Source organism: Leucopleurus acutus (assembly GCF_964270905.1).
Source record: "Leucopleurus acutus genome assembly, chromosome: X".
Taxonomy (NCBI): Eukaryota; Metazoa; Chordata; class Mammalia; order Artiodactyla; family Delphinidae; genus Leucopleurus; species Leucopleurus acutus.
The window spans coordinates 67,608,195-67,680,283 of record NC_139148.1 but is presented as its reverse complement, the minus strand read 5'-3'; the positions used below and the strand labels follow the sequence as shown (position 1 = coordinate 67,680,283).

At 36.5% G+C, this 72,089-nt stretch overlaps 1 protein-coding gene across 1 annotated transcript; it reads left to right on the top strand.

Annotated features, from left to right (window-relative positions):
• The first annotated feature begins 24,260 nt into the window (after nt 1-24,260).
• Nucleotides 24,261-63,387, top strand: LOC309978011 (charged multivesicular body protein 1B2-like). Its single transcript, XM_082864380.1, has 9 exons — nt 24,261-27,109; nt 39,454-39,556; nt 40,228-40,544; nt 47,128-47,271; nt 47,658-47,726; nt 47,813-48,004; nt 51,158-51,201; nt 62,284-62,356; nt 62,768-63,387. Exons 2-9 carry the CDS (start codon nt 39,523-39,525, stop codon nt 62,810-62,812), a joined length of 918 nt encoding a protein of 305 aa, XP_082720506.1. The 5' UTR covers nt 24,261-27,109; nt 39,454-39,522; the 3' UTR covers nt 62,813-63,387.
• Nucleotides 63,388-72,089: the final 8,702 nt, after the last annotated feature.

Here is a 72,089-nt window from a genome sequence, read left to right as displayed (position 1 = left end):
AAAAAGTTAAACAAGAATCTTAAAGACCCATGTTTTCCTTCACATTGCCAATGGTTTAATACTTTTTAACACCTCCAAAATTCCTGATCATAATTACCTGGCTTTTATTAAATAACAGCTGAAGCAAAATGAAAATCTTACTGCATAACTAAACTGGTTCACATAGCAATATATGTTTATCCATATGTTATCCATCTTGAGACAGGTTTGGAATTTTCATTCAATCTTACCTTTTTGTATTTACCTTTACCTAGAAATGCTGTCATTCTTTTTTCTGATAATGAAGATAATATATGAGGGTACTGACACTGATTAACTGCATATTAAGGATTGTCTAAGGCATTTGGCTGATTCATGTTTTACTTCATAATCCCATAACAAATGCTGTGGGAATTTCCTGAATGAAAGGAAGAGAAAAGGAGCTCTTGGACCAAAAATAGCTGTATTATTATTTTTAGTCTTTTAAGGTAGAGGTTCTAAGAAGGACAGGCTCAGTTGACAAAGAGCTAGTTAGATGTAGAAAACTGGCACAAGAGAGCTAAAGTGAGGGAATCAAGAAGGCCAAGGGCAAAACTCTTGGAATGCTGAAAGTCCACTACTAGGAAGGGAGTAGAAGAGAACAAAAATGTTTACTTTAAAAATATGATTGACCTTTTTGACTGCTGTAGACACATGCTCAAAGGTGTATTTATACTATATGACATGAAATATTTAAAACATCTGACACAAGTCAGCTTACATACATGGTCACATAACATTATAAATTTAAATCTTTTTGGATAATTTGTATTTAATTCCACGACAAAGACATACTGAATAAAATGATCTTCAAAAATATTTTTTTTATCCTGAGAAGACAAAATATAAAATGAAGAAATAACTCCACAGATGTACTAAAGATTCAGAGAAACTATACGTCATCAATTGGCCACGAGATAATTAAGAAGCATACAGAAGACCCATTTCCCATTGAAAGCACTACAAACACATTAAGAATACATACAGAATCAACTGTATATTGATTCTGTATGTATTCTTACTGTATTCTGTATGTATTCGAAAGCACTACAAAGTAAGAATACATATAGTTGATTCTCATTATTTGCAGTAATTATGTTACATAAAGTCACCACAAACACTTAATTAGCAAATAATGAACCATTATTCCTAGGGAAAATAAAGGATTAGATTTCTGCAAGCCTCTGGTCACAACATTTTGCTCAACCAATTAATACATAACCTTGTTTGCATGTTTTTCTGTCTTACCAAACCTTTATATATGTATGTGTATATATATACACATACATATATGGTTGATTAATTAGTATTGACTCACAGCCAACAGCACCATAACTCTTGCCTGAATGAAGCTTATTTAACAAATGTATTCTCTCTATAACGTATATCAGTTTTCTTGTGCTTAGAAACACGAGACGACACTTTAGCACTACACTTGGGGGCATTTTAAACAACAAAATCTCAAAAAAATGTGGCACTAAATAGATGATGAAAAGAACACTTGAGAGCTGAAATAAGGCCTTATTTGACCTCATCCAGAAACCTGCATTTTGGGCAAATCAAACTTTTCACTGCTTTATTCATGTCAGCAATGTATGAAAACAAACAAACAAACAAAACACTGCAAGCATTGATTTGAGGTTGCAAATAGATTTTAACGAGTAGGCGAATCTTCAAATATGGAATCCATTGAATAAGGAAGATCTACTATACCTGGAAGTCATCACTCTATTTCACTAAGGACATGTGGGGTCATATGCTATACCTAAACCTGGGATCTCAGGATAGTAGCAGGTTTATGAAAAAAATTCTGGCTTAGGACCTATACCCAGTTAATTAGTCCACATAAGTAATGCCTAGTGTCATATTTAAGGCCTTCCACAGAGGGCACACACTATAAATACAGCCACTTACCAATAACTTCATCAATTAAAAAATAGCAGACAAGACTGAATTTTTTTCATTTTTCAATTATTACAGAAATCAACACTGTAATTAAAAGTAGATAGGGCTTCCCTGGTGCCGCAGTGGTTGAGAGTCCGCCTGCCGATGCAGGGGGCACGGGTTTGTTCCCTGGTCCGGGAAGATCCCACATGCCGCAGAGCGGCTGGGACCGTGAGCCATGGCTGCTGAGCCTGCGCGTCCGGAGCCTGTGCTCCTCAACGGAAGAGGCCACAACAGTGAGAGGCCCGCGTACCGAAAAAAAAAAAAGAAAAAAAAAAAAAGAAAAAGGTAGATAACTTGATTTTGTAAAACGAAATAAATTTTTGATTATATATAGCATGCCCTGACAACTCATTGTACTTATGTCAGAGCCAAGGGAAAAGAATAGGAGAACCAAACTATTTCTTTCTTGCTCATTCATTTAGCTAATACCATTCAGTTATATACCATGCCATAAGATTTTATTTTCAAATTATATTATTCTATAAAAACTATATATGAAGACCCACACGGTTAAAATATAAGGCAATCTATTCCAGCCAGGAAATGGATTTCTTAAACTTAGATAGACCACATATTCTCTTTAAAATAAAGGAAACAAAGGCAGCATATCTGAGACCCATTTTGCTAGAGAGAACTGAAATTCAGTATTCTTAGTCATTTCTATGAAACTCTGTTGTAGAAAACACTTTCTTTCATTACTTTGCTTATGCCATTAGTTTTCTCCTTCATTTTTAGGAGCACAATAACATATTATATTTTTCCCTTTTTGGAAACAAACTTTTAATTTTTTTATAAGAAAAGGGGTTATGTAACATAATATCATGGTGAGTGGAAGGGGAGTTAGGTAAAAAAAAAAAAAGTTCAGTTGTTCATTCCTTTGTAACATCCAAGTAAAAAAATATGTATAAAAATACAAAATACAACTACGGGCTCTTTAATAACAAGCACCCATTCCAAATATACGTTCAATCTAAAATTTGGAACTTGCCCTTTTTGCTGTTTGGGTAGTTCTTTTTTTTCCATTAAGCCCTGTATAGTTGTCTCATTCACTTCTATTAATTGAAAAAAAAGTCATTCATATATTGTTATATAATTCTATGTATAGCATTCCTGTTCTTTTCCCTAAACCTACTGCCACACAGCTTGTCCAAACCAACAGGCTATATTTGAGACAGTGCTTGTAATAAAAACTTTGGTTGTGCAAATGGTTTTGCTTTTTTTAATTTTTATTTTTCTCTTAAACCCTTACTTGTCTCCTCTCTCATTTGTGAAGGAAATGAACTTTGTGTTAAGTGCAATACCACTCCCACTTCCCATTTCCACATACTACCCTCTTTCAATGCTCCACTCCTATCCTACTCCTAAGGAGATACCAAGGTGTAATTTCCCACCCAGGCCTGCCCTTTCTGGACACCATTACATCTTCCAGACCTTTTTCCTTTCTGTACTGAAACTTACCTGTGCTTTATCGCCTCTAGATTTTGAAGCACTTAGCCCTTAACAAACTAATTCATGCTAAATAGTTGCTGGCTATAATGTGTTATTCTCTTTAGGGAATATTAAAACAGGATTACATAAGAATCACTGATATTGAAAATTTCTGGTGTATGAGTGGATGGTGATAAGATTTACTTTAACAACAACCTTCCAATCATACTATGTCTCATATAGGCAATATGTTATAGGAAAAACTAAAAGGACTAGATTAGAAGGGAGGATATCTATATTTTAATATTGATTCTAATATTGTGTGTGGGACTTGGCAGTCACCTCACCACTTTGCACCTCAGTTTTCTCCTCTGTAAAATGAAAGGGTTGGACTAGATCACTACAAGCCTTAGAATCTCTAACTTTATATAATTCTATTCTACATCTACAGAAGGTTAGCTATACCAAAGACACTGCATAAAACTACTTTGCTTAATTTGGATCTACTAAAATTTTCAAAATTTTTTCAATATGTAGGATTATCAATGGTTCTTCTAATGTACATATCTTTGTCTCAAATATCCAGAGAAGTTGAGCTACTGCTCTGTAACCTTTCTGAACACAAACTATCAAATGTCACACACCGTTCTCCCATGTCATGAGCAAACAACAATCTGCAATCTTCCTAGGTAACTTCCAAAGACCAAGAAATTGTGTTGAACTTTATTCTGTACTTAAAGGAAAACAATCATGATTTACTAAAACCTGTTTTCTAGTTCTAGTTTATACCAAATCTAAAATTAATTTTGTTTACACCAAAATTCTGCTTTAAATCACATACAGTTAACCAGTCTGAACAGGAACCAATGCTATCAATTTCTAAAATGAATGATTCAAACAATCAAAATATTCTCCAAATATATCTGAACGAAAATGGTATTTCTTTTGGTTCAAATGCCTAAATTGGGTTCACCTTCACTCTTCTATTAGAATTGTGTGGTAGTTGATATCCCATCTAATAAGATGGTATTAGTTTAAAATTTATTCAAGAGAACAAATGAAAAGAATACACCTTTCAATACTAACAACCTCAGTTTTATTCACAACTTGCAAATTGTCTCATTATTCACATGCCACTGAGTTCTTTAGTAATAATGAGACCTTACTGTGGCATCATTGTTTTTGTGTTATATTAAGTGCAAAGTGATAAAAATGTTGATGTAACTATACATAATACAGTAAAATATCTAATGATTTATGTTTGCTTACGTGTAAAATAGTGCAATGATGCCATAAATGTCAACTGATAAACAAGGACAACTGATTTCTCAGCCTCACTCATCTGGTTCTGAAACCTGTAAAACTATTTTAATATCATGCAGCTCTGAACTATACTTTAAAGATTGCCATCTTTAACCTCTACTACTTAGGACAGAGTTAACTGGGGAAGTGGTACTAAGATATTATCCTTGCTATGCTTCTTTGATTGGTAGTGTTTTCAGTCAGTGAATATATGCCATGGAATAAACAAGAAATACAGTACCTAATTATATAAAAACTAGAGTTTTATAGTGTCCCAGTTAGGATTTAAGGTGGAGTTATTGACTAAACCAGCACAGGCATACCCCTGAAGTGGAAATAGGTATTAATCCTTACCCCTGTATCTTCAATATTGTCATTCTACCAATCTGGAATTACTTTCCTTTTCCCCTTGGCCTATCCTAATCTTTTAAGTTTAATGTCTTCCATAAAACCTTGAGCATTCTAATCAACAATGATCTCTTCTATACCAGTCCTGCAAAGTTAACACTTAATGTTATCTAATTGTTTAATATATGCTGGTTTGATTCCTACAACTGAGTTGTAACTTCCTTGAGGACAGGATTCATGTCTTACATTTCTTTTTCATACAGAGTGTGAGGAAATAGAAGGTATCAATAAATGTGTGATAACTGATTAATTAGATTCAACAAAGATATCCCCTATTATGCCATTAGTACAAAGACATTATGGGGAGAACCTATCTACAAAGAAAAATTCTCCAAAAGTAATTAAAACCATGGGTCTGGGCTTCCCTGGTGGCGCAGTGGTTGAGAGTCCGCCTGCCGATGCAGGAGACACGGGTTCATGCCCCGGTCCAGGAAGATCCCACATGCCGCAGAGCCACTGGGCCCGTGAGCCATGGCCACTGAGCCTGTGCGTCCGGAGCCTGTGCTCTGCAACGGCAGAGGCCACAGCAGTGAGAGGCCCGCGTACCTCAAAAAAAACCAAACAAACAAAAAAACAAAACAAAACAAAAAACATAGGTCTGCTTCATGAAGAAAAGGAAACTGTTGGTTGCAATAAAATTGGTGTGTTCTCTCTGGTAACTGACTATACTGCTGAACTGAATGAATAAGCATTTTCAGAACTCTAATGGAAAACTGATGAATTTATAAAAGTGATAACAAAAGGTCAAGATAAAAAAATTAATTACATGGGACTGAGTGAACTGATGAGGATGATTATAATTTTTGTGACTTTCTGTTTGAATAATAAAAAAAAATTGGTGTGCTCTCTGTGAAGTTTCTGATCGCAACTTTTCCTATGATTACAAGCTTGAAGATAGTTCTTTGTCTATTCCATTTTATAGAGGGCCAGTATTTAAAAGTTCTTACTATATTTCTTTCTATCACTAAAATGCTTCATATATAGTTAAAAAATAATAATAAAACAGGACTTGCTTGCTGTAACACTTAATAACATGGTATTTTGACATGGTCTTCTTTTTAGCAATTCATAATGAAAATTGTCTTGTGTTGTCAGGGAGGACACACTTCTCTTGAAAGGTATTCTAACCAGAAGGGCACTTTACTTTTTCTAATTTATTTATTTATTTATTTATTTTTGGCTGTGTTGGGTCTTCGTTGTTGTGTGGGGGCTTTATCTAGTTGCCATAGCAGGGGCTACTCTCTGTTGTGGTGCATGGGCTTCTCATTGTGGTGGCTTCTGTTGTTGCGGAGCATAGGCTCTAGGCACGTGGGCTTCAGTAGTTGTGGTACGCGGGCTCAATAGTTGTGGCTCATGGGCTCTAGAGCACAGGCTCAGTAATTGTGGCACAAGGGCTTAGTTGCTTCACGGCATGTGGGACCTTCCCGGACCAGGGCTCAAACCCATGTCCCCTGCATTGGCAGGCAGATTCTTAACCACTGTGCCACCCAGGAAATCCTAGAAGGGCACTTTAATATATGATATTTAATAACTGCAAAATTGCAGGATCATCAGTCAATTAAGTTGTAATTATATCATTCGTAAAATCAGGAACAATCTTGCTAGCACCACAATTGATAATTTTTTTTATCACTATCAGCCCAAAGACATCTAAGGTTCATAAGAGAGTATTTTCCACTGCTAATTCTGTGGGATGTTGATTCAAGCTCAGTTTCTGACTGGTATCAAAAGTATCTAATATGTTAAGATCTAAAGAATCTGATATTTGTATTAAACAGGGAGTTCTCAACTTTAGATATACTATTCACTTAAGGAGGAACATGATTTTAACAGACATTTTTGGCTATTGAAAATAGCGTAAGAGTTTCTCTTTTCTTTTCAGCCATTAATCTGTTCTAAATTTCTTACTCCTCAAACATTTGCATATCTCTTTCAATAAAAGATATGTAGGGTGAGCGGGCACCACTGAGAAACTGTGAGGGCGTGGAAGTGGCTGACATGTGGTGGCTTGAGGACCAGAAGACGAGGGCCAAAAAGAGCCTGAAACTGCTTCTGACAGAGGAACCAAGATGGTGGAGTAGAAGGACATGCTCTCACTCCCTCCTGTGAGAACACCAGAATCACAACTAGCTGCTGGACAATCATCGACAGGAAGACACTGGAACCCACCAAAAAAGATACCCCACATCCAAAGACAAAGGAGAAGCCACAGTAGGAGGGGTGCAATCACAGTAAAATCAAATCCCTTAACTGCTGGGTGTGTGACTCACAGACTGGAGAACACCAATACCACAGAAGTCCACCCACTGGAGTGAAGGTTCTGAGCCCCACGTCAGGCTTCCCAACCTGGGGGTCCAACAACGGGAGGAGGAATTCCTAGAGAAACAGACTTTGAAGCCTAGTGGGAGTTGATTGCAGGACTTCTACAGGACTGGGGGAAACAGAGACTCTACTCCTTGAGGGCACACACAAAGTAGTGTGTGCATTGGAACACAGGGGAAGGAGCAGTGACCCCAGGGGAGACTAAACCAGACCTACCTGCTAGTGTTGGAGAATCTCCTGTAGAGGCGGGGGGTGGCTGTGGCTCACCGTGGGGAAAAAGACACTGGCAGCAGAAGTTCTGGGAAGTTCTCCTTGGCGTGAGCCCTCCCAGAGTCTGTCATTATCCCCACCAAAGAGCCTAGGTAGGCTCCAGTGTTGGGTTGCCTCAGGCCAAACAACCAACAGGGAGGGAACCCAGCCACACCCATTAACAGTCAAGCAGATTAAAGTTTTACTGAGCTCTGCCAACCAGAGCAACAGTCAGCTCTACCCACCACCAGTCCCTCCCATCAAGAAACTTACATAGGCCTCTTAGATAGCCTCATCCACCAGAGGGCAGACAGCAGAATCAAGAAGAACTACAATCCTGCAGCCTGTGGAACAAACCACATTCACAGAAAGATAGACAAGATGAAAAGGCAGAGGGCTATGTACCAGATGAAGGAACAAGATAAAACCCCAGAAAAACAACTAAATGAAGTGGAGATAGGCAACCTTCCAGAAAAAGAATTCATAATAATGATAGTGAAGGTGATCCAGGACCTCAGAAAATGAATGGAGGCAAAGATCGAGAAGATGCAAGAAATGTTTAACAAAGACCTAGAAGAATTAAAGAACAAACAAACAGAGATGAACAATACAATAACTGAAAGGAAAACTACACTAGAGGGAATCAATAGCAGAATAACTGAGGCAGAAGAACAGATAAGTGACCTGGAAGACAGAATGGTGGAATTCACTGCTGTGGAACAGATTAAAGAAAAAAGAATGAAAAGAAATGAAGACAGCCTAAAAGACCTCTGGGACAACATTAAACACAACAACATTCGCATTATAGGGGTCCCAGAAGGAGAAGCGAGAGAGAAAGGACCAGAGGAAATATTTGAAGAGATTATAGTCGAAAACTTCCCTAACATGGGAAAGGAAATAGCCATCCAAGTCCCGGAAGTGCAGCGAGTCCCATACAGGATAAACCTAAGGAGAAACACGCCGAGACACATAGTAATCACAGTGGCAAAAATTAAAGACAAAGAAAAATTACTGAAAGCAACAAGGGAAAAATGACAAATAATAAACAAGGGAACTCCCATAAGGTTAACAGCTGATTTTTCAGCAGAAACTCTACAAGCCAGAAGGGAGTGGCATGATATACTTAAAGTGATGAAAGGGAGGAACCTACAACCAAAATTACTCTACACAGCAAGGATCTCATTCAGATTTGATAGAGAAATCAAAAGCTTTACAGACAAGCAAAAGGTAAGAGAACTCAGCACCACCAAACCAGCTCTACAACAAATGCTAAAGGAACTTCTCTAAGTGGGAAACACAAGAGAAGAAAAGGACCTACAAAAACTAACCCAAAAAATTAAGAAAATGGTCATAGGAACATACATATCGATAATTACCTTAAACGTGAATGGATTAAATGCTCCAACCAAAAGACACAGCCTTGCTGAATGGATACAAAAACAAGGCCCATATATATGCTGTCTACAAGAGACCCACTTCAGACCTAGGGACACATACAGACTGAAAGTGAGGGGATGGAAAAAGATATTCTATGCAAATGGAAATCAAAAGACAGCTGGAGTAGCTATACTCATATCAGATGAAATAGACTTTAAAGTAAAGACTATTACAAGAGACAAGGAAGGACACTACATAATGATCAAGGGATCAATCCAAGAAGAAGATATAACAATTATAAATATATATGCACCCAACATAGGAACACCTCAATACATGAGGCAACTGCTAACAGCTCTAAAAGAGGAAATCAACAGTAACACAATAATAGTGGGGGACTTTAGCACCTCACTTACACCAATGGACAGATCATCAAAAATGAAAATAAATAAGGAACAGAAGCTTTAAATGACACAATAGACCAGATAGATTTAATTGACATTTATAGGACATTCCATCCAGGAACAGCAGATTACATTTTCTTCTCAAATGCACATGGAACTTTCTCCAGGATAGATCACATCTTTGGCCACAAATCAAGCCTCAGTAAATTTAAGAAAATTGAAATCATATCAAGCATCTTTTCTGACCACAACGCTATGAGATTAGAAATGAATTACAGGGAAAAAAACGTAAAAAATACAAACACGTGGAGGCTAACCAATACGTTACTAAACAACCAAGAGATCACTGAGGAAATCAAAGAGGAAATCAAAAAATACCTAGAGACAAATGACAATGAAAACACGATGATCCAAATCCTATGGGATGCAGCAAAAGCAGTTCTAAGAGGGAAGTTTATAGCTATACAAGCCTACCTCAAGAAACAAGAAATATCTCAAGTAAAAAATCTAACCTTACAGCTAAATGAACTAGAGAAAGAAGAACAAACAAAACCCAAATTTAGCAGAAGGAAAGAAATCATAAAGATAAGAGCAGGAATAAATGAAACAGAAACAAAGGAAACAATAGCAAAGATCAGTAAAACTAAAAGCTGGTTCTTTGAGAAGATAAACAAAATTGATAAACCATTAGCCAGACTCATCAAGAAAAAGACAGAGAGGACTCAAATCAATAAAATTAGAAATGAAAAAGAAGAAGTTACAACAGACACTACAGAAATACAAAGCATCCTAAGAGACTACTGCAAGCAACTCTATGCCAATAAAATGGACAGCCTGGAAGAAATGGACAAATTCTTAGAAAGATATAACCTTCTGAGGCTGAACCAGGAAGAAATAAAAAATATGAACAGACCAATCACAAGTAATGAAATTGAAACTGTGATTAAAAATCTTTCAACAAACAGAAGTCCAGGACCAGAAGGCTTCACAGGTGAATTCTATCAAACATTTAGAGAAGAGCTAACACCCATCCTTCTCAAACTCTTCCAAAAAACTGCAGAGCAAAGAACACTCCTAAACTCATTCTATGAGGCCACCATCACCCTGATACCAAAACAAGACAACGATACTACAAAAAAAGGAAATTACAGACCAATAACATTGATGAATATAGATGCAAAAATCCTCAACAAAATACTAGCAAAAACTGAATCCAACAACACATTAAAAGGATCATACACCATGATCAAGTGGGATTTATCCCAGGGATGCAAGGATTCTTTAATATATGCAAATTAATCAATTTGATACACCATATAAAAAAAATTGAAGAATAAAAACCATATGACCATCTCAATAGATGCAGGAAAAACTTTTGACAAAATTCAACACCCATTTATGATAAAAACTCTCCAGAAAGTGGGCATAGAGGGAACCTACCTCAACATAATAAAGGCCATATACGACAAACCCACAGCAAACATCATTCTCAATGGTGAAAAACTGAAAGCATTTCCTCTAAGATCAGGAACAAGACAAGGATGTCCACTCTCACCACTATTATTCAAGATAGCCTTGGAAGTCCTAGCCATGCCAATCAGAGAAGAAAAGGAAATAAAAAGAATACAAATTGGAAAAGAAGTAAAACTGTTACTGTTTGCAGATGACATGATACTATACGTAGAGAATCCTAAAAATGCCACCAGAAAACTACTAGAGCTAATCAATGTATTTGGTAAAGTTGCAGGATACAAAATTAATACACAGAAATCTCTTGCATTCCTATACACTAATGATGAAAAATCTGAAAGAGAAATTAAGGAAACACTCCCATTTACCATTGCAGCAAAATGAATAAAATACCTAGGAATAAACCTAGCTAGGGAGACAAAAGACCTGTATGCAGAAAACTATAAGACACTGATGAAAGAAATTAAAGATGATACCAAGAGATAGAGGGACATACCATGTTCTTGGATTGGAATAATCAATACTGTGAAAATGACTATACTACCCAAGCAACGTACAGATTCAATGCAATTCCTATCAAATTACCAATCACATTTTTTACGGAACTAGGAAAAATAATCTTAAAATTTGTATGGAGACACAAAAGACGCCGAATAGCCAAAGCAGTCTTGAGGGAAATAAACTGAGCTGGAGGAATCAGACTCCCTGACTTCAGACTACACTACAAAGCTACAGTAATCATGCCAATATGGTACTGGCACAAAAACAGAAACATAGATCAATGGAACAAGGTAGAAAGCCCAGAGATAAACCCACGCACCTATGGTCAACTAATGTATGCTAAAGGAGGCAAAGATATACAATGGAGAAAAGAAAGTCTCTTCAATAAGTGGTGCTGGGAAAACTGGACAGCTACATGTAAAAGAATGAAATTAGAACACTCCCTAACACCATACACAAAAATAAACTCAAAATGGATTTGAGTCCAAAATGTAAGACCAGACACTATAAAACTCTTAGAGGAAAACATAGGAAGAACACTCTTTGACATAAATCACAGCAAGATCTTTTTTGATCCACCTCCTAGTGTACTGGAAATAAAAACAAAAATAAACAAATGGGACATAATGAAACTTAAAAGCTTTTGCATAGCAAAGGAAACCATAAACAAGACGAAAAGACAACCATCAGAGTGGGAGGAATATTTGCAAAAAAATCAACAAAGTATTAATCTCCAAAATATATAAAGAGCTCATGCAGCTCAATATTAAAGAAACAAACAACCCAGTCCAAAAACGGGCAGAAGCCCTAAATAGACATTTCTCCAAAAAAGATATACAGATGGCCAAGAAGCACATGAAAAGCTGCTCAATATCACTAATTATTAGAGAAATGCAAGTCAAAACTACAATGAGGTATCACCTCACACCAGTTAGAATGGGCATCATCAGAAAATCTACAAACAACAAATGCTGGAGAGGGTGTGGAGAAAAGGGAACCCTCTTGCACTGTTGGTGGGAATGTGAATTGGTTCAGCCACTATGGAGAACAGTATGGAGGTTCCTTAAAAAACTAAAAATATAATTACCATATGACCCAGCAACCCCACTACTGGGCATATACCCAGAGAAAACCATAATTCAAAATGATACATGCCCCCCCACTGTTCATTGCAGCACTATTTACAATAGCCACGTCATGGAAACAACCTAAATGCCCATCGACAGACGAACGGATAAAGAAGTTGTGGTACATATATTCAATGGAATATTACTCAGTCATAAGGAGGAATTAAATTGAGTCATTTTTTGAGATATGGATGGATCTAGAGACTGTCATACAGAGTGAAGTAAGTCAGAAAGAGAAAAACAAATATCATATATTAACGCATGTATGTGGAACCTAGAAAAATGGTATAGATGATCCGGTTTGCAGGGCAGAAGTTGAGACACAGATATAGAGAACAAACTTATGGACACCAAGCAGGGAAAACTGCAGGGGGTGGGGTGGGGATGGTGGTGTGCTGAATTGTGCGATTGGGACTGACATGTATACACTGATATGTATAAAATCGATGACTAATAAGAACCTGCTGTCTAAAAAATAATAAGAAAGAAAGAAAGAAAATGTAACTGGATATGAAGACAGCTCTCTGAATGAAACGAATAATTCTATTTTTAAAAGTAATAATAAAACTTCATCAACATTAAAAGTGTACCAAGTTTCAAATATATGCAAGTAAATCAGTTGGTTCCAGGGGTCAAAATCATATAAGGAATAAAATAACCTGGTCCTAAAGAAGATTATAAATTAATAGATGAGGTAAGGCATACATAAAAGAAGATAATAACAATTTATGTAAGTAACCAAAGTTGTTTACCAGTGTAATTACCACAGTGATTGTATCATTCTGAATATATGATACCAAATTTTTAAGGGGCATCTTTTTAGAAGTTGCTGGGCTTCTAGGACATGTATACACTCATGCACCTGGCATAAGACTATTAACTAAATCTTCATCTTAACTGCAATGCATCCTATGAATTCCAGTAGACCTTTTTGGATCTAAAGTATAGCAATCTAGGATGAGCTTGAGATTCCTTGGTCAAGCATAATTTTTAAATTAACCAAAAGAGTTGTACTGAGGATGAATATGAGAATTAGTAAAAAAAAGTAAAAAAAAATAGTATTTTTTTTAAAAATTAGTAAAATTACTAATTTTTTAAAAAATTAGTAAAACAAAAACCAAAAAAACAAAATTAGAGAAAGGTTAATAACAAAGGAGAGAGGAACACTAATAGAGTAATACAACTTCAAACAAAAGAAATGTAGAAGAATAATATATTGGAGCATAGGCTTGTCAAATGTATATCTATAATCTTTTTTCTTTTATCCAAAGCTGAACAACTATTTATGCAAATCATACTTTATTTATTAATATAATTATCAAAGGGAATTTTCAAGATGATCCTTTCTACCCTGTTCATAAGTGCACCTTAAATGATGGGTTATCTGAAGGCTGAAATAAAGAATGAAAGGCATAATTCACACCAAACTGATAAATGGTTTTTATCAAGTTATATAACCCCTCTTTTTTCCTCTAATTTATAAATTTGTGTCTCTTTAAACTTTATCTCTTACCTCCAAATAGTGAACTTCAGTTAGATAGATGTGAAATATTGGATGATTTCTTTTTGACAAAGAATTAAATCTGAAAAACAGAAATAGAAGGTTATTACTTTTTCTGTCTGGATAATTGCCTAGTTCTGATTAAGCTTCAGCTTAGGACCTGACTTAAAAATAAATTCTTATTTTTCTTTACATTCTTATCAGAATTTGTCTTTTAACTGGTTGCCTCTTTTATTCTAGTTTTATCATGGATCAAGTGATACATAAGTATATTTCCCTCTATATGTTCACATGCCTTACCCAATACCCATCTTAGGAAAGTACTATATACATGGAAGTGTTAAGTTTTAGTATATCTCAGCTACAACTGACTAACAATTGTCTTTAAAACCGTGAGGTTCAGAGAGGATGGAAGTATATGACAAACCTTCTAGACCAGAGCTATGCAAATCAAATAGGCACTTAACCTGATATATTTATCCTTTGTAGACTTTTGCCTGATACATTCATCTTGTCCTATAGATAGTCTTTCCTTCTGACTGAATAAGAGCATAATAAAAGCCATTCTGGATCAGACTCAGAGTCCATCCAGCTCAGTATTCTGCTACTGATAATGTCAGCTGTGCAGTGCTGAGCACACAGGAGGCAATCTATTTCATTGAATGGTTCTTGAAATAAGCAGGCATGTCTGGCTTCTAAGGCACCAGTTCCCAAATAAAAGCCAGCTCTTCCACAAAATGCATGCAAATTTAACTCCTTTTTGAATCTTCATTTCTCAGTACATAAAACCTTTTAACATATAAAATAGTACTTCTTTTATTTTAAAATAGCTATTTCTATCCTATGTCCCAGTAATTCCACTTCCAGTATATACCTTAGAGAACTCTTGCAAATGTGTACAGTGAGACACAGTGAGTCACAGCAGCATTGCCTATAATTGAAAGAAAAATGAAAGCAGTCTATTAATGTCCATCAAGAGGGGAATAGATAAATAAAATGTGGCATATTAATATGATGGGTTATTATATATATAAATGTAGATACATCAACACAGATAGATCTCAAAAACAATGCTGAGTAAAAAGTATGGATCCTGGGGGCTTCCCTGGTGTCGCAGTGGTTGAGAGTCCGCCTGCCGATGCAGGGGTCACGGGTTCGTGCCCCAGTCCAGGAAGATCCCACATGCTGCGGAGCAGCTAGGCCCATGAGCCATGGCCGCTGGGCCTGTGCGTGCGGAGCCTGTGCTCCGCAACGGGAGAGGCCACAACAGTGAGAGGCCCGTGTACCGCAAAAAAAAAAAAGTATGGAACCTGGACATATACTATATGTAATATTTATGTAAATTTTAAAAACATATATAAAATATTGTATATTATATATGAATGTATATTTATGCATGTAAAAGGATACACAATACCTCATAAAATAGTTGTCTTCAAGAGGGAGTATAAAGTATAAGATTAGTAAGTGTGGTAAAGGGAGAATTCAACTTCATCTATATTGTTTATTTTATTTTAAAAAGGACTTGAAAGAATTGTGACAAAATCTTGACTGCTGTACATTCTTGGAGGAGGTGGAAACACAGGTGTTTACTATATTATTCTTTATATTTTTTAATTAAAAATTTCTCATAAAAATAAAATTTCTAAAACTATACAAAGAATCATTTAATATTAGAAGCATGTTTACTGTTATTTAACTTATTAAAAATAAAAAACAATGACTACTTCCTTCTAACATTGAGTTGGATGAGTCATAGAAAGATCACCTCTTCTTAGTTGCTCAAGATTCTAGAAGCAAATTCATATTTACTCTACCCATACACTCTATGATTGTACACACTGACTCAATCAACATTTACCCATTGTTTCTATACAGAAGAATATTAAAAAGTATATTCTGATCAAAGCCCCTCTGGCACTTGTAACTGTCTTTCTCTAGCCCTTCTCTTGACATTAATTCTTTCTCAAGGAATGGTTAACATAAATGCCTAAATTTTTCCAAGCACCAAAGGCATGCTTTTAAATCAGTCAGTATGGTTTTCTCTTTTGTTTCAGATACTTTCCTTGATGATGTTTACTCTTTGTTGGGGGGGGTTGTTTTGTTTTGTTTTTGTTTTCTGGTTTTTGTTTGTTTTTTGGCTAGAGAGGACATTACTTAGTTACTATGTCTAACTGTCTGAGAGCCTCTATTCTAACTATTCCAACATTCAAGATAATCTCACAATAAACCTAGGAAATAAATACTATTATCCCTGTTTTTGCAACTGAGGAAATTGACACATAAAGAGGTTAAATAACTTGTCCAAGATAAGCAGCTATTCAGTATAAGATCCAGAAAGTCAAACCCAGCTCTGAATGATTCCAAATGCCTTGCTCTTTCCGCTGCCTCCAAAGTGAAAAATTTTGCAATGATTTAAAAATCCTTTCCTGGGTATAAATTTTACTTATTATAGTAAAATGGTTTGAAACTTAGAGATGTTATGTTGCTTTGATCTTGCTATGGTTATTCCTGAAAAAGAGTAAGCGTAAAGATGTTTTTGTTGCTGTCATTGTGTGTCTATCAGTTTAATATAAAGGCAGTACTAGATCATTCTAGAGCTAGAGCAGTGGTTCTTAACTGGAGGTGATTTTTATCCTCTAGAGGATATTTGGCAATCTCTGGAGACATTTTTGGTTGTCACAGGTTGAGGGGCAGGGGCTTACTGGCATCTAAGGGGTAGAGGCCAGGGATACTACTAAACATCCTACAACATGTAGGACAGCCCCTAAAACCAAATAATTGACCAGACCAAAATGTTTATAGTGCTGGTTGAGAAACCTTGATCTAGAGGTAAGAACAGTGGACCACACTATAGCTGATTTTGAAGAAAATAAAATTCAAAAATCAAAGAATATAAGTACTAAAATATAGAGGACTTGAAAAATGTACAAAGCATGCTAACTCTGTTTTAAACAATCACTAGATAAATTTCTAAAACCAGGGGAAGGACTTTGACAGAATTTTGACTTGAGATTCCAAAATTGATCTGGGATGAAAAGTAGTAAGAAAGTAATACTAAATAAAAGTAGTATCTGGAGCTAAGTGTATAGGTTCTGTGGCCAGTAAAATGGGGTACAGGAGTAGAGGATAGTCTTTTAAGAGAGCTAGTATTTTGTTTGTTTGCTTTTTACCTTGCATTCACCTGCTCTTCTGATAAAAGTCTTTTATTTTTGCTTTCTCTTCTTTTAAGAGTTTTTTTCAAACAGCTCCTGGATGGTAAAATAATAGAGATAAGGAAAAGCTTTATTAAAAATGAGTTTCTAAGCTTTTCTTCTAAAATCAGGAACAAGACAAGGATGCCCACTCTCTCCCCTTCTAGTTAACATAGTACTGGAAGTCCTAGTCATAGCAATCAGAAAAGAAAAAGAAATGAAAGGCATCCAAAATGGAAGGGAATAAGTAAAACTGTCACTATTTGCAGATGACATAATACTATATACAGAAAACCCTAAAATCTCCACCAAGAAACTACTAGAACTAATAAGTGAATTCAGTAAAGTTGCAGGATACAAGATTATTATACAGAAATCTGTTGCTTTTGTATACACTAATAATGAACTATCAGAAAGAGGAAGCAAGAAAACAATCCCATTTAAAATTGCATCAAAAAGAAAAAAAAACCTAGGAATAAACTTAACCAAGGAGGTGAAAGACCTACACTCTAAACACTATAAGACATTGAAGGAACTTGAAGATGATACAAAGAAATGGAAAGATATCCTGTGTTCATGGACTGGAAGAATTATTATTATTAAAAGGTCCATACTACCCAAAGCAATTTACAGATTTAAGGCAAGTCCTTTCAAAATACCCATGACATTTTTTCACAGAATTAGAACAGATAATCCTAAAATTCATATAGAACCACAAAGGACCCTGAATAGCCAAAGCAATCTTGAGAAAAAAGCACAAAACTGGAAGTATTACGCCCCTGAATTCATTCTATACAACAAATCTACAGTGGTCAAAACAGCATGGTACTGGCACGAAAGCAAACACATAGATCAATGGAACAAAACAGACAGCCCAGAAATAAACCCAGGCACTTTTGGTCAATTATTTACAACAAAGGAGGCAAGAATATACAATGGAGAAAAGACAGTCTCTTCAATAAGTGGTGCTGGGAGAAGTGGACAGCTATATGTAAAACAATGAAATTAGAAAATTTTCTCAAACCATATAAAAGTAAACTCAAAATGGATTTAAGACCTAAACGTAAGACCAGAAACCATAAAATTCCTAGAAGAAAACATAGGCAGTACACTCTTTGACATAATTCTTGGGAATATTTTTTTGGATCTGTCACCTAAGGAAAGGGACACAAAAGCAAAAATAAACAAATGGGACCTAATTAAAGTCTATTGCACAGCAAAGGAAACCATCAAGAAAATGAAATGACAGCTTACTGAATGGGAGAAAATCTTTGCAATTGATATGTCTGATAAAGGATTTATATCCAAAATATATAAACAGCTCATACAACTCAACATCAAAAAATAATTAAAAATAGGCAGAAGAGCTAAATAGACATTTTTCCCAAAAAACTCATACAGATGTCCAATAGGCACAAGAAAAGATATTCAACAACTCTAATCATCAGGGAAATGCAAATCAAAAAAAACAATGAAATATCTCCTCACACCTGTCAGAATGACTGTCATCAAAAAGATAACAAATAACAAACGTTTGAGAGGATGTGGAGAAAAGAGAACATTAATACACTGTTGATGGGAATGTAAATTGCTTATAGCCACTATGGAAAACAGTATGGACGCTCCTCAAACAACTAAAAATAGAACTACCATATGATCCAGCAATTCCACTCCAGAGTAAATATTTGAAGAAAAGGAAAACAGTAATTCAAAAAGGTATATGTACACCAATGTTCACAGCAGCATTATTTACAATAGCCATGATATGGAAGCAACCTAAGTGTCCATCAACAAATGGATGAAGAAGATATATATATATATATATATATATATATATGCAGTGGAATCTTCAAAACATAAAAAGACTCACAGATACACAGAACAAAGTAGTGGTTAACACTGGGTAGAGGGATGGAGGAAGGGGATTAAGAGGTACAAACTACTATGCATGAAATAAATAAGCTACAAGGGTGTAATGTATAGAACAGGGAATATAGCCAATATTTTATAGTAACATTAATGGAGTATAATATATAAAATGTTGAATCACTTATGTTGTATTTCTGAAACTAATATAAATCAACTACAATTAAAAAAGAAAAATAAAAAGTTAATTTCTCTGTGAACAGTTACACCTATATTAAAGAATTTCTGAATCATTCAACTCTCAAAACTATTTTGGAATCATCTTAAGTGGAAAGATCTCTAATAACAGCAAATGCTTTGTTCTTTCTCACAATATCACCCTTTAAGAATCAACTCACTGATTATTCAAGTTTAAAAAGATTTCCTGGCAAAGAGAAATTTTAGTGTTGAGTGCTCTGTTACAATAAAAGTTTCTATAGAAATGTTCTTTCTGATAACTATACATTGCAATCACCAAATATTACCATTTCTTATTAAAATAACAATGAAATAATAGAAATTATCACATATAGAAATGGTAAATATGTGGAGGGATTTTTCCTAATTACCCAAGACTATTTTTTCATTATTTTTCTGTTCACTTAAACCTTACATTCAGATTCTCATCTTGTCTCCTTTTGCTCATCTCTCACTTCCTAATTATAAACTGGATAATTTTTCAGGTCACCTATGGCAGCCACTCAAACCAATTCCTCTTGTCTTTAAACTTCTATTCCCACCTCGTCTTCTATTTGCCTCAGCTAAAAGAGCTTTACCTCGTCTATAGCTCTAATCTCTTTCACCTGCCACTTAAAGAGTGCTAGACCATGAAATTTTGAAAATCAAATAAAACACAGGAGAACAATGAAACCAGCAAGGTGTTCTTTGTCTGCCTAGGAAAATAGTTTTTCCATTATGAACAGGAAAGACCCTCGTTTATACCTTGCTAGGATTTCCAAGAAACTGAATACTCTGCTTATAGAAATTATAAAGACTGCCAGCCAGCTGGAATAATTCTTCATTTTACTCTTATGCTAAATGGGTACTTGAGCTATAGAAAGCAAGGAGAAGTGGTCTTATTCATGATTCTTCCTTGCCAATCTGCTACGTACATTCAAAAGTACTGGATTAGGAATCAAAGGGTCCTGAATTGAATACAGACTCCATTTGCTCAAAACTTGCTCAGGCTGGAGCTTCCCTAGTGGCGCAGTGGTTGGGGGTCCGCCTGCCGATGCGGGAGACGCGGGTTCGTGCCCCGGTTCGGGGAAATCCCGCGTGCCACGGAGCGGCTGAGCCTGCGCGTCCGGAACCTGTGTTCCGCGGCGGGAAAGGCCGCAGCGGTGAGAGGCCCGCGTACAGGAAAAAACAAACAAACAAACAATTGCTTAGGCAAATCATATAATCTCTCTGAGCTTTGTTTTTCTTTTTTTTTTAATTGGTAAAAAGGATAATAATGCCTGACAGTTTGCCTCAGGTTACTTTAAGTATCAAACGAAATGATGTATAAGAAGCACTTTGTAAACCATGAAGTTCCATCCAAATTGAGTTATTTTAGGCAGAATAATAAGATTTATATTTCTCTATATTAGAATTTTCATTTCCAGTACACAAACAGACGCAAAATATAGACTTCTGAGCCCTGCTACAAACTTATTCTATCAGAATCTATAGAGGTGAGGCCCAACCATCTGTATTTTTAACAAGAACACTAAAGTTTGAGAGGTACTATATAATGCACCATTCTCTTTTCTGATGTATTCCTTTCTTTCTACTTCAAGGAAAGTTTAACTGTCATGTACCATTTAATTTTCTAATCATCTTGAAATTGTTTGCTAAAATATAACAAAAACGTTGAGTTGTCACAAAACAACCTAAATTAAATTTTAAAAATTAAGTAATTTAGATTTCAACTGCAATTGTTTTATAAATGTTTTTAACTTTAAAAAGGAAAGCTTGTTCTTTGTAATACAATGGATTGCAAAATATTTAGAGAACTAAGAATGAAGAATCATGAAAATAACTCAATTTCCTGGGAGAATTATAATTACCACATTAGCTTCATTCATGCTGAAGTTTAACACATTCAATAGCTGCTGAGTTAAGACACTATATGGGTTCTTTACATCTCAATTATCCCAGTAAAAATTCAAGATCTCTTAAAACACACCTAAGTTTCAATAGGTGAATTTTACCATATCTGAGTTTATCAATATGTGACTTATTTTGTTTCAGTTAAACCTTCTTATTTAGAGTTAACTAAGTCCCAAAAGAACAGTTTGGGAGGTCCTATACCTATCATCTTTATCACTATAGCCCTGTTCTAAGAGTGAAAGAAGAAAAAGGTAGTTGCCTATCTAGGTTAGACAGGGTAGGTGGTATTACTAAATCTGGTAGAGTGGAAGAAACAAAGCCAATATCTAAGATAACCCAAAACAACAGGAAATATGACTAAATGCAATGAACAATGAATGAATAATTGTGCCTAGGGTGAGAGAGTAAAATTATATTTTAAAGACTACATCTGGCTTTAAAAACACTAACCTTAATCATCACTATGATAAACTAAACATTTCCATATTTCATACTAACATGTTTAGGAGACTAAAATAAGTTATTGATCTTAGTGTTTAATCAGAGTATGTGTTAATATAACACCAATATATTCTTAGAGGCTATATTAATGTGGAAACAACCCAAATAACCACCATCAGGAGAATAGATGAATAAATTATGATATATTCATACAGTAGAATACTGTATTTCAGTGAAAATGAATGAACTATGGTTACATGTAGCAACACAAATAAGGAACATTATGATGAGTTACAAAAGCAAGTCAAAGAAGAAAGAAAAAGTTATGATTTCATTTACACAAAGTTCAAAAACATGCAACATTAAAGAACATATTGTTTAGGGATGCAAATACTATTGGTAAAACTATTAAAAAAACAGAGAAAATATATATAAATTTGAGACAGTAGTTGCCTCGAAAGAGGGAAGGAAAGGAATGTGATTAGGAAAGGAGTACATAAGGGAATTTATAGGGAATGGTAATTTTCTTTTCTCATAATGGGTGATAAGTCACAGGAGGTTGTTGTATTGCTTTTGTTTATTCTGTACTCATGTTTTACAAATATTGTTTTATAGGCATTCAATGTTTAATAAAACAATTAAAATTTGATGTATTTCCTTTCTCTGTAATATATTTGCTCTGTCATAAAACAAGTTTATGATTTTAACAGATTTCAATTCTTTGCTTTCAACAGCAGCAGTTACAACTGAATATGCATATACATTCAATAGTTCTATTACTGTGCCTAAGATCAAAAGAATTATTAAATCTAACTTTAAGAAATAAGATGTCCAAGGAATAATATGAGGGCAATTTTTGGAGTAAAAATTAGTTTAGAACTCATAAAAATAAAAACAACTTCTTAATCTTCTAAGTGGTTAGTAAATCAAAGATATAGGCTATGTATTTTTTTTTTTTTACTTTAGATGGACAGCAATAACAAATTCCTAACTAGACAAATCTCTTCAGATTTTAACTTTACTAAAAACCTGATCCCAACCTAAGAAGTTCTACAATTTGCAAAAATACTTTAAAAACACTTTTTAAAAAAGGCTTATTCTTTTAAAAAAGAATATAACTAAAATACATAAAACTTGGAAATGCTTAAGCTTTATTGGATTGTTCTGTCAACATGTGGATTTATTGAAAGAGCTGTGTTAACACATATTAAAAACCTAGGGACGAACTTTTTAAAACACTTTTTTTAACTTTTTACCAAAAAAAGAATTCTCAAACTGTGAAATACAGTTAGTTGTTTACCTAGTATGGAAAGTGATGAAACAATAATGAAATCTGTCAACTTTTGTCTGTCTCCATAAAAGTAAATCTTGCATCCCAAATATATACATATGGAGAGATATAAATAAAAATCTTTATACAGTTTCATCTATGGATGTGGTTTACAGATTGTTCTTCCCCAGAACTATACTCAAAAAGGTTTTTCCAGCATTAAGGGTTTTATAATTCGATAAGTCTGAAGCCTACCAATAGTCAACACAAAAGAGTGAAACACTAGCTTTTTGAACCATTTTAGTTTTCAACAGGAAATGATCCTAAAGGTAAAAAGAGGCTTAGCCAATTATTTACTCATTCTTTTCCCCACATATTTAAATATTAACGATAAGAAAAATTTAAACGCCAAGCTTATAAAATTCCTCCATAAGGGTATAATTATTCTAGCTATTTTTCCCCCCAAAGTAGTATCTCTGAGCTCTTTCTTGGAATGTCTAAGAGTTTTGAATTGAAATGCAGCGACACCAACGCCAAAGATTCCCTTCCTTCCCATAAATCTAGAGATTCAGCGTCTAATTAATTACCTTTGGATATATTAATAACCCACATATAAATGCTAACCGCTATTTAGCATTTCTATTAACCTCCCGTCCATTAAAGATTTGGTAGTAATTTTCATATTTTACACCATCTATTATAAAATAATAATAAACTATTTATTACGAATATATATTTCACAGCAACTTCACCTCTTAAACCTAGGCTTAACTTTTTTCGTCCTCCCCATCTAACCAAAAACTTTAGGATCATATCCTTTTTAACACTTTAATTGAACCTCACAACTCAAAACTACCAACCCCGCTAATCCCTTATTTCATACGATTATAACTTTTTTTTAAAGTACTTTAAAAGCCCTATACCTTTTTCCTTCATCCGTAAGACAAGCTCTGAGAACAAAAGTGAGGGGTCAAGGATAGTGTGAAATCTGAGGGAAGAGGTGGGGCAGAAGGTTAAAGAGAGTTTGGAGTAGGACAAAAGAAAGAACTAGAAAAGTAAGCTGGGTGACGAAAACCGTTAGGCGCTGGTTAGGCTTGGGTGCAGCTAAGGACACGAAGGGGAGGGGCTTAACCTCTTGCGCTCTAACCCCCAACGCACGGAAGCGACTGCCACACACCCTATCCGCCTCTCAGAGCAGCAGCCATTTTGGCTTTGCCCCAGCTCCGCCCCTCGGACGCGGACGGCTGCATCCCCCCACGCGCACCCCACCCCCGCCTTCTTCGCGCAGAAACAGGAAGTGGGATTGCGGACCTAGGAGCCAGGCCGGCAGCAGCTCAGGACTAGAGTCGCGCTCCGAACGCACTGCAGTCAAATCCTTGCCGCTGCCCCTGGCTGTCGCCTCCCAAGAAAAGTCGTGAGACCATGTCGAATATGGAGAGTATCCTTTCCTTTCTTAAAAGTTGCTGCTAGGGCTTAAAGAGGTGGGAGAGAGGAGGGCCTGGGGCCCTGGAAGGTGCCTGGTGGTGACCTTTTAGGTCTAGTTGAGGAGGGGTGAGGGTTCTGACTCCGATTGGTAGGCTTTGGCAGCTTATTTTGTTTTGTTTGTTGTTGTTTTCCTGGTAGCAGCAAGCATCCTGAATCAGGGGACGTGGGGCTGCTTTGCGAAGATTACTGAACACGAACCCTCCCTTGTTGAAGGGTACTGTCACCTGTTCTTTCAGGGAATTTATCCATTTCTGAAAAATCGAAGGAGAGTGGTGTGGAAGCAGGCGACAGTTTGCCAGAGGTTTGGGGCAGAGGTATAGGTTTTGAATGGGTAACGAGGGCAAATAGTTTTTGTGGAACTTCTTCCTTTTTCTGGATGGAGGTGACTGGTAATGAGTTCTTAATACCAGCCCTCCGAACTAAGTTGATTGCTTGCTTGTTAATAATCTGATTTAGCATGTGAGGAAACTCATAGTTTCCTAAAGCCACAAAAATCCATCAGTTGCACCTGTGTTACCACTTAAGCAATGTGTTCAAGGTTAGGAACCAAGCTGTGTGAAGCTCTGAATTGAAGAAGGATGAGGTGGTTTTTTGCAAGTGAAATACCATCACAGGATTTTCATGTCGCTGTCCTTCTTCCAGAAATTGGCATTACAGAAATAGAGTACTTTGATATCTTGCTATTGAATGAAACTTGGCAAAATAACAAAATTGGGTCATAGAAATTCTCTGATAGCTCATATTGAAACTATTTTCATTCATTAATTTGTAAGTCTGAAATATAGAAAGACATTTGGTGAGAGTATTAAATTATGTAAACTGTACTGAGAATATTGGTAACATATTTGGTGCTGAACTGGCCAAGATAAACCAAGAATAAAATGTGAACCTTTGTGGAGGTGCAGAAATAGGTCATTTCATGAACAGAGTAGATGACTAAAAGGCCCAGTTTAAAGGATATAATTTATAGAAGTGTAGTTGTGTTAGATGATTTTTATTAAAGCACCATCATAAAAGAGCACTGGATTATGAGTCAGAAGATCAATTTCCAATCCCAGTTCTGCCTTTTAAGAAACATGTGAGTTAGAACAACTCATATAGCCTCTGTTATGCAATGTTTACTCATCTGTAAACATACTAACTGACCTGTCAGCCTTATAAAGCTCTTGTGAAGGTAAAATGAAATGTAAGGGCTTACTAAATTACGAAGTTTTGAACATGTTAAGTATTAAGAAGTGGAGTACAATTTGCTATCTTTTTCGCCAGATCTTTTGGAAGGGTTTGAGGTAATAGCTCTAAAACTGCTTTTATTTCCTACTTTAATAATGCAAATTACTTTTGCTCACCTAAAAACCTACTCTATGTGATTTCCAATAATAAGATAGTTACTAATTTTCTTTCACTGAAACGTGTGTATGCCTGACTATAATTAAAATTAATGGTACTATTATCAGTAGTTTAATACATAACAAAAATGAACTATAACTACTCTTAAGTCCATCAAAGGAAGTGAGGACTTCATTCATACCGTCTGGCAGTGGTTAGTTCTCTTGGTCCTTTTTTTAGAATCAGACCTTTTCCTTTGAGTATAGAGGAAGAAAATGACATATGGGCTCAGACCTGTTTTTCATAAATAAATAACTTGAACTGAAACTTGAGTAACATTTATTTGTCACCTATTTGAAATGCAGAAATCTCATTGTTACAGTATGTAAGAAGAATAAATGTGCTAACACAATTGAATTAGCATGGTAATTGTGACTTCTGTCCTTGGGCAGATAGATACACTGAAGTTATGTTGGATTAGATCCAATATCATTTTAAACAACTTGATGGAATAGCCAAATTTATTTATTTTTAAAAATTTTTATTACAGTATGTTTGCTTTACAATATCATGTTAGTTTATGCTGTATGGCAATGTGCCTTTTCCTGGGGAAAATATTTGTCGCTGACATCTCTTTCTCTAGGGGATTCTAACCTGAAAAAGGTTGAGAAGCAACGAAGTCTAGATAATAGGTACTGTAGACATAAGAGTAAAGAAAGGGATGTTGTGAACTGGACTGGTATCATTGTCTCCTTTTGTAGTCACCTAGACAGATGAGACTGTGTTATAGGCAAAACTTGCCAGCTACCTTAAAAATGCTCTCCATTGTGAATGGCTTTACATCCTAAAGCAGAATTACAGATCAGAGTCTCTGAGGCTTTGCTAGTGTTGACAAATGTATTGTGATTTTTTAACCAAGATATTAATAATAGTTCAAATTTTGTTTTTTAAATATCACCTGACAGTAGTCTTACAATGTATGTCCTGGCTTGCTAGTAGAATGTTGTCTTACAAGAAGTATTTTATGTAAGGAATGCTTATCGTTCATCATTTGATGCTATTTGAGGATCAGTTCTGAGCAATTCACTATGAAAGTTAAAATGCAAAAAGAGAAATAAGAGTTGAGCTGGCTTTGAATTCCTTCTTGTTCTTCTATTCACAGTTAATTACCCATCTCTAGGCTTCAGTTTTCACATCTGTACAATGAGGGAAGTTGACAAGCGATCTCTAAGGTTTCTTTCAATTCTGAAGATCTCCCTGAGTTTCTGTGTTCCCAAACTCTACCTCCCAGACATACACAAGGGATGATGAAGATGCTGGGAGCTGAAAAAGAGGAAAGTTGGGTATATAATGCCACTTTTTCTCATCAAATGTATGAATAACCATCTATGGTATGGCACCACTGCTTTATTCTGGAGCAGGCAGGTGCTAGTAGAACATTCTTATTCCTTCCTCTTACCTCCTTTGTTTTCAACCTTTACTTCTATGTAAAGGATTGTAAAATCCTACTGTTGGCACTTGGAATCAAATAGCTTTCTGCCCTACTATGTTGGGATAACTTACTTTCCCTTGGAGTTGCTCCACCGACTTCAGAGAGGTAGGCAGGACGTAAGAGTTCTACTATGAATTTCTGCTAGTAAACTGACTATAACCGTTTTTCTTGAGGAAGCAGATTGAAATCTTAGAGCAAGGTTTCCTTCTGTATGCATATTAAATATGTGGAACCCTAATGATTGTTATTTAAATTTTAAAGCAATAATCTATTAAGGCATAGGTGATTTCTCCCCTTTGCCTGTCAGCAGTGTGATTGCTATTAAATGAAATCACACAGAATGTTTTTTTTTCCTTTTTAAATTTATTTATTTTTGGCTGTGTTGGGTCTTCGTTGCTGCGTGTGGGCTTTCCCTAGTTGTGGAGAGAGGGGGCTACTCTTTGTTACGGTGCGCGGGCTTCTCATTGCAGTAGCTTCTCGTTGCAGAGCACGGGCTCTAGGCGTGTGGGCTTCAGTAGCTGTGATGTGTGGGCTCAGTAGTTGTGGCTCGCGGGCTCTAGAGCGCAGTCTCAGTAGTTGTGGTGCACTGCCTTAGTTGCTCCGCAGCATGTGGGATATTCCTAGACCAGGGCTCAAACCCGTGTCCCGTGCATTGGCAGGCAGATTCTTAACCACTGCACCACCAGGGAAGCCCAACATAGAATGTTTTAAAGACACATTGGGATTTTTTTATTCCCTGACTAGCTGTATTGCCCAGTTAAGATAGGTGACTTATCTAAATCATGAGGTGGTAATGACAATTTATTGAACATCTACTATGTACCAAACTTTGTGCTGGGGATTTTATATATCATCTCAAAACCTCAAAACAACCCTGGAAGACGGGTGGTAGTGTCCTCATTTTATAGAACAGGCAATTAAAGCTAAGAAAACTACAGAGCTTGTAAGTGTAAAGGATCTGAGCTCGGCTCCAAAGTCTCTGGTGTGTTCACGTTTCCATAGTGCCTCCAGAACTTACAGTGCACTTCAGTTATATTTGATCAAGTCCTAGGGTTATGCAGAGCTACTCTTTCTATATATTGACATTCCATTTGAGATTTTTGCTTTAAAAAGAGTTTGGAAAACCATGAATCAACACAATCACTTTAGGGAGGACCTAGCTTAGATTTTCTCGAAGGCAAGTCTATTCATAGATATATTTCCTATTAAGAGGTACACCTGGGCTTCCCTGGTGGCACAGTGGTTGAGAGTCCGCCTGCCGATGCAGGGGACACGGGTTCATGCCCCGGTCCGGGAAGATCCCACATGCTGCAGAGCGGCTGGGCCCGTGAGCCATGGCCGCTGAGCCTGCGCGTGCGGAGCCTGTGCTCCGCAACGGGAGAGGCCACAGCAGTGAGAGGCCCGCGTTCTGCAAAAAAAAAAAAAAAAGAAAGAGGTACACCTGTATGATGTAATGTTTTAAATTTTAATTTTATAGAGTTAGAAGGTAGGGAATACTACTTTCTGAAAATTTGAAATAATTGTTCAGATGATTCATTGATTTTACTTATTTATCAATCCCAAGGGCTAAGTGAGTTAGTGTTTTCCTTTTGCATGGATTTTGGCAGGAGGAGGGAAATCTACTGCCATTAATGGAGATCTTTGAGACCAATTTTTCAGAGTCAGTGTTTATGTTAGCAAAAAAGCAAGCATGGTGGTGTATAATAAACCTCATAGTGGTTAAGAGGAAGATGGTAGGGAGGGGAGGAAGAAGGTACACTGGGCAAAGGAGCTGTATGTGAAGACACAGAGTCAGGTAACTGGTGGAGGCCATCATCACTGAAGCACAAGTTGCTGGAGCCTGGGATTACCCAAGATCTAGTTTAGGGCCTTATGCATTATTCTATACATGTTAATATGTATTACTGTTCAGCCTTCTAAACCTTCAGTCCATCAAAAATAAAGTATTTCAGTCATTGTCTTTTCAGTTGGCAAAGAAAAATAAATACTGTCTTAATAGCAACCACTTTGCCAAATTGAATTTATGATTAGTCAGTGAAGGAGATTATTCTGCCAGTTTTATTTTTTCCAAATAGAAAAATACTCCAAGGATTTACAGCTAACTAAAATATCTAAAATATTTCACAGTATATCAACTCTGGTTCATAGTTCAATTTAGTGGTTGAATCAACGCCATTATTTTCCACATTAGCAATAGAGGATATTCACTTATTGTAGTGTATACAGAAGGTGATTATTTGAATAGCAGGCACCTGAATTTAAGAATCGCCTACCCTGGTTGTAGAAGGTACCCGAGAGTCAGAGGCAAGGTTTTAGACGGAGGAGTGTTTTGATTTCTGGCCTAGGACAAAAGATACATCATCAGAAAAACACTGGTTTTACAGGTTGCCTGGGATACATAGACACATATGAATATATTTGGCAAGGGTGGTAGTCTAAGATATGTAGTCCACCTCTATGGAATCATGTGCTTTACACTACATTTATGAGTCAAAATGGGAAAAATAAGAAGAGACCATGTAAAAAGTATTTTCCAAAACCAAATATCTTCAATTTTAAAAGCCGTCCTTTATTGTGAGACTCTCCTTCCTACATTTTTGGTGCTGCTCTATTCTTTCTGTTAATTATACCAGTCCAAGGAGTTTTAAAAAAGTCTGGGATCTGCTATGACATTGGTTTTCTCACTCTTAGCCACAGAGCCCTTTTTTTTTCCTGAATGGAATCATGTAGAATCCTAATATACTACAGAAATAAACATCATTGTATTAGTGTAAACTTATTCATAAGCTTATATGTGTAATTGAGTCCTCTTGCCCAACATCAGTGATGCTTTTTCCCCAGTATATCAGGTACCATTGCAAAACATTTTTTCTACTATTCATTTACTTAAAACTATTGAGTACTTCTGTTAATCACTGCACTAAGCTGATGGTATAAGGATAATTAGGGTTCATCCATATTCTCAGGGTGTCCATAGTCTAGTTAAAGAAGTAGACATGTAAACAAAGAATTATAATGAAATACAGAAAAGTACATCATATATAAAGTAACATGGGAATACAGAGTAAGTAGCTACTGACACTGTAAATTTCAAATTAGTGTTTCCACAGAGTATACTTAAAATTTAGGACCAGAATGTTTGAAGACAGCCTTGGAGAAGAGCTATTTTATATTAAATTTATATCAAGCACAAACAGGTTCAGTGTATCCAAGTTATACTACTACTACACATTCCTAACAGTGTTGTCCATATACCAGTATTATTTAATACATGCTTTTGGGTTTTTTCTTTTAATTTTCAAGCAACCCTCTTTTTTAAATTGCAAGGATACCATCTCATGGAATAGGACTATAGACTCCTAATCTAACCTTTTATTTGAAATGAATTTTTTACAAAAATCATGTAACTTTAATCCTCACCTCCCCAAGAGCAAGTACAAAAAAGAATAAAAGACCAGTTACCTGCCACTGGGCTTAAGAAATAAAACATTACCAACTCATCTCTTATTTCCCCACCAAAGGCAACCACTGTCTAAAAGTTCATATTTATCATTTCCATGCATTTGTTTATATTTGACCACATACGTATACATTCTTAGGATATAATTAATGCCTTGCATATTTTCCAATTTTATGTGTGTGGTATAATGTTTTCTTTTTTATTCAAGATGGTTCTTCAGATTCATTCATTATGTCATTTTCACTTTCACCTCTATGTAGTTTTTTTTTTAAACATCTGTACCTTTTTTTTTTTAAACATCTTTATTGGAGTATAATTGCTTTATTGTAGAAATATCATACAATTTATCCATTCTATTTAGTGATGAACATTTAGGTTGTTTCCATGGTTTTCTGTCATTATAAACAATACTGCTATGATCACTTGTACATATTTGCTGTGTCAGCTGGGGACAGTTTCTCTATGGTATATACCTAGGAGTGGGATTGCTGGGTTGGAGACTATGGGTATTTTCAAGTAATGATTTTTTGATGATTTCCATTGTAATCTATATACCTTTTATTTTTCTTATCATGCTTGGTAGGACTCCAGAACAATGCTTAATTTAAAAAAATATGTGTGTGTGTGTATGTATGTGTATATATATATATATATATCATGATCACTTTCTTGTTACAGTCATCTCTGGGTATCTGCAGGGGATTGGTTCCAACACCCCCCTCCCCTCACAGATACCCAGATCTGCAGATATGCAGATCTCTTAGTTGGGCCTCTATTTGCAGATGCAAACCCATGGATACAGAGGGATGACTGTACTGATTTTAAAAGGAATTCTAATTATTCACTGTTAAGGATGATGATTGCTCGAGGTTTTGTTTTTGTTTTCATGTGAAATTTTTTTTAACATCTTTATCGGAGCATAATTGCTTTACAGTGGTGTGTTAGTTTCCACTTTATAACAAAGTGAATCAGTTATACATATACATATGTTCCCATATCTCTTCCCTCTTGCGTCTCCCTCCCTCCCACCCTCCCTATCCCACCCCTCAAGGTGGTCACAAACCACCTAGCTGATCTCCCTGTGCTATGCGGCTGCTTCCCACTAGCTATCTATTTTACGTTTGGTAGTGTATATATGTCCATGCCACTCTCTCACTTTGTCACAGCTTACCCTTCCCCCTCCCCATATCCTCAAGTCCATGCTCTAGTAGGTCTGTGTCTTTATTTCCGTCTTACCCCTAGGTTCTTCATGACATTTTTTTTCTTAGATTCTATATATATATATGTGTTAGCATACGGTATTTGTTTTTCTCTTTCTGACTTACTTCACTCTGTATGACAGACTCTAGGTCCATCCACCTCACCACAAATAACTCAATTTCGTTTCTTTTTATGGCTAAGTAATATTCCATTGTATATGTGCCACATCTTTATCCATTCATTTGTTGATGGACACTTAGGTTGCTTCCATGTCCTGGCTATTGTAAATAGAGCTGCAATGAACATTTTGGTACATGACTCTGTTTGAATTATGGTTTGCTCAGCGTATATGCCCAGTAGTGGGATTGCTGGGTCATATGGTAGTTCTATTTGTAGTTTTTTAAGGAACCTCCATAGTGTTCTCCATAGTGGCTGTATCAATTTACATTCCCACCAACAGTGCAAGAGTGTTCCCTTTTCTCCACAGCCTCTCCAGCATTTATTGTTTCTAGATTTTTTGATGATGGCCATTCTGACCGGTGTGAGATGATATCTCATTGTAGTTTTGATTTGCATTTCTCTAATGATTAATGATGTTGAGCATTCTTTCATGTGTTTGTTGGCAATCTGTATATCTTCTTTGGAGAAATGTCTGTTTAGGTCTTCTGCCCATTTTTGGATTGGGTTGTTTGTTTTTTTGATATTGAGCTACATGAGCTGCTTGTAAAGTTTGAAGATTAATCCTTTGTCAGTTGCTTCATTTGCAAATATTTTCTCCCATTCTGAAGGTTGTCTTTTGGTCTTGTTTATGGTTTCCTTTGCTGTGCAAAAGCTCTTAACTTCCATTAGGTCCCATTTGTTTATTTTTGTTTTTATTTCCATTTCTCTAGGAGGTGGGTCAAAAAGTATCTTGCTATGATTTATGTCATAGAGTGTTCTGCCTATGTTTTCCTCTAAGAGTTTGATAGTGTCTGGCCTTACATTTAGGTCTTTAATCCATTTTGAGTTTATTTTTATGTATGGAGTTAGGGAGTGTTCTAAGTTCATTATTCTTTTACATATAGCTGTCCTGTTTTCCCAGCACCACTTATTGAAGAGGCTGTCTTTTCTCCTTTGTATATTCTTGCCTCCTTTATCAAAGATAAGGTGACCATATGTGTGTGGGTTAATCTCTGGGCTTTCTATCCTGTTCCATTGATCTATATTTCTGTTTTTGTGCCAGTACCATACTGTCTTGATTACTGTAGCTTTGTAGTATAGTCAGAAATCCAGGAGGCTGATTCCTCTGACTCTGTTTTTCTTTCTCAAGATTGCTTTGGCTATTCAGGTTCTTTTGTGTTTCCATATGAATTGTAAGATATTTTATTCTAATTCTGTGAAGAATGCCATAAGTAGTTTGATAGGTATTGCATTGAATCTGTAGATTGCTTTGTGTAGTATAGTCATTTTCAAAATATTGATTCTTCCAATCCAAGAACATGGTATATGTCTCCATCTGTTTATCTCATCTTTGATTACTTTCATCAGTGCTTTATAGTTTTCTGAGTACCAGTCTTTCACCTCCTTAGGCAGGTTTGTTCCTAGGTATTTTATTCTTTTTGTTACAGTGGTAAATGGGAGTGTTTCCTTAATTTCTCTATGTGTTTTTTTCATTGTTGGTGTATAGGAATGCCAGAGACTTCTGTGCATTAATTTTGTATCCTGCAATCTTACCAAATGCATTGATTAGATCTAGTAGTTTTCTGGTGACATCTTTAGGATTTTCTATGCATATTATCATGTCATTGGCAAACAGTGACAGTTGTACTTCTTCTTTTCCAATTTGTATTCCTTTTATTTCTTTTTCTTCTCTGATTGCTGTGCCAGGACTTCCAAAACTATGAATAAGAGTGGTGAGAGTGGACATCTTTGTCTTTTTCCTGATCTTAGTGGAAATGCTTTCAATTTTTCACCATTGTGTTTGATGCTTGCTGTGGGTTTGTCATATATGGCCTTTATTATGTTGAGGTATGTTCCCTCTATGCCCATTTTCTGGAGAATTTCTATCATGAATGGGTGTTGAATTTTGTCAAAAGCTGTTTTGCATCTATTGAGAAGATCCTATGGTTTTTTTCCCTTAATTTATCAATGTGGTGTATCACATTGTTTGATTTGTATATATTGAAGAATCCTTGCATCCCTGGGTTAAATCCCACTTGATCATGGTTTTTGATCCTTTTTATGTGCTGTTTGATTCTGTTTGCTAGTGTTATGTTGAGGATTTTTGCATCTATATTCATCAGTGATATTGGTCTATAATTTTCTTTTTTTGTGGTATCTTTTTCTGCTTTGGTATCAGGGTGACGGGGGCTTTGTAGAATGAGTTTGGGAGTGTTTCTCCCTCTGCAGTTTTTTGGAAGAGTTTGAGAAGGATTGGTGTTAGCTCTTCTCTAAATGTTTGATAGAATTCACCTGTGAAGCCATCTGGTCCTGGACTTTTGTTTGTTGGAAGATTTTTAATTACGGTTTCAATTTCATTACTTGTGATAGGTCTGTTTATATTATCTAATTCTTCCTTGTTCAGTCTTGGAAAATTGTACCTTTCCAAGAATGTGTCTATTTCTTCATGGTTGTCCATTTTACTGGCATATAGTTGTTTGTAGTAGTCTCTTATAATCCTTTGTATTTCTTCCTTGTCAGTTGTGATTTCTCCTTTTTCATTTCTAATTTTATTGATTTGCCTCCCCTCCCTTTTTTTCTTGATCAGTCTGGCTAAGGGTTTACCAATTTTGTTTATCTTCTCAAAGAACCAGCTTTTAGTTTCATTGATCTTTGCTATTGTTTTCTTCATTATTATTTCATTTATTTTTGCTCTGTTCTTTATGATTTCTTTCCTTCTACTGTTTTTGGGTTTTCTTTGTTCTTCTTTCTCTAGTTGCTTTTAGTGTAGGGCTAGATTGTTTATTTGAGATTTTTCTTGTTTCTTGAGGTGAGATTGAATTGCTATAAACTTTCCTCCTAGAAATGCTTTTACTGCATCCCATAGGTTTTGGGTCATTGTGTTTTCACTGTCAATTTTTTCTATGAATTTTTAAAATTTCTTCTTTGATTTCTTCAGTGACCTCTTGGTTATTTAGTAGTGCACTGTTTAGCCTCCTTGTATTTGTTTTTTACAATTTTTTTCCTGTAATTGATTTCCAATCTTATAGCGTTGTGGTCAAAAAACATGCTTGATACGATTTCAATTTTCTTAAATTTTTTGAGGATTGATTTGTGACCCAAGATGTGATCTATCCTGGAGAATGTTTCATGTGCACTTGAGAAGAAAGTGTATTCTGCCACTTTGGGGTGGAATGTTCTATAAATATCAATAAGATCTATCTTGTCTATTGTGTCATTTAAAGCTTGAGTTTCCTTATTTATTTTCTGTTTGGATGATCTGTCCATTGTTAAAGTCCTCTACTGTTATTGTGTTACTGTCGATTTCTCCTTTCATGGTTGTTAGCATTTGCCTTATGTATTGAGGTGCTCCTGTGTTGGGTGCATAAACATTTATAATTGTTTTGTCTTCTTCTTGGATTGTTCCTTTGATCATTATGTACTGTCCCTCCGTATCTTTTGTAACAGTCTTAGACTTTAAAGTCTATTTTATCTGATATGAGTATTGCTACTCCAGCTTTCTTTTGATTTCCATTTGCGTGGAATATCTTTTTCCATCCCTTCACTTTCAGTCTGTATATGTCCCTAGGTCTGAAATGGGTCTGTTGTAGACAACATATATATGGGTCTTGTTTTTGTATCCATTCAGCCAGTCTGTGTCTTTTGGCTGGGGCATTTAATCCATTTACAGTCAAGGTTATTATCGATATGTATGTTCCTATGACCACTTTCTTAATTGTTTTGGGTTTGTTTTTGTGAGTCTTTTTCTTCTCTTGTGTTTCCTGCTTCAAGAAGTTTCTTTAGCATTTGTTGTAAAGCTGGTTTGGTGGTGCTGAATTCTCTTAGCTTTTGCTTGTCTGAAAAGCTTTTGACTTCTTTATTGAATCTGAATGAGATCCTTGCTGGGTAGAGTAATCTTGGTTGTAGGTTTTTCTCTTTCATCACTTTAAGTATATCCTGCCACCCCTTCTGGCCTGCAGTTTCCACTGAAAAATCAGCTGATAACCTTATGGGGATTCCTTTATATGTTATTTTTTGTTTTTCCCTTGCTGCTTTTAATATTTTTTCTTTGAATTTAATTTTTGTTAATATGATTAATATGCGTCTTGGTGTGTTTTTCCTTGGGTTCATCCTGTATGGGACATCCTGTATGGGACTTGGGTGACTATTTCCTTTCCCATGTTAGGAACGTTTTCAACTATAATCTCCTCAAATATTTTCTCAGACCTTTTCTTTTTCTCTTTGTCTTCTGGGACCCCTATAATTCAAATGTTGTTGCGTTTAGTGTTGTCCCAGAGATGTCTGAGCTTGTTCTGGATTCTTTTCATTCTTTTTTCTTTATTCTGCTCCTCAGCAGTTATTTCCACCATTTTGTCTTCCAGCTCACTTATTCTTCCTTCTGCCTCAGTTATTCTGTTATTGATTCCTTCTAGTGTATTTTTCATTTCAGTTATTGTGTTGTTCATCTATGTTTGTTCTTTAGTTCTTCTAGATCTTTGTTAAACATTTCTTGTATTTTCTCAATCTGTACTTCCATTCTGTTACTGGGATTCTGGATGATTTTTACTATCATTACTCTGAATTCTTTTTCAGGTAGATTGCCCATTTCTTCTTCATTTATTTGGTCTTGTAGATTTTTACCTTGCTTCTTCATCTGTGGCATATTTTTTGCCATCTTATTTTTTTTTTTTTGAGTGAAATTGTGCTGCTATTTTACTGGTTGTTTGGCCTGAGGCTCCCAACACTGGAGTTTGTAGGCTACTGGGTAGACCTGAGATGGGTCTTGGTGCTGAGATGGGGAGCTCTGTGCGACCTCACTCCTGTGAATATTCCCTGGGGTCTGAAGTTCTCTGTTAGTCCAGTGTTTCAGACTTGGAGCTCCCACCGCAGTAGCTTCTGCCTAACCCCAGGCTTGCGAACCAAGATCCTGCAAACTGGTTCACTCTGGGGTTCCTCCTGTCTCCTTGGGCATTAGAATATACCACCAGCGGCCGGCAGGCTCCCTAGTTGTGGGGGGACGCTAACTCCACATCTTCCCACACCACCATCTTGACTCTGCCTCTCTGGATTGATTTTTATATGTTCTGCTTGCGATTGTTTTTTTGTTTATTTGTGCTTCTTGAGTCTAAAGATTTTATTCTCATCAGTTATGGAAGACTCTCAGGTATTATCTCTTTGAATGTAACATTTTGCACATTGTCTTTATTATATCTTTGTGGTATTGCAGATATTAGACCTTTTTATTCTGTTTTCTTTATTTCTTGTCCTCTCTTTCATATTAACCTTATTTTTTCACTCTAATCTTAATTCAGATCTATAGTCAGTTTGCTAATTTTTTTTTTTTTGCTGTATGTGGGCCTCTCCAGTTTGCTAATTTTCTCCTCAGCTTTGTCTAATTTTCTTTTATCTAGTTTGCTCCACCCCCAGCTGTGAGCCAAGGCCCATAATGACAGTTAACCTTGTCATCTCATCTTCCTTTGCCAGCTGATAAGACTTCTTTCTGTGACACCCTTATGCTAATGTTGTAGCCTTCAAGGTTCTAGGTTTATTCAGAAAATTAAGTTCCAGCATCTCATCTCATGGGCTCCATAGGGGACTTTGTCTTCAGGGGCTTCAGTGCTTACCTACTACTAATATTTACTTCTTCCTCCTTGTTTCTGTCTCCTGAGGATTTTCCTTCCATTTTTACAATCTAAGCTCTGTATTTAAAAGGGCATTTGTTGTAGTTTATCCAGTATTTCAAGGTGTTATTATAAATGTGTAGGCCTCCATATTAATGGAAGTGGTTCATGTCTTTTTAGGATGAAGGGGGAAAAGCTTTATGGTATTAAATGGACTTTAGTAATGGATCTCCTATTAATATTTTTGGCTAATATTTTATATCATGATCATTCTTAACCATTAATATTAAATTAGAGTTGGCTATAGTAGGTAGTCAGTCCTCAGTATCTGCAGTTTGTAGTAAATTTCAGGTTTAAGGGAAACTGAAATCATTCTTTAAAAACAACAATGAATATATAAATTATATGAATTCATCTAAAATAGTTGGCTTCTTATTTCAGCTTTTAACAATAGTGACTTTTTCTACAGAGACAGCAATTCTATTTGGGAGATGATTTGAAAAATAAAAAAATCATTACCTTTTTCTTTATTTCCATCTATCTCAGTGATTCAGGTTCTCTGCAGGGTTCGATTTTGCCCCCCTCCCCAGGTAGCATTTGACAATGTCTGGAGAAAGTTTTGGTTATTGTAATTCGTAAAACAGAGGGGTTGCTAGTGTCATCTAGTGGGTAAAGCCAGGAATGCTTATAAACTTCGTAGAATACATAAGACATCCCCCACAACAAAGTATTATCTAGCCCAAAATATCAGTAGTGCTTAGGTTAAAAAACCCTATTTATAAAAGGAGCTATAATTTTCTCAGTTACCTAGCTGAAATTGATAAATCTTACTTAAAAATGTAACATATATGATACATTAAAACTACCCAGAAATTCATACACATATACTTATTTTCTTAACAATTCTAGTTATATCTGTTGTTGATGAAAAATACTCATGGTAGCAAGTCATCCCTCTCATTATCCCTAAATATAAGGTGTTAAATTAAAACCATGAAGCCTTTGAGAGATGAACAAGGTTAATTTATGGTTTAGCTTTGGTAAATAATCAAATAATGCTTATTTTCTGATAGTGATATAATCAAACTAACAGTTAGCTCTTTATATAGTGTATGTGTGCCTTTCAAAAAAATGAACCCTGCATCCTTTATAAATGTCCCAAAGAAATATAGAATCAGGGTTTAAAAAAAATAGATTTTACCTTTTTCTAAAGGGCAGAAAACACATAGAATCATTCTTAATAGTGATTTAATCATGATATAAAGCAGTTGGTTTTGAAATAATCCACATTGCTTTGTCAGATTCATGTGCATTACTTCATATTTGTTTTTGCTTGTGTCATGAAAATGAAAGATTTGTGGTATTGCTTATTTGGGTCTTATTCCCATTATATTTTTGTCATTTTTAATTAAAAATGTTTAATCTTAAAATAGTTTTAGACTTAAAGAGAAATTGCAGAAATGTACAGAGATTTCTTTTATTCCCTTTACCAAGCTTCTCCTAATGTTAACACCTTACATAAACATAATCATAAACCGAAGGAAATCCACATCACTACAATATTAACTAAACTACAGATCTTATTTGGATTTCACCAGTTTTTCCCCTAATGTCCTTTTTCTGTTTCAGAATCCAATCACACATTGCATTTAGTTGGCATGGCTCCTTCGTCTTCTCCATTCTATAACAGTTCTTCAGTCTTTCTTTGCTTTACATGAACTTGACGCTTGACAAGAACACTGGTCAGTTATATCTTACATAGAATGTCTCTCTCAGTATAGGATTCCCTGACGGTTTCTCTGGAGTAAATTGAGGTTATGTTTTTGACAACACCACCGTATAAGTATGCTGTACTCTTCCCAGTTCATCATTTCAGAAGGTAAATGGTGTTGAAATGTTTTATTACTGGTGATATTATCTTTGGTAAGGTGGTATCTGCCAGGTTTCTCTACTATAAAGTTGCTCTTTTTCCCTTTGTAATTAATCTTTCTTGCCATTACTTTAATTTTTAAAATTTTTATTTTATATTGGAGTATGGTTGATTTACAATGTTGTGTTAGTTTCAGGTATACAGCCAAGTGATTTAGTTAAACATATACATATATTATTTTTCAGATTCTTTTCCCATATAGGTTATTACAGAGTATTGAGTAGATTTCCCTGTGCTATACAGTAGGTCCTTGTTGATTATCTGTTTTATATATAGTAGTGTGTATGTTAATCCCAAACTCCTAATTTATCCCTCCCCCACCTTTCCCCTTGATAACCATCAGTTTGCTTTAATAGAAATAATTAAGTTTCTTAAAATTATTAAGTTTTATTTATTTCTTTTTCTTACTTATTTTCTTCTAAAATTATTTCTTAAAATAATTAACTTAATTTTAACAGAAAACAAATGTGGAAGAGATAAAAATTGTTCTGTTTCCTCAAATACTTTGTGAATATTTGGTTCAAATAGCATAATCTTATAAGTTTTATAATTTTAACATCTTGTTTTCAGTTAGGTTGGGAAATGACTTTTTTTTTTTAAACCTTAACATATAATTTCAGAACACCTATTTAATTTGAAGTTTGCTGCAAAGGAACTTAATAGGAATGCCAAGAAATGTGATAAAGAAGAAAAGGCTGAAAAGGCCAAGATTAAAAAGGTAAGTAATTTTTTTGTGTGTGTGTGGTATGCGGACCTCTCACTGTTGTGGCCTCTCCCATTGCAGAGCACAGGCTCCAGACACGCGGGCTCAGTGGCCATGGCTCCTGGGCCCAGCTGCTCCACAGTATGTGGGATCTTCCCGGACTGGGGCACGAACCCATGTCCCCTGCATCAACAGGCGGACTCTCAACCACTGCGCCACCAGGGAAGCCCCAAGGTAAGTAATTTTTAATCTTTTTACTTTTTTTTAAACTCATGAAATGAGCACAGTTATATGATGGAAGAGTGGTTGTTTTAGTTTATTTTACATTGAAGAAGGATTACTGGCTTTAGCATTTTAAGCCAAATATCTATTAAGTAAATTATTTATTATCTGACATAATTAATAATGGCTTTTTTGTTTATTTCTACTTATGTGTGCAAGTATGGCTCATAACACAGAGTATAACTGTGCTGTTACCTAACTGTTCTGTTGCCTAGATCTAATGACTGTCCTTTGGTTTGTAGCCAGAACCACTGTTACTGAGAAGTATAAAGCCTGTATGTCAGAATAATATTTCACATTTTTTGGCTCATTTGAATTTCTTTAGTCTCTAAAGTTTTGGTTTTTTTTTTTGCGGTACGTGGGCCTCTCACTGTTGCGGCCTCTCCCGTTGCGGAGCACAGGCTCCAGACGCGCAGGCTCAGCGGCCATGGCTCACGGGCCCAGCCGCTCTGCGGCATGTGGGATCTTGCTGGACCAGGGCACGAACCCGTGTCCCCTGCATCAGCAGGTGTACTGTCAACCACTGCGCCACCAGGGAAGCCCAAGTTTTTTATTTTTTTAACATCTTTATTGGAGTATAATTGCTTTACAATCATGTGTCAGTTTCTGCTGTATAATAAAGTGAATCAGCTATGTGTATACATATATCCCCATATCCTCTCCCTCTTGCATCTCCTTCCCACCCTCCCTATCCCACCCCTCTAAGTGGTCACAGAGCACCCAGCTGATCTCCCTGTGCTATGCGGCTGCTTCCCACTAGCTGTTTTACATTTGATGGTGTATATATGTCAGTGCTACTCTCTCACTTCGTTGCAGCTTACCCTTCCCCTCCCCGTGTGCTCAAGTCCATTCTCTACATCTGCGTCTTTATTCTTGTCCTGCCCCTAGGTTCATTAGAACCATTTTTTTAAAGATTCCATATATATATGTGTTAGCATACAGTATTTGATTTTCTCTTTCTGACTGACTTCATTCTGTATGACAGACTCTAGGTCCATCCCCCTCACTACAAATAACTCAATTTCATTTCTTTTTATGGCTGAGTAATATTCCATTGAATATAAGTTTTATATATACATAGTACATAGAATTAATGTATATTGTGACTTGTGCATTGTGTATTTTCTAGGATTCACAGGACTCAGCATATAGTTGGACTCATGGCTATGACATATTACACTAAAGGATACAAAGGGAAAACACATGGGGCGATGTCTGGAGGAATCCAGGCTTAAGCTTCCAAGAGTTCTCAGTGGAAACACACAGGAGAAGCTTAATTCCTGCAGCAACAAATTGTGACAACATATGTTAAATGTTGTCTACCAAGTAAGTTCTCCTGTGACTGGGAGTCCAAGGCTTCTATTGGTAGTCACGCAGGGATCCTCTGCCTAGCACACACCAAAATTCCAGTCTCCCAGAAAGAAATCCATTGTTTGGCATAAACCACATTGTTTGTATAAAGAGTTTAGGCACAGTGAGCCACTCTTAACTGTTCTGGGAAAGATGGAAACCTTCCCCAAATCCAAGTTCCTAGATGCTAATTACACGCCAAACTTGCAAATAGACGTTTTGAAGGACAGCAGACTCAGGCTTGCTGTGTTAACTCTTTTCTGCACACGTGTATTTTTATATCTATCTTTAATATTTTATTAACTTACTCTGATCTTTGGTAATAGCGTATATCCTACCCTTAAATCGAGTCACTTTGGGTATTTTATGCTCTTAATAGAGAAAACTTTATGGGAAGAAAACTTTCAGAAAAGGAGAAAGAAATAGGCTGCGTTAGAAGAAAAAATACTTAAAATTGATGTATTAGCATCATCCTTTTCTAAAAGTATAAGCCCAACTATTTCAAGGAAAGAGAAAGCATAAAAAAGATTTTGGTCTTACATTTTTGTATATTGAGGAAATTAGAAATAACCTAAAAATAATTTTTGAATTTTCAAATCTCAGGCAAGCACAGCAGTATTAAAACATGCATATTCCCAACAAACAAAGTCCAGGCCCAGATAGTTTTACCGGTGAATTATACCAGACATTTAAAGAATTAAAGTACACCTTTGAACAACACAGGTTTGAACTTCACAGGTCCACTTGTGCACATATTTTTTTCAACCAAGATGTACTATAGTACTACACTATTCATGGTCGGTTGAATCCACAGATGCAGAACTGTAGATATAGAAGGCCAACTGTAAAGTTATACATGGATTTTTGACTGAGTGGGGTTTGGCACCCCTAGCCCCATGTTGTTCAAGGGTCAACTGTAATCCCAATCAACCTCAAATTCACTCATCCAAAAAATTAAAGAGGAGGGGACACATCCAAACTCACTCTATGAGGCCAGCATTACCCTGATACCAAAACCAGACAAGGAAACTACAAGAAAAGAACATTATAGGCCAATAGCCCTGATGAACATAGATGTAAAAATCCTCAACAAAATAGTAGCAAACCAAATTCAACAATGCATTAAAAGGGTCATACACCATGATTAAATGGAATTTATTCCAGGGATGTGGGGATGGTTCACCATCCACAAGTCAATCAGGGTGATATACCACACTAACAAAATGAAGGATAAAAATCATATAATCATCTCAATAGATGCAGAAAAGGCATGTGACAAAATTCAACATTCATTCATGATAACAGCTCTCAACAAAGTGGATGTAGGGGGAATGTACCTCAACATAATGAAAGCCATAGATGACAAGCCCACAGTTAGCATCATACCCAAGGAAAAAAAGCTAAAAGGTTTTCCTCTAAGATCAAGATAAGGATGCCGACTTTTACCACTTCTGTTCCACATACTGCTGGAAGTCCTAGCCAGAGCAATTAGGCAAGAAAAAGAAATAAAAGACATCCAAATCAGAAAGGAAGAAGTAAAACTGTCTCTATTAGCAGATAACATGTATTACATATAAAAAACCCATGGCATTATATATAGAAGAATCCACCAAAAAAAAATGAGAATAAACAGATGCAATAATGTTGCAGGATACAAAATCAATATACAAAAATCAGTTGTGTTTCTATAACTAATAATGAACTATCAGAGAAGTTAAGAAAACAATCTTATTTACAATTTCATTAAAAATAAAATACCTAGGGAAACTTAACCAAGGACCTGAAAGACTACACTGAAAACTATAAGACATTGATGAAAGAAATTGAAGAAGATGCAAATAGATGGAAAGATATTCCATTCTCATGGGTTGGAACAATTAATATTGTTAGAATGTCCATACTGCTCAAAGCAATCTACAAATTCAGTTCAATCCCTATGAAGATGCCAATGGCAGTTTTCATAGAAATAGAACAAACAGTCCTAAAATTTATATGGAACCACAAAAGACTCTGAATATCCAAGGCCATCTTGAGAAAGAACAAGGCTCAAACATCATGCTTCCTGATTTCAAACTATATTACCAAGCTGTGGTAAATGAGACAGCATGATATTGACATAAAAACAGACACGTAGATCAATGAAACAGAATAGAGAAATCAGAAATAAACCCACACATTTATGGTAATTTATTTGCAACAAAGGACCCAAGAATATACAATGGGGAAAGGACAGTCTCTTCAGTAAATAGTGTTGGGAAAGCTGGACAGCCACATGCAAAAGAATAAAACTGGACCACTGTCTTACAACATATACAGCAGTTATCTCAAAATGGATTAAAGACTTGAACTTTAAACGTGAAGTCATAAAACTCTAGAAGAAAACGTAGATGGTAAACTCCTTGATACTGGTCTTGGCAGTGATTTTTTGGAATCGACACCAAAAGCAGAGGCAACAAAAGCAAAATTAAAGACGTGGGACTTCATCCAACAAAAAAGCTGCTGCACAGCAAAGGAAGCCATGAAAAAATTTAAAAGGCAACTTACTGAGTGGGAGAAAATATTTGAAAACCATACAGCTGATAAGGCGTTTATATCTGAAATATGTAAAGAATTTATACAAGTCAAAAGCAAAATACCAAACAATCTGATTTAAAAATGTGTAGAGGATCTGAATATACATTTTTCATAAAAAGACATACCAATTTGCCAACAGGTACATGAAAATGTTCTCAATATCACGCATCATCAGGGAAATGCAAATCAAAACACAATAAGACATCACTTCACACCTGTTAGAATGACTGTCATCAAAAAGACAAAAAGTGGCTTCCCTGGTGGCGCAGTGGTTGAGAGTCCGCCTGCCAATGCAGGGGACACGGGTTCATGCCCCGGTCCAGGAAGATCCTACATGCCGCAGAGCGGCTAGGCCTGTGAGCCATGGCTGCTGGGCCTGCACGTCCGGAGCCTGTGCTCTGCAACATGAGAGGCCACAACAGTGAGAGGCCTGCGTACCACACACACACACACACACACACACACACACACACACACACACACACAAAAGACAAAAAGCAAAAAGTGTTGGAGAGGTTGTGGAGCAAAGGGAACCCTTGTGCACTATTGGTGGGAATATAAATTGGTGCCGCCACTATGGAAAACAGTATGGATGTTCCTTGAAAAGTGAAAATTACAACCTACCAAATGGTCCAGCAATTCCACTTCTGGGTATTTATCTGAAGGAAACAAAAACACTAACTCAGAAAGATATATACACCCCCATGTTCATTGCAGCATTATTTACAGTAGCCAAGACATGCGGGGCTTCCCTGGTGGTGCAGTGCTTAAGAATCCACTGGCCAATGCAGGGGGCATGGATTCAAGCCCTGGTCCAGGAAGGATCCCACATGCTACAGAGCAACTAGGCCAATGTGCCACAAGTACCGAGCCTGTGCTATAGAGCCCATGAGCCACAACTACTGAGCACACATGCCACAACTGCTGAAGCCTGCGCGCCTAGAGCCCATGCTCTGCAACAAGACAAGCCACCACAATGAGGAGCCCGCACACTGTGATGAAGACCCAATGCAGCCAAAAATAAATAAAATAAATTAATTTTTTAAGAAAGACATGAAAACAACCTAAGTGTCCATCAATAGATGAATGGAAAAAGAAAATTTGGAATATATATATATATATATATATATATATATATAAAGTTGAATATTATTCACCCATAAACAAGGAAATCCTGCCATTTGCAACAACATGGATGGACCTTGAGCATATTATGCTAAGTGAAATAAGTCAGAGAGAGAAAGGCAGATGCCATGTGATCTAACTTATGTGGAATCTTAAAAAAAAAAAACTCATGGATAAAGAGAATAGATTTGTGGTTGCCAGAGGAAGGAGGTGGGGGGTGGGTGTGTGTGAAATGGGTGAAGATGGCTGAAAGGTACAAACTATCAGTTATAAAATAAGTCCTGGGAATATAATGTACAGTGTGGTGACTACAGTTAATAATACTTTATTATATATTTGAAAGTTGCTAAGAGATCTTAAAAGTTCTCATCACAAGAAAAAAATTGTAGCTATATGTAGTTATGGATGTTAACTAGGGAAAAAAACTTGAAAAGTGTTTGAGGTTGCATATACTAATGTATTTATCACATTGGTGTTTATATTATTGAAGAATTGGAAACAAACTAAATACCCAGCAAACAGGGATCTTAACTGATCCATGTGCTCTAATTTCAGTCACTTATGTACCCTATCGATTTTGCTATACTGGGGTGCCATCTGAGCTATTTAACATTTTTCTTTAAATTGACTTTTTTTTTTAACATCTTTATTGGAGTATAATTGCTTTACAATGGTATGTTAGTTTCAGCTTCACAACAAAATGAATCAGTTATATATATACATATATTCCCATATCTCTTCCCGCTTGCGTCTCCCTCCCTCCCACCCTCCCTATCCCACCCCTCCAGGCGGTCACAAAGCACCGAGCTGATCTCCCTGTGCTATGCGGCTGCCATAGCTATTACAGTATAGCAGAAAGCATGGATCTGTGCTAGTCATATCCATTTCAGATATACATTTAAATAAATGCATGATTAAAATGAAGATACTTATGTCTGTGTAACATCTAAAATAATTTTATGTACTATCAGTAGTGTTTTTACCACACACGAGGAAAGCCCTGATTAATGGTACATCCATACAACACAGCCTTTTTTTTTTTTAAACACAGTCTTTAGAGTGATGATGTAGTTATATATTTATTGACTTAAAAAATTTTTAATTAGGTGAGAAAACAGTATGCTCTGATGTACAGTACTCTTGTAATTTATAGTGTAATATTTCAATAAATAGGTTTATGTACTTGGAATACTTTATACTGAAATATTAATAGTGGTAATGGCTGAGTGATTATGGGAAAAATTTTAAACTTCATATTCTAATTTCTTAAAATGTTAATGAGTATATATCTTTTAGTCATAAATAAAAAATTAAAGGACTATAAATTCTCCTTTTATTTCCTAAAAATACTAATTGTAAAAGCTCTTAAATATTAAAAATATGTTAGTTGGGCATTGTTTTCCTCTTTCTAAAATATCTACTTTTGCTCCCTATATTTATTTTTGGTGTTTGTCTTCACTGTTTACTTTTGCTGTGTTTAAAACAGGCCATTCAGAAAGGCAATACAGAAGTTGCAAGACATGCTGAAAATGCAATCCGCCAGAAGAACCAAACAATTAATTTCTTGAGAATGAGTGCTAGGGTTGATGCTGTGGCAGCCAGAGTTCAAACTGCAGTTACAATGGGCAAGGTAAGCCTTAATATCTGTAAATAATAGGAACTCTTGATTTAAGTTATTGGAGGTATTAAGAATTGTCAGAAATCTAAATCTACTGCAAAGTGTTACAAAGGTACTCGCCTTCCTGGGCAGGAGAAAGATAGTCAAAATGCTTACTGAGGAAACCGATTTTGGCAGTGGCTTTTCAGCTAAGGTCTAATTAGTTGTCTTCCAATGAATAGTCAAAGATAAAAGATAGTCGATGCCTAAACCAGAAATACATAGTGTACTTTTACTGTTAAGGAAACGGTAGATAAATTTTATAAGATGATCTACAAGTAATATAAGAAACTACATAAATTTTGAGGTTGTTTATATTATAGGATTCTCGGTCTTTTCTTTTTTTATACTCCCAATAGGTAACCAAGTCCATGGCAAATGTAGTTAAGTCTATGGATGCTACATTGAGGAGTATGAACCTTGAAAAGGTAAAAAAGATAAATAAATATATTGATGTTCAGATAATATCTTTTCAGAGTAAGTTTTTTTCTTATGACCATATTTCTTTTTGCAGATTTCTGCCCTGATGGACAAATTTGAACAGCAGTTTGAAACACTGGATGTTCAAACGCAACAAATGGAAGACACAATGAGTAGTACTACAACCCTAACAACACCACAAGTAAGAATAGTTTCTCTACTTACGCTAACTTTTAAAAATTACCCAACTTCAAAATATAATGGCTTTGTGAACCTAAATCATCTCTAGAATGTGAAGTAAACATGGTGTATCCCCAAAATGCAAGTAGGAAGTTATGCTCTGACCCTGGATTCCTAAGGACATGTTAGAAGATGACATTTCCTATCTTGTTTTGAAGTTCTAAGAATTATTATAGGTCACATGTCTAGAGAGTATGGAACTTGGTTCTGCCCTGCTGCCAGTGGTCCTTATTGATAAAAGCATTGAACTAGGGACTCACTGAGGCCAGTGGGTATTAGGTAATATCCTAACCCCAGTTAAGTCATCTCATTGCAGATAGTCTGCTTCCTGCCTGCTCTTTAGGTATGTTATTAGGCACAGATCACAGATGAACAAATAGTAAATTACAAGATCAATTATTTTTCAGAAAACTAGGATGTTTTCTAGGATGTTGTTGCATCTGCAACTTAGAGATGTGCTACAGAGAAAATTAAATTTGAAACTAGTTTGGATGTCATGTGAGCCAGAAATAAAGATTTTGTGAAACTTGAATATTAAAATAGAAGATTTATATCATTACCAATCTTCTTTTTGATCCCAGCACCTATCACATAGTTCATCAAATAAACAAAAAACTTGTTATCACTACATAAGATGATAATATGGATAATTTACAAAACAGGTTAGGAGAAAAATCAATAGCCATCCATCAGAATTTTACTGAAGGTGATGCCTTTCACTAAGAGGTAAATAATAAGAGAACAAGCTTATATTCATGTTTTAGAGTTAAGAAGAAAGTATTCATGTATATGTCTTATAGAGAGCATATATTTAGTCATTACTTTTATACCTCCTCCAGAGCCTTGCTTCCCCAAAGTGTGGTGCAAAAATCAGGAACATCTGTATCATCTGGGAGCTTATTAGGAATGCAGAAATTCAGACCCTATCCACAGATATATTGAATTGGAATCATTTTAATAAGATTTACAGGTGATATTTATGCCCTGATTTTGAGAAGCACTGTCCTAGAGTTTCTGATTCTTATTCAGGCACCTTAGGTGGTTTCCAGGTGATTTTATGGTCAAGATTAGGAAAACACAAGGGGACAGGAAAAATGACTTGAAGTCAGGACACTTGGATTTCTAATCCCTACTCTGCCACTAATTAAGTTTGGGACCTTAAGATACTCACTACCTTGGGCCTCAGTATTCATAGCTGTAAAATGTAGGGTTGGATTTGATGATATCTAAATGCCTTTTAGCTCTGAAAAATCTTGAGATTCATTCACCTAACATTTGCTAAGCACCTTCTCCTGTTTCAGGTATTGTGCTAGGTGCTGGGGATATTCAAGTATATACAAAACATTTTTCATAAAGAGTCAACCAAAATTTACAACAGAAATGGGCATGCTTAGATGCCCAAATTCTCATACCTTGCTAATGAGTAATTAGAATTTAAATTAGCATATTCACTTTGGAAAAGCAATGCGGTAATATCTACAGTCCATTCTTAACATAGCAGCCAGAGCAATCCTGATAAAACAAGTCAGATCATGTCATTCTTCTGCTCAGAACCCTTCAGTGGCTCTGCATGTCTCTCAAAATAAAAGCCTAATTCTTTATGGTGGCCTATAGTGCCCTCTAGGATCTACCTCATCCTGCTTCTCTGACCTTATCTCCTATTATTGCTCATCACTGTACTAAGATATTGGCTTCCTTGTTATTTCTCAAACACACCATGTACATTTCTTCCTCAAAGCCATTCACTTGCAGGTTCCTCTGCCTGAATCTTCTTCATCTGTCTTGCACTCATCCTCATTGCCCACTCCCCCACCTCCTTCAGTTCTTTGTTCAAATGTCATTTTCTCAGTGAGGTCTTTTAAGATCATCCTACTTAGAAGTACACCAGTGGCACATCCACCAAGCGCTGTACTCCCTATCTACCATCCCTGCTTTATTTTTCTTCATTGTACATATCACCTTCTAATAAACCACATAATTTAAAAAGTTTTTATTTGCCCCTCCCTTTCATGTGCACACACTAGAATGTAAGCTTAATGAAGGCAGGGATATTTTTAATTATTTTTGTTTACTGATGTATCCCTAACGCTTAAAATGATATCTGGCATAAAGTAGGTGCTCAGTTAATATTTGTTGAATAAATCAGAGTATATGAAAATGCATGTGACCTATAACCTAGTACTTCTATTTTTAAATTTATACACAAAAGACCTACATGTGTATAAACATACTTCTACATAAGAATGTTCATTGCACTATTGTCTATAATCAGGAGAAATTAGGGGAAAATGTCTAAATGTCCAGAAATAAAATGGATAAATACAGTTGAGAGTATTTTATATTACAGTACTATACAGGAGTGAAAGTTAATGAACTAGAGCTCTAGATCTCAATATAATTAGATCTTATAAGGTTGAATTAAAAAAACAAGTTGCGGAATAGTATACTTAGTATAATGCCATTTAAGTAAATTTTAAAAACACAAATAATGGTATTTTAGATATGAAGTAAAAACAACACAATCTAAATGCACAAAAGTATTTGATCTATTATTTTCTGAACTTTTTTATATTTTGAAGGTGAATGAAAGACAAGAGAGACTAAGGCCCAACAACATTATTAGAGGTTTGCTTAAAATTTGGCACCTTGTGGTAGAGCTGTAACTATGTCTCAGAGCTCCTACCTGTATGTTCAAAATATTTTAAATAAGTTAAAAACAAGTTTTTTTTAATTAATTGGACTCTATTCTCTGAGAACTCCTGTACTGTTGTAAATATCTCAATACTTATATTTTATTCATCTCTAGATACTTTAAAAAGTAATCCTTAATATCAAATTTGCATCAACTAGCAGAAAGGACAGTTATGATTAATCTAAAATTTAAGTCTGTTACATTTTAAATACCAGCAAAGTTGGTTCGCTCCATTAGAGAGCTACATTACTCAGATTCAAATTATATGTGAATATCACTGTGAATATTTTTCACATAACCTCATAGTTTAAGGCTTTATAATTTAACATTATTCATAAATAAATCATTTTATGAGATAATTCAGCTCCCTCTGGTGGTAAAAATTTTTTTTAAAACTTTCTTTTAAAAACTGTAGATCAGTTCCCCCTTTTTAAAGCTAGGTCAGAAACAAAAACTACCCAAAAAGCAAATACCATTCAAATACAAATTCTCATTTTTTTATTCTAGAACCAGGGTGGATATGCTGCTTCAAGAATGGCAGATGAAGCTGGGTAAGAAATTATTGAGATGCTTTTGAAATAATCTTGATTTAATATCTACAAGTCCTACAATTATGTAATGTGGATAAAAATATCACCAATGGTCAGAGTTAGGTTTTTGACCCTAGAATTTAGTGCTTCAAGGACCTTTAGAACATCCAGCTCTTTGTCATGCTCATAAAAATATGACTTTGTTCCAATCATCTTAGTATTTTCTTAAAAATCTCTGGAGATAGATTTGGTTAGTGTGTGATAAGAAATGAAGGAAGGTGACTGAGGGAGGCAGGAGTGTTTAAAAAGTTTCCTCTGTACCGTCTGTGTTCAGCATATATCAAATGTTTAATTGTTTTTAATAGGATCTTCCAAAAGAATTCTACTATGATAAGGCCATTAAGTCTTTTTTTTTTAATTTTTTTTTAACATCTTTATTGGGGTATAATTGCTTTACAATGGTGTGTTAGTTTCTGCTTTATAACAAAGCGAATCAGTCATACATAAACATATGTTCCCATATGTCTTCCCTCTTGCGTCTCCCTCCCTCCCACCCTCCCTATCCCACCCCTCCAGGCTGTCACAATGCACCGAGCCAATATCCCTGTGCCATGCAGCTGCTTCCCACTAGCTATCTACCTTACTACGTTTGTTAGTGTGTATATGCCCATGACTCTCTCTCGCCCTGTCACAGCTCACCCTTCCCCCTCCCCATAACCTCAAGTCCGTTCTCTAGGAGGTCTGCGTCTTTATTCCAGCTTTACCCCTAGGTTCTTCATGACATCTTTTTTCTTAAATTCCATATATATGTGTTAGCATACAGTATTTGTCTTTTTCTTTCTGACTTACTTCACTCTGTATGACAGACTCTAGGTCTATCCACCTCATTACAAATAGCTCAATTTCGTTTCTTTTTATGGCTGAGTAATATTCCATTGTATATATGTGCCACATCTTCTTTTTTTTTTTTTTTAACATCTTTATTGGGGTATAATTGCTTTACAATGGTGTGTTAGTTTCTGCTTTATAACAAAGTGAATCAGTCATACATAAACATATGTTCCCATATGTCTTCCCTGTTGCATCTCCCTCCCTCCCACCCTCCCTATCCCACCCCTCCAGGCTGTCACAAAGCACCGAGCCAATATCTCTGTGCCATGTGGCTGCTTCCCACTAGCTATCTACCTTACTACGTTTGTTAGTGTGTATATGCCCATGACTCTCTCTCGCCCTGTCACAGCTCACCCTTCCCCCTCCCCATGACCTCAAGTCCATTCTCTAGGAGGTCTGCATCTTTATTCCTGCTTTACCCCTAGGTTCTTCATGACATTTTTTTTCTTAAATTCCATATATATGTGTTAGCATACGGTATTTGTCTTTTTCTTTCTGACTTACTTCACTCTGTATGACAGACTCTAGGTCTATCCACCTCATTACAAATAGCTCAATTTCGTTTCTTTTTATGGCTGAGTAATATTCCATTGTATATATGTGCCACATCTTCTTTATCCATTCATCCGATGACGGGCACTTAGGTTGTTTCCATCTCCGGGCTATTGTAAATAGAGCTGCAATGAACATTTTGGTACATGACTCTTTTTGAATTTTGGTTTTCTCAGGGTATATGCCCAGTAGTGGGATTGCTGGGTCATATGGTAGTTCTATTTGTAGTTTTTTAAGGAACCTCCATACTGTTCTCCATAGTGGCTGAACCAATTCACATTCCCACCAGCAGTGCAAGAGTGTTCCCTTTTCTCCACACTCTCTCCAGCATTTATTGTTTCTAGATTTTTTGATGATGGCCATTCTGACTGGTGTGAGATGATATCTCATTGTAGTTTTGATTTGCATTTCTCTAATGATTAATGATGTTGAGCATTCTTTCATGTGTTTGTTGGCAGTCTGTATATCTTCTTTGGAGAAATGTCTGTTTAGGTCTTCTGCCCATTTTTGGATTGGGTTGTTTGTTTTCTTGTTATTGAGTTGCATGAGCTGCTTGTAAATTTGGAGATTAATCCTTTGTCGGTTGCTTCATTTGCAAATATTTTCTCCCATTCTGAGGGTTGTCTTTTGGTCTTGTTTATGGTTTCCTTTGCTGTGCAAAAGCTTTGAAGTTTCATTAGGTCCCATTTGTTTATTTTTGTTTTTATTTCCATTACTCTAGGAGGTGGGTCAGAAAGGATCTTGCTGTGATTTATGTCATAGAGTGTTCTGCCTATGTTTTCCTCTAAGAGTTGGATAGTTTCTGGCCTTACATTTAGGTCTTTAATCCATTTTGAGCTTATTTTTGTGTATGGTGTTAGGGAGTGATCTAATCTCATACTTTTACATGTACCTGTCCAGTTTTCCCAGCACCACTTATTGAAGAGGCTGTCCTTTCTCCACTGTACATTACTGCCACCTTTATCAAAGATAAGGTGTCCATATGTGCATGGGTTTATCTCTGGGCTTTCTATCCTGTTCCATTGATCTATCTTTCTGTTTTTGTGCCAGTACCATACCGTCTTGATAACTGTAGCTTTGTAGTATAGTTTGAAGTCAGGGAGCCTGATTCCTCCAGTTCCTTCTTTCGTTCTCAAGATTGCTTTGGCTATTCGGGGTCTTTTGTGTTTCCATACAAATTGCAAAATTTTTTGTTCTAGTTCTGTGAAAAATGCCAGTGGTAGTTTGATAGGGATTGCATTGAATCTATAGATTGCTTTGGGTAGTAGAGTCATTTTCACAATGTGGATTCTTCCAATCCAAGAACATGGTATATCTCTCCATCTATTTGTATCATCTTTAATTTCTTTCATCAGTGTCTTATAATTTTCTGCATACAGGTCTTTTGTCTCCTTAGGTAGGTTTATTCCTAGATATTTTATTCTTTTTGTTGCAGTGGTAAATGGGAGTGTTTTCTTGATTTCACTTTCAGATTTCTCATCATTAGTATATAGGAATGCCAGAGATTTCTGTGCATTAATTTTGTATCCTGCCACTTTACCAAATTCATTGATTAGCTCTAGTAGTTTTCTGGTAGCATCTTTAGGGTTCTCTATGTATAGGATCATGTCATCTGCAAACAGTGACAGCTTTACTTCTTCTTTTCCAATTTGGATTCCTTTTATTTCCTTTTCTTCTCTGATGACTGTGGCTAAAACTTCCAAAACTATGTTGAATAAGAGTGGTGAGAGTGGGCAACCTTGTCTTGTTCCTGATCTTAGTGGAAATGCTTTCAGTTTTTCACCATTGAGGATGATGTTTGCTGTGGGCTTGTCATATATGGCCTTTATTATGTTGAGGAAAGTTCCCTCTATGCCTACTTTCTGCAGGGTTTTTATCATAAATGGGTGTTGAATTTTGTCAAAAGCTTTCTCTGCATCTAGTGAGATGATCATACGGTTTTTCTCCTTCAATTTGTTAATATGGTTTATCACATTGATAGATTTGCGTATATTGAAGAATCCTTGCATTCCTGGAATAAACCCCACTTGATCATGGTGTATGATCCTTTTAATGTGCTGTTGGATTCCGTTTGCTAGTATTTTGTTAAGGATTTTTGCATCTATGTTCATCAGTGATATTGGCCTGTAGTTTTCTTTCTTTGTGACATCCTTGTCTGGTTTTGGTATCAAGGTGATGGTGGCCTCGTAGAAGGAGTTTGGGAGTGTTCCTCCCTCTGCTATATTTTGGAAGAGTTTGAGAAGGATAGGTGTTAGCTCTTCTCTAAATGTTTGATAGAATTCGCCTGTGAAGCCATCTGGTCCTTGGCTTTTGTTTGTTGGAAGATTTTTAATCACAGTTTCAATTTCAGTGCTTGTGATTGGTCTGTTCATATTTTCTATTTCTTCCTGATTCAGTCTTGGCAGGTTGTGCATTTCTAAGAATTTGTCCATTTCTTCCAGATTGTCCATTTTATTGGCATAGAGTTGCTTGTAGTAATCTCTCATGATCTCTTTTATTTCTGCAGTGTCAGTTGTTACCTCTCCTTTTTCATTTCTAATTCTATTGATTTGAGTCTTCTCCCTTTTTTTCTTGATGAGTCTGGCTAGTGGTTTATCTATTTTGTTTATCTTCTCAAAGAACCAGCTTTTAGTTTTATTGATCTTTGCTATTGTTTCCTTCATTTCTTTTTCATTTATTTCTGATCTGATTTTTATGATTTCTTTCCTTCTGCTAGCTTTGGGGTTTTTTTGTTCTTCTTTCTCTAATTGCTTGAGGTGCAAGGTTAGGTTGTTTATTCGAGATGTTTCCTGCTTCTTAAGGTGGGCTTGTATTGCTATAAACTTCCCCCTTAGAACTGCTTTTGCTGCATCCCACAGGTTTTGGGTCGTTGTGTCTCCATTGTCATTTGTTTCTAGGTATTTTTTGATTTCCTCTTTGATTTCTTCAGTGATCACTTCATTATTAAGTAGTGTATTGTTTAGCCTCCATGTGTTTGTATTTTTTACAGATCTTTTCCTGTAATTGATATCTCGTCTCATGGCGTTGTGGTCAGAAAAGATACTTGATACAATTTTAATTTTCTTAAATTTACCAAGGCTTGATTTGTGACCTAAGATATGATCTATCCTGGAGAATGTTCCTTGAGCACTTGAGAAAAATGTGTATTCTGTTGTTTTTGGATGGAGTGTCCTATAAATATCAATTAAGTCCAACTTGTTTAATGTATCATTTAAAGCTTGTGTTTCCTTATTTATTTTCATTTTGGATGATCTGTCCATGGGTGAAAGTGGGGTGTTTAAGTCCCCTACTATGAATGTGTTACTGTCGATTTCCCCTTTTATGGCTGTTAGTATTTGCCTTATGTATTGAGGTGCTCCTATGTTGGGTGCATAAATATTTACAATTGTTATATCTTCTTCTTGGATCGATCCCTTGATCATTATGTAGTGTCCTTCTTTGTCTCTTTTAATAGTCCTTATTTTAAAGTCTATTTTATCTGATATGAGAATTGCTACTCCAGCTTTCTTTTGGTTTCCATTTGCATGGAATATCTTTTTCCATCCCCTTACTTTCAGTCTGTATGTGTCTCTAGGTCTGAAGTGGGTCTTTTGTAGACAGCATATATAAGGGTCTTGTTTTTGTATCCATTCAGCTAATCTGTGTCTTTTGGTGGGAGCATTTAGTCCATTTACATTTATGGTAATTATCGATATGTATGTTCCTATTCCCATTTTCTAAATTGTTTTGGGTTCGTTATTATAGGTCTTTTCCTTCTCTTGTGTTTCTTGCCTAGAGAAGATCCTTTAGCATTTGTTGTAAAGCTGGTTTGGTGGTGCTGAACTCTCTCAGCTTTTGCTTGTCTGTAAAGGTTTTAATTTCTCCATCAAATCTGAATGAGATCCTTGCTGGGTAGAGTAGTCTTGGCTGCAGGTTTTTCTCCTTCATCACTTTCAGTATGTCCTGCCACTCCCTTCTGGCTTGTAGGGTTTCTGCTGAGAGATCAGCTGTTTACCTTATGGGGATTCCCTTATGTGTTATTTGTTGTTTTTCCCTTGCTGCTTTTAATATGCTTTCTTTGTATTTAATTTTTGGCAGTTTGATTAATATGTGTCTTGGCGTATTTCTCCTTGGATTTATCCTGTATGGGAGACTCTGTGCGTCCTGGACTTGATTAACTATTTCTTTTCCCATATTAGGGAAGTTTTCAACTATAATCTCTTCAAATATTTTCTCAGTCCCTTTCTTTTTCTCTTCTTCTTCTGGAACCCCTATAATTCGAATGTTGGTGCATTTAATGTTGTCCCAGAGGTCTCTGAGACTGTCCTCAGTTCTTTTCATTCTTTTTTCTTTATTCTGCTCTGCAGTAGTTATTTCCACTATTTTATCTTCCAGGTCACTTATCCGTTCTTCTGCCTCAGTTATTCTGCTATTGATCCCATCTAGAGTACTTTTAATTTCATTTATTGTGTTGTTCATCGTTGCTTGTTTCATCTTTAGTTCTTCTAGGTCCTTGGTAACTGATTCTTGCATTTTGTCCATTCTATTGTCCATTCTATCTCCAAGATTTCGGATCAACCTTACTATCATTATTCTGAATTCTTTTTCAGGTAGATTGCCTATTTCCTCTTCATTTGTTAGGTCTGGTGCATTTTTATCTTGCTCCTTTATCTGCTGTGTGTTTTTCTGTCTTCTCATTTTGCTTATCTTACTGTGTTTGGGGTCTCCTTTTTGCAGGCTGCAGGTTCGTAGTTCCTCCTGTTTTTGATGTCTGTCTCCAGTGGCTAAGGTTGGTTCAGTGGGTTGTGTAGGCTTCCTGGTGGAGGGGACTAGTGCCTGTGTTGTGGTGGATGAGGCTGGATCTTGTCTCTCTAGTGGGCAGGTTCACGTCTGGTGTGTGTTTTGGGGTGTCTGTGGCCTTATTATGATTTTAGGCAGCCTCTCTGCTAATGGGTGGGGTTGTGTTGCTGTTTTGCTAGTTGTTTGGCATAGGTTTTCCAGCACTGTGGCTTGCTGGTCGTTGAGTGAAGCTGGGTGCTGGTGTTAAGATGGAGGTCTCTGGGAGATTTTCGCCATTTGATATTATGTGGAGCTGGGAGGTCTCTTGTTGACCAGTGTCCTGAAGTTGGCTCTCCTACCTCAGAGGCAGAGCCCTGCCTCCTGGCTGGAGCACCAAGAGCTTTTTATCCACACGGCTCAGGATAAAAGGGAGAAAAAGTAGAGGGAATTAGTAGAAGTATGAGGAAAGAAAGAAGGAAAGGAGGGTAGGAAAGAAGGAAGAAAGAAAGAAAGAAGCAAAGAAGGAAAGAAGGCAAGAAGGAAAGAAAGGAGGGAGGGAGGGAGGGAGGAAGGAAGAAAGGAGGGAAAGAAGGAAAAAAGACAGAAAGAAGATACAGTAAAAATAAAATAAAGTATAATAAAGTTATTGAATTAAAAAATTCTTATTTAGAAAAAAAAGGGACGCATAGAACCTTAGGACAAATGTTGGAAGCAAAGCTATTCAGACAAAATCTTACACAGAAGCATACACATACACCCTCACTAAAAGAGGTAAATGGGGAAAAATCCTAAATCTTGCTGTCAGAGACCACCTCCTCAATTTGGGATGATTTGTTGTCTAAAGGAGGGAAGGAAGGAAGGAAAGAAAGAAAGAAAGAAAGAGAACGAACGAAGGTAAAGTATAATAACGTTATTAAAATTAATTATTAAGAAAAAAAAAAACATGGACGGATAGAACCCTAGGACAAATGGTGGAAGCAAGACTATACAGACAAGATCTCACACAGAAGCATACACATACACATTCACAAAAAGAGGAAAAGGGAAAAAATCATAGATCTTGCTCCTAAAATCCACTTCCTTAATTTGGGATGATTGGTTGTCTATTCAGGTATTCCACAGATGCAGGGTATATCAAGTTGATTGTGGAGCTTTAATTCGCTGCTTCTGAGGCTGCTGGGAGAGATTTCCCTTTCTCTTCTTTGTTCTCACAGCTCCCAGGGCTCAGCTTTGGATTTGGCCCTGCCACTGCGTGTAGGTCGCTGGAGGGCGTCTGTTTTTTGCTCAGACAGGATGGGGTTAAAAGAGCCGCTGATTCGGGGGCTCTGGTGCACTCAGGCCGGCCGGCGGGGAGGGAGGGGCACGGAGTGCGGGGCGGGCCTGCGGTGGCAAAGGCCGGCGTGACTTTGCACCAGCCTGAGGCGCGCTGTGCGTTCTCCCGGCGAAGTTGTCCCTGGATCCCGGGAACCTGGCAGTGGCGGGCTGCACAGGCTCCGCGGAAGAGGGGTGTGGAGAGTGACCTGTGCTCGCACACAGGCCCCTTGGTGGCGGCAGCAGCAGCCTTAACGTCTCCCGCCCGCCTCTGGGGTCCGCGCTTTCAGCCGCGGCTCGCGCCCGTCTCTGGGGTCCGCGCTTTCAGCCGCGGCTCACGCCCGTCTCTGGGGTTCGCGCTTTCAGCCACGGCTCGCGCCCGTCTCTGGAGTTCCTTTAAGCAGCGTTCTTAAACCCCTCTCCTCACGCCCCAGGAAACAAAGAGGGAAGGAAAGTCTCCTGCCTCTTCGGCAGGTGCAAACTTTTCCCCGGACTCCCTCCCGGCTAGCTGTGGTGCACTAACCCCTTCAGGCTATGTTCAAGCCGCCAACCCCAGTCCTCTCCCTGCGCTCCGTCCAAAATGGAAACCCGAGCCTCAGAGCCTCAGCTCGCAGCCCCGCCCGCCCCGGCGAGTGAGCAGACAAGCCTCTCGGGACGGTGAGTGCCGGTCAGCACAGATCCTCTGTGCGGGAATCTCCCCGCTTTGCCCTCCGCACCCGTTGCTGTGCACTCCTCCGCGGCTTCGAAGCTCCCCCCTCCGCCTCCCGCAGTCTCCGCCCGCGAAGGGGCTTCCTAGTGTGTGGAAACTTTTCCTCCTTCACAGCTCCCTCCCACTGGTGCAGGTGCCGTCCCTATTCTTTTGTCTCTGTTTTTTTCTTTTTTTCTTTTGCCCTACCCAGGTACTTGGGGAGTTTCTTGCCTTTTGGGAGGTCTGAGGTCTTCTGCTAGCGTTCAGTAGGTGTTCTGTAGGAGTTGTTCCACGTGTAGATGTATTTCTGGTGTATCTGTGGGGAGGAAGGTGATCTCCGCGTCTTACTCTTCCGCCATCTTCCGCCTTTCCCAGGCCATTAAGTCTTAAGCCAAGTTTGAGTCCTGCAAACTGAGCAATATGTGCAAAACATCCAAGGAGTTCAAAAGATGGCAGCATTTTATTGTTGTAGATGGTTATTTGTTGTTTAAAAAAGTAAATAATTAACACCCTTTCTGGCCCAACTATTAGAAATAGGGTATCTGTTAGGCTATTTATTTTAGGCTCTTCATGTTTGAGGGGAATGACTTGACTCTAATATTATCAGTGCTACAGAAGTCATGTTATATCAGTATTCTCTGGTATGTTACTTAGTTCAAGAGAACATTATAGTAAAGAATTAAAAATATTTTTTCAAAGATAAAGATTAAAACTGGGTGATACTAAAGTTTTATGCTTTATCTTCAAAGGTAGAGTAATAGGTTGAAATAAGGTTCTTAAAGACACCTGGAAAATAGAGTTGATTAATATTATTCTAGTGTTGAAACTAATGCTTAATTAGAAAGAACTTAATTAGTTACCAGCTCTTTAGTTCACTGTTGTATCTTTCATTAGTGGGTTAAAACCTAGGTTAATAAATCAGGTTTGCAATATTTGAGAACAGGGCCAGAGGGTAGGTGGTACACTATTTTGCTTTGTTAGTATCTAATATAGCCCGTATCCAACAAGGAGTTAGTAAGAAGGATGATTTTTAAGTATTACAGGAGAGACTAAGGCATGTGTAAAAAGACTCCATTTTATTAATATGAGGCTAAAAACTTGTTTCTCTTTGTACCAAAGACGAAATAAGAAGATTGGGCTTGAAAATAGAGCAAGGGAGGTCTTTCAAAACGAATATTGCCGTATCACAGCCTTACTGACTCTCAGTGGAAATCAAGTTCAGTAGACAACTTTTTTATAAGATTTAGAATAGGATTTCTCAAACTTGACACTGTTGACATTTTGGGCTAATAATCCTAGGGGCTGTCCTATGTATGTAGGATGTTTAGTAGTGTCCCTGGCATCTACCCACAAGTAATATCACCCCTCCCCCCAGGTGTGACAGCCAAAAATGCCTCCATACAATGACAAATGTTCCTTGAGTGTAGGGAGCCAAAATCGAGTGATTACTTCTGTCAATAATGGGTGGTGACTGGAGCAGTAGAAATAGGTAGAACCATTGATGTCGAAATACCCATCCTTATAGATGTTTAAGTATAGCAAAATTTTAGTATACTATATCTTTACCTTTTAAATAACAATCTGTCTCTAGAATCTCCTAATGATGAAGTTACTGTATTCACTGTAGTGTTTTCAAACTGGAGTTGGCATACACTCGTCTAGAGACAGGCAGAAAGAGTAGTTTGTATCCTCAGGAGTATTTATAATGGAGATTAAAATCGTGGCCTTGGAAGGAGACAAACCTGGATTTGAATCCTATCTGTCACTAGAGTGATCTTGGGCAAGTGTACTTAACTTTTCTAAACTTCAGTTATATGGGTAGATGCAAGTAATGATTTCTAGCAAGGGTAGCTCAGGATCTAAACACTGAACTTGAAGTTAGCTCAAATGTTAGATATGGATATTGATCCTGAGGCTACATATGTCTAACCTGTTTTATCTTTTTTTGGCACATTAATTTTCTTTACAGTAGAAGACATATAGTAATCTCCAGTAAATTCAGTACATTGGATAACCATTGTTTTGGTCTTTCTTTTTGTTCAGATGACCAGATCATTATCTTATATTTTATTCACTTTTCTATCATAAGATTATCATCCACATGGGTTGCCACTAGGACTCAACAAAAACTCTTTAAAATTCCTAAGGTGGACATTCAGAATATGTATTATTATTATTTTTTTTTTTGCTGTACGCGGGCCTCTCACTGTTGTGGCCTCTCCCGTTGTGGAGCACAGGCTCCGGACGCACAGGCTCAGCGGCCATGGCTCATGGGCCCAGCCGCTCTGTGGCATGTGGGATCTTCCCAGACTGGGGCATGAACCCGTGTCCCCTGCATCAGCAGGTGGACTCTCAACCACTGCACCACCAGGGAAGCCCAGAATTTGTATTTTTGAATTAATTAATTTATTTATTTTTGGCTGCATTGGGTCTTTGTGCTGTGCACGGGCTTTCTCTAGTTGCGGCGTTGAGGGGGCTACTCTTCGTTGTGATGCGAGGGCTTCTCATTGCGGTGGCTTCTCTTGTTGCAGAGCACCGGCTCTGGGTGCGTGGGCTCTAGAGCGCAGGCTCAGTAGTTGTGGCACAGGGGCTTAGTTGCTCCACTGCATGTGGGATATTCCAGGACCAGGGATCGAACCCATGTCCCCTGTACTGGCAGGCGGATTCTTAACCACTGCACCACCAGGAAAGTCCCCAGAATATTTTTAAGTTCTATTTGCATCTATAAAATTGAACCAGTATTATGTTTATTTAAGTTAAGGTAAAATGCTAGGTAGAATATTCAGATTTGCAATAAGCATGTTTTTGTAATTTATAATAACAATTATAAGCTTGTTATAATTAGATAAGGAGAAAAATGCTTATATTAACATTCATTTATGTTAATTATTTTAAAATTGTAGCCTTGATCTCAGTATGGAACTACCACAAGGTCAAACAGGTTGTTTTGGCACAGGTGTTACTTCCATGGAACAGGTAGAAGTTGGATTTTATCTTGATTTGTATGAACTTGATGAATGAATAAAATATATGTGTATTTATATGTATATATAAGCAAATATATTCTCCTTTTATCTATTATAAAGAGTATTTTTCTACTATAATATGACATCATCGTAAATAAGCAAGATGTAATTAGCCTTTAACTCCTTAATGATGGACATTGCATGCATATTTCATTTAACAATTGAATTTGTTCCCCTTCATAGCCTTCTGCTCTATTAAGTTCTCCATTTATTTTGAAATGTTTAAAAAAAGTAAATTCTTAATATTTTTGTGTGAATTTTTGAGACAAGATTTTAAATCTTATTTGAATATGAGCTATTTAAAATATTAGTGATTTATATTTGTCACAGCCCTGTGACTTTTAATTTTTGCTTTCTCCAGGATGAACTATCACAGAGACTTGCTCCTCTACGTGATCAAGTGTAATTTAAAGAACTGGCGCTTTTGTTTACTTCACTGGCTTCTGAAATATTTTCTGTGTATGTATAGATAAGTTTCACTCCAATTACAATAAGAATGCCATACATTACAGAATGCTTAACACTATTTGTATATAATGCTTTCTTTTACCTTGCTGTACTTTCCAGTACTTTAATTCCAGAGAGTTTCCACCTTGACAGATTTTACAGTTTTGTATATTATGTTGAAAAGTGCAAGAGACGGGTTTTTGTAGGTGTCTTAGACTGAGCTAGCATTAACTTGTTGTATATGAAATATCTTCCTCAAAAATTACATTAAAAAATCTAGGACCAAAGTACTACAGAATAAAGTACTTTATACAGAATAAAGTATAGAATAAAAGTTTTGGTTTCTTTTTAACTCAAGGTAGTTTTAAATCTCTGTCTACATTCACATGTGATGCATAAAAATAAAAACAGGGAAAATATGTTTACTTAATATGTTTACATAACCAAAAACACCTCATTTAGCGTCATACAATGGACAGTGCTACTTTTTGTGTTTTATGTTTGTTTTTGCTATTCAAGCAGAAATTCAGTTGACTTTTAATATGTATTCATCAACTTTTAAATTTAGATTACTATGAGAATCTTTACCTAGTAATTTAATGACTATTAATTGAATTCCTTAAATAAAAAATTTTTTCATTGATAAAAATTCTGCAAAATTAAATCAAAGAAATTAAGGTTTGCTCATTAAATATTTTTCTCTTTGGTAAATATCACTGTTAAGACTCACCAAGAAATTCAACATTTCATACTTTTAAATGAAAGTGAAACACATTTTTAATGATTACCCAATTTGCACTCAACCCTTGTTAGGTTGTATTTTAAAAGGAGATTAATTTGCATGGCCTTAACATCATTTACATTTCTCACAGAATTGTTGATTGGTTTTCAAAAATCTTGGCCTGTGTTTTTAAACCAACCAACAAAAAATAACAAAACAAAATTGAACCAACTCAAGTTACAACTATTGTTGATCCTTGAACAACGTAGAGGTTATGGGTTTCAAGCCCCCTTTGCAGTTGAAAATCTGCGTATAACTTTATAGCTGGCCCTCTGTATCTGTGGTTCCACATTCGCAGATTCAACAAAACACAGGTTGTGTAGTACTGTAGTGTTTATTGGAAAAAATCTGTGTATAAGTGGACCCACACAATTCAAACCTGTGTTGTTCAGGGGTCAACTGTACTATAAGTCCTGGTTAAATGTGTTCATTCTTTTATCTTAAACAACTCTCATAACTGGAAGAAATAAAGTGGAAAATAAATAAATTGGAATAAAATGTTTTGCCCAGCTATGCAAATAACTTCCAGCCTAATGGAGGTCAGGAGCATAACATACAGGGTGGGCAGAAAACTCATAAGATTGTAAAGAAGACTAGACTCTTGAAGGCCAGGATTCTTGGGGGAAAGTATTTAATGACCAGCTGTACTACTTGCCATCTCCCCAGGAATATCTATATTTTACCCAACTAAGATGAACAAATTAACATGTGCCTGCACTTTTCTGATGTAGCAGTCTCAAATGTGGAGAAGTGACCAAGTTAGATTTTAGAAAGTGTACTACTAATCTAGGTTAAGTAGGTAAAGTGTTTTTCCTTACTTAATGTATGATTGATCCATGAAAGAATGCCAATATTTCATGAAATTCTATTAAGAGCACCTCTGTTTAGGCATTCTTCGTTCAAAGTGCAATTATTGGAGGCTCTTTTTCTTTTAATTTTTAAATTTAATTTAATTTATTTTTTTATACAGCAGGTTCTTACTAGTTATCCATTTTATACATATTAGTGTATATATGTCAATACCAATCTCCCAATTCATCACACTGCCACCCCCACCCCCCCCCGCCGCTTTCCCCCCTTGGTGTCCATACATTTGTTCTCTACATCTGTGTCTCTATTTCTACCCTGCAAACCGGTTCATCTGTACCATTTTTCTAGGTTCCACATATATGCATTAATATATGATATTTGTTTTTCTCTTTCTGACTTACTTCACTCTGTATGACAGTCTCTAGATCCATCCATGTCTCTACAAATGACCCAATTTTGTTCCTTTTTATGGCTGAGTAATATTCCATTGTATATATGTACCACATCTTCTTTATCCATTCGTCTGTTGATGGGCATTTAGGTTGCTTCCATGACCTGGCTATTGTAAATAGTGCTTCAATGAACATTGGGGTGCATGTGTCTTTTTGAATTATGGTTTCCTCTGGGTATATGCCCAGTAGTGGGATTGCTGGGTCATATGGTAATTATATTTTTAATTTTTTAAGGAACCTCCATACTGTTCTCCATAGTGGCTGTATCAATTTACATTCCCACCAACAGTGGAAGAGGGTTCCCTTTTCTCCACACCCTCTCCAGCATTTGTTGTTTGTAGATTTTCTGAAGATGCCCATTCTAACTGGTGTGAAGTGATACCTCACTGTAGTTTTGATTTGCATTTCTCTAATAATTAGTGATGTTGAGCAGCTTTTCATGTGCTTCTTGGCCATCTGTATGTCTTCTTTGGAGAAATGTCTATTTAGGTCTTCTGCCCAGTTTTGGATTGGGTTGTTTGTTTTTTTAATATTGAGCTGGATGAGCTGTTTATATATTTTGGAGATTAATCCTTTTTCCATCGATTCGTTTTTTTGCTAAGTACTCACTATTCATATGTAATGTTTCCTATTGTAAAAGAGAGCATGTATAAATGAAGATTATTTTCACTGGTTAATGAAATGAGAAATTACTTTTTTGCTATGTTTGGGTTAAACCTATTTAACTTTCTTGGTAATTCATAATTTGACTATATGATGTGACTTCAATGTGGTAATATTCCATTTTGTTTATCACTGATGCTTTGTCTTTTCTACTTAAAGGGTAAGTTTATTACATTTGGAACATCCCAGAGAAGCATAGAAGAGATTATTACAGACTAAAATATCTGTGAAATAGAGTTTTCTTATTTTCCATTGGTGGGAAGTAAATAACTGTTAGTAAATAACTGTTCCAAGAGAGTCTTAAATTGGCTCTAGTGTAGACTGTAGAGGAAAAAGCCCCAGATCTGATCTACAGTGATTGATTTTTTTTTCTTTTTTGACTTTAATGCAAATTGTTAAATTGCAAATATGGCTTACTTACATCTAGAAATATAAATGACTCTGATCTAAAGATAACTGCTCATAGTTTTATTTAACAACCAAATCAGATTTGTCTTTTAAAACTATTGTTTTCTGATAGACACAAAGTTTTGCTTTTGGATTCATTTATTATCTTATAATAAATTTTTCTTTCTTACAATTTGTTCTTAGACCAACAGCCCCACAAACTGTGAACTCTTTCTTACCTTGTTAGTACAAGTTATATTTCTACTTTGATAAGTGATTCAATCATTGAAAAGTAACACATCAAACTATACTATCATGAAAAGTAGACATCACAGCACCTTTCATTTACCTTCAGTTTTAGTTCCCTGTCAATCTACTTTTCTCCAGATTTTTTCTCCAGATTTTTTCTCCAGATTTTTTTCTAAGTATTTGATTATATCATTTGGTAAAATGTATAAGGTTAAAAGCTCAGAAACATTTTGCTGCACCTTCACCCTTTAGACGATGTGGCTATTATTTAAAGCAATCTTAAAAAGGACCCCTGACAAAAATTATATCCCTGCTCCTATATGCCTCAATGCCAAAACTTTTCCACTTTCTTATGTAAGCATTGTGGGCTGGATTATTTTAACTGCTAATTTATTACCAGTCATTGCTACAAAGAAACAAATAGGAGATAGAACAGGTAAATTATGATGAGAGATGAGTTTGCTTTACAATTTAGAAAGTTATGGGAAAGGACATCTGGATGGACTATCTGAAGAGAGTCTTAAGGGTACTAGTTATCTATAAAGAAAATAAGAAAATGATTGATAGGTTGCCAAAGACAAACCTAGCCTAGTTTTCGGTGGATTTGCTCAAGTTAGTAAATAACTGTTAGTAAATAACTGTTCCAAGAGAGTCTTAAATTGGCTCTAGTGTAGACTGTAGAGGAAAAAACCCCATATCTGATCTACAGTGATTGATTTGGATTTCTAGCTCTAGCTCTGATACTGACTTCTAACTTAGATAATTCTCTTACCCCCATCTGGGCCTTATATTCCCTTTCTACAAATCTTTTTAGAGTACATTGTTTGCATAAACTGAAGTGAGTTGCTGTAGTACAGTACATTACCTCCATTCTTTTCTGTTTTCTACTATTCACCCAAAAGATTGCTAAATGCAGTATTAAGATGTTATGAGTCTTAGAGTCTTTTGTCTCAGGAGAGCTAGAGAACATCTATTCCACCCCGTAACTCATTTTACAGAAGAGGAGACCAGAGAGGTTCAGATCTACCACATTTGTTGGGCATCTACTATGTGTTAGGAATGGTTCTGGGTACTTTGATATATTGTGGTTTATTTAATCCTCAAAATCCTGTGAGCAGTTGGTTGATTGTTATCCCAATTTTTAGAGAACAGGAAAATAGGCTGATAGTTGAAGTAGATGGTGAAGAGTCATACAGCAACTGAGAAACAGAGCTTGGATTTTATTACTGATATGTCTGACTTCAAATTCAGTGCTCATGGCACTGTACTATACTGGATTCTAACTGGAATTACAAGAGAAGTCTTGTTATACCTCATCCACATTCTATTCCCAATATATAATTTTCTGATTTTATTGCTGAGATAGTGAAAGCAACTAATCAAATTCTTGACTAGAGGGTAGTTCATCCTGAGACAAATAGGTGTTCTAGGTGAAGATTGGTTCTTTCTTCTCCTATTTCTTTCTTCTCCAGTTTGAGCTATCAGAAAAATATGATTTTATATTTCAGTTTGGAAATCATAGCCGTTTTTCCATAAGTTAACAAATGGAATCAGTTTGTTGCAAAGTTAACTAAGTTGTATTCATAATCAAGCTTTTCATCTTCCACACTGGGAAATGCTCCCAAGCAAAAATATATATTGGTCAAAGTCATTTGACTAAAATTACAAGAATAAAATCTATCCAGCCTACTACCTACTGATGATACTGTCTATATTATTGTCAGTATACTACTTCTCTACTGTACTAGCAGGTACAAAGTTCTTGAAAGTGCCTCACTACAAATAAATGACTGTTGTGCCTGTGGTGCTTAATAATTTATATATTAACCACTAACTCATGAGTTATTTCATCTGCCAGACAGGTAAAAGCCTTCCAGCCTTCAGTTAGAAAAGTCCAAATAGAATGTTAAAGGAAAATTTATGCCTAGTAAAATAACTTATTCTGTTTAATGTTTGTTCTCTAACCTAGGGAAGGAAAAAATGTCTTCATTCAATGTCTTGCTTGGTCATTAAAATAAAATTGGGTCCCATGTTCCAAGTGAAGGTTCATAAAATGATGCTGTGTCCATTTCTTAGAAATCTTACTCAAACTTGATCATGCCAGAGCTTGATATGTTTAGCTTTTGCTTTATCAAAATGACATGAAATCATTGGCAGGAAAAAGATTAAAACTTTTGGAAAACATCGCACAGTGATTTTATGTTACTTCTATAAAGGGATTTGGGTTTGAAGTAACAATTATATGGAATCTTGATAATTTCTTATTTAGATTCAATCAAACAAAGTCTAAGAGCCATTCTAGGGTTAAATGAAAGATGATGGAAGATACTTTTCCAGGTAATGAGAAGAAAAGAAAGATTTCCAATTACCAAAATCTATAGAGATTTCCCAGCTCATTATGCATTTTTGAGGCCCTCCAGGTGGAATTGCCTATTTACAGAAGAAAGAAAATCGAAAGCTAAATTCATTATTCCCATTCATGTTACACCCATTGTAAGCTTCATAAAGAAGAGGCATTACTTAGCTCGGGTGAATATAGCAACACCATTCCACTTGTAAAGGACTTGAAATTGTCTTGCTTTTTTAAAATATTTTTATTGGAGTATAATTGCTTTACAGTTGTGTGTTAGTTTCTGCTTTATAACAAAGTGAATCAGCTATACATATACATATATCCCCATATCTACTCCCTCTTGCTTCCTTTTTTATTTTTTTATTTTTTTTTTGCGGTACGCGGGCCTCTCATTGTTGTGACCTCTCCCATTGCGGAGCACAGGCTCCAGACGCGCAGGCTCAGTGGCCAATGGCTCACGGGCCCAGCCGCTCCGCAGCATGTGGGATCTTCCCGGACCGGGGCACGAACCCTTGTCCCCTGCATCGGCAGGTGGACTCTCAACCACTGCGCCACCAGGGAAGCCCAACCTCCTGCTTCCTTTTAACTGACCAAGAAGACCTGGACCCTATGGAAAAACCTTCCTGTTGCTATAAATCTCCAAGTAGAACTATATCTGAGACACCCCAATTCTTCTGACGTGTGTGAGATTAGAGAGTGAGAAAGAGGTTCAAAATGGCAACACTCATTGAAGTAGGAAATTTTCACATTAAATAACTATTTTTTCAGCACTTACTATGCACAAGGCCCAAACTTGTCTTTACTTATACTGCCCAGATGGATGCTCGATGATTCAAAACATTTAGAGGTTTTTTTTTTTGAGGGGAGGGAAATGATAACCAACATATATTAAGTACCGGGTATATAACTATTACTGTTTTACCTGTTACTTCATTTAATCCCCTCAACAACCTCATGAAGTGAATATAATCCCATTTTACAGATAACAACAATTCAGGTCTTGTCCAAAGTAATGATGTTAGTAATTTAACACTTTTTGAATATCTGCTGTATGCCAAGCACTATTCTAAATGCTCCTAACTCTTTTAATTGTCACTTCCATTTTACAGGTGAAGAAATTAGTAAGTGGGAGGGCTGAAATTCACACCAAAATATTTAAGTTCTTTTAGTTTGCAAGGAACGTAGATAAGCTTAGATCATGTCTGCTAAAGAGGATTTATTATAAAAATATGTAGAGAAATACAGAGGTCAGTACACCATTTTGATAACCATACAACCAGGCCTCACAGGTAACCGGAACCTTTACATATTCAAGATACAACAGTAGCTCTAGCAGTCTAATAAGAGAGATGGATTATCAATACCTCTACTAAAAGTTCCCCTCAGAAACTATTATGTTTCTCCTGCCCCTAACGTTACAGCATTTGGTGATCACCATTATCAGCTTACTCTGCCTGTTTCTATGGCTTCAATCAGCACCCATAATTGCCATAACCAATCTTTTCCTGTTTTCCATGTCCCTAATCCTCCTTTCTCACTACCAAATTCAAGAGAGAATCTGATGGACTCAGCCAGTTACCATCTCTCTAGGCCCCCTACTGGGCAAAGTTTTCATGCCAATTGACAAGCCCTTTATATGCTGCTAAATGGGATGGTCACCAAAGGATAAGGAAACCCTCAGAAGGATACAGTGATAATGGGAAACACCTTAAATGCCCTGTCCTGTACATTGACCCTTAAGCCCATATATGCTTATACCATGTCACTTATTTTTTATCATGGTGTACTAACATTTTTATGTCACTAGGTCCTTACACCTTTTCCATTATCTTGATAGTGGAGTACTCAAATCTCAGGTCAAGCCCAGAAGGCATAAATTTGTCTCGTTTCCTGGCTTTCCTTTTAACACCCATCACCCTACTTTCAGCACCCTCCCTCTCATCATGTGTCAGAGACCATTGCTTTCCTAAGAAGGAATTAACATGTTGAGCACTTACTATGTACCAGGCATGTCACAAATATCTCATAATTCTCACAACAGTCCCATAAAGTGAGATGTTAATCCTCATTTTACAACAGACTGGGCCTGAAGCTCAGACAGGTAAAGTAACTTAGTCGGAGTCTCAGAGCTAGGGTGAGAGAGCCCAGATTTAATCCCACATCTGAATCCAAAGCCCATTGTGTTTACACTCTACCAAACTGTCTCTGAAAAGGAGGAATCAGCCAAACTCACTCATGGAGACTTTGGGAACTCTCCTGCAAGAGAATTTGGATTTTAGGTAATAATAACATCTACCATTTTAAAAAATACTTTCCATGTGCCAAGCACTTAATAATATTATCTCTATAATCATCACAACAACCCTTAGAGGAAGATACCATTCTTTACCCGTTTTTAAGATGAGGAAACTGAACTTTAGAGAAATTAAGCAACTTACCTAGGATGAAGAGTTAGTAAATAGCTGAGTCCCAATTGGAAACTTGGCTCTTAATCACTGCTTTCCATTTTAAGGCCTTAGGAAGAGGGCAATGCTTAACACAAGCACTGCTTAACACAAGCGCTGCCAGTAGAATCTGGGGCATGATTGCAAGGCTTACAAGAAGATATTTTTCAGTGGGAGGTTATAATGCATCTATTTATAAGGCTATCCCTGTCTGAAGCATCCCTATTCTTGCTTATGTGGAGATAAAAATTTTAGAAACAGGTCCTCTGTTACCCACTTGACCAACCTCATTCCCTAAATTAAGCCCCAGTGCAACAATGGAACTACTCTTGATGCCCACCTTATGCAGAGATGATCGTCTCTTCTTTGCAGCCCTTTGCTTTTTCACCTGGAACAAGTTGTGCTGGATAATCATGGAAGCTGAGTCTGACCAGCTAGGAGTCACTACTTTTCTGAGGATGTCAGGCTTTAGGGCCTTTGAGGTTGAACACACAGTTTCATTGTGTTAAGCCTCTGCATGAACAGTCTCTACTCATTTAATTCAGTACTGGGACATGGTGGCCGAGGGCTGGGACGCTCTCCTGTAAATTAGCTTCTTCTTTTACCCAGTGGATGATTCAAAGAGAAGTGATCCTGGATTATTTCAAGACCTTGGAATATTTGCTATTGATTGAGCAATCATTTCATACTTACTGCCTGGAGCTTTCAGACAGTGTGGACCACTGTTTCACTGTCCTGGAGTGTCTTTAGAACTTGTGAATCTTCCACTGAAAGCAGCTCACTGGGAGGGGGCAGTAGTGAGCTGCTCAGGGTTCTCCATGTAGATTCCTTCCAGAGTACAGACCTCTACAAAGGGTCACTGTTTCTTCTCTGGCCCTCGGGCTACCCCTGCTGGACAGGAGAGGAGGCTACGGTGGCAGCCTTCTTCATCTTGGGCTTCTTTCCTCCCTATGAATACCCAGAAAACCATGCTATCTATGAATGTCTGGGCCTCCTCCTCATGGAACAGATGGGGACATTGAGACCTAGAGAAGGACATGCCTGGAAAATATGCTATATCCACATCAAATCAGTGGGCTTTCTTGGCTCTAGGATAT

Excerpts from the sequence above, each read along its gene's own strand:
- LOC309978011 (XM_082864380.1), top strand. The coding sequence starts at position 39,523 with ATGCTGTACTCTTCCCAGTTCATCATTTCAGAAG. Across the intron at positions 47,727-47,812 it reads GGAGTATGAACCTTGAAAAG|ATTTCTGCCCTGATGGACAA; the intron begins GTAAAAAAGATA and ends TTCTTTTTGCAG. Across the intron at positions 62,357-62,767 it reads GTGTTACTTCCATGGAACAG|GATGAACTATCACAGAGACT; the intron begins GTAGAAGTTGGA and ends TGCTTTCTCCAG.